This window comes from Lepus europaeus, chromosome 3 (assembly GCF_033115175.1).
Source record: "Lepus europaeus isolate LE1 chromosome 3, mLepTim1.pri, whole genome shotgun sequence".
NCBI classification, from domain to species: domain Eukaryota; kingdom Metazoa; phylum Chordata; class Mammalia; order Lagomorpha; family Leporidae; genus Lepus; species Lepus europaeus.
The window spans coordinates 30,469,247-30,527,878 of NC_084829.1; the positions used below are offsets into that span (position 1 = coordinate 30,469,247).

The window sequence follows — 58,632 nt, forward strand, 5'->3', positions numbered from 1 at the left end:
TCGGAACAGCGCGGTGCGCCGGCCGCAGTGCGCTACCGCGGCGGCCATTGGAGGGTGAACCAACGGCAAAAGGAAGACCTTTCTCTCTGTCTCTCTCTCTCACTGTCCACTCTGCCTGTCAAAAAAAAAAAAAAAAAAAGATAAAAAAAAAGAAAATATGTTTCTAGATATCAATATTTCATATCAAGTTAACCAGAAATATTTCAAAATTTCAATGTTTCATACATTCTTCACCAATTGATTAGAAAAAAACTAAGCATCTATTTTTATAATTAAAATCAATTTTTCTCTCCAATAAATTAACGCCTTTGCTTGAAACTAAAAAGTTTGTATTCTTTTAATTCTCTGTAATCAGGGTAACTTCTATTGCATTCATGTTAAAACATGTAAAATATTTAATTTTTTGATATGTGTATAATTGTATATGTTGTATTGTAAAATATATTCCTGAAGAAAAGCACTTCTTTTTTTTTTTTTTAATTTTTGACAGGCAGAGTGGACAGTAGAGGGAGACAGAGAGAAAGGTCTTCCTTTGCCGTTGGTTCACCCTCCAATGGCCGCCGCGGCAGGCGCGCTGCGGCCAGCGCACCGCGCCGATCCGATGGCAGGAGCCAGGTGCTTCTCCTGGTCTCCCATGGGGTGCAGGGCCCAAGCACTTGGGCCATCCTCCACTGCACTCCCGGGCCACAGCAGAGAGCTGGCCTGGAAGAGGGGCAACCGGGACAGGATCGGTGCCCCGACCGGGACTAGAACCCGGTGTGCCGGCGCCGCAAGGCAGAGGATTAGCCTAGTGAGCCATGGCGCCGGCTGACAAGCACTTCTATTTTGACTAGATATTGATGAGACTGAACCCTAGACTTAAATTTTATGCATCTAGGGATTGAAAGGATAGCTTGTCTTCACTGGCCACATACTTCTGGCAGCTCATATGATGGGACATGTTCTTATTCTGGAGGTCCTCCAACCTTGCACTTCAGTCTCATGTCAAATGAGTTGTCTTGGTGGTAGCAGTGTTCCCAGAAGCCATTGCTACACTGAGACAGATAGCAATAACTTGATTATAAATGGAAGTGCTTTTGAACCACATAACTTAGTAAACCCAAACAGTGTAAGCCCAACTCAATTTCCCTTCAACTCGATCCCCCAGATGTCACTGATAGAAGGAGACTGTGGTAGAGAAAACTGAAATAGAGATAGCAATCCTAACTGGAATTAAAATATCACTTTTACAAATTCATAAAATATGCAGGTACTTCACAAAGTTCATAGAAAATGAATATCATGGAAAAAAAACCGCATGAATTTCAAAAAGATTTTTGCACCAAAATAAACTTACTTGGCTCTCTCCGCAAATGATTCAAAGTGTCTTCATAGTATGATGTTGGTATGCATTGTTAGGTCCTGTCTCAAGGCCTTGGAATGGAACAGTCAAGCCACGAACTTCAAGGTAGGTCTTCCTCTCACACCCCAAAGGGCAGCACGATTACCTCTGAACTCTCCGCCCCCTGGGCTGTGTCTCACTCTCTGCACTTGCTGGCTTGTTTTGATTCTTTTCTACGCCTCAGTGACTTTGGAATTGGAAGCTCGTAAAGTCTTCTATTACAAGGAAGTGGCTAATTGAGCAGTCTTACCCTTTTGTTGAAACAGGTGTGTCCAGCTAAGTACTTACAGTAAGTCAGCCATTCACACACACTCCACTTGGGGGGTGGCCCCATCCCTTTCTAAGTCTACAACCAAAACTTCCGTGCCAGTCTGGTGTGCTGTGCTGCTCAGAAGCAGGTTTCAGGTAGGACTCAAATATTAAGGAGTCTCTTTTTTACTTTTTTGTTTGAAAGACAAAGTTCAGAGAGAGAGAGAGAGAGAGAGAGAGGTCTTCTATCCTCTGGTTCACTCCCCAAATGGCCACAACAGCTGGAGCTGGACCAGGATGAAGCCAGGAGCCAGGAGCTTCTTTCAGGTCCCCCCAAGGACTTGGGCCATCTTCTACTGCTTTCCCAGGCCATAGCAGAGAGCTGGATTGGAAGTGGAACAGCCGGGACTCCAACCAGTGCCCATATGGGATGCTGGCACTGCAGGCCTGGGCTTTAACCCACTGCACCACGGTGCTGGCCCTAAGGATTCTTTTTCAATCTGGTGAATGAGTAGTAGCCTTGATGCATTTCAGGCCAATTGTTCTTTCTTGCTCATTTACTTCTAAGGTGGTAAGAACATGTAGAATCCACCCCTTAGCAATTTTTAAGAATACAGATAAACCTAGAATCACTGTGATGTATGTTAGAAATCTTGAACCAATTTCTCTTAAGTGAAATTTTGTATCATTTGACCAACATCTCCCTAACCCATTTCCCTCCCTAGTCACTGGTAACTACCATTCTACTCTCCGCTTCTATGAGTTCAGCTGTTTTACACTCCACACACAAGTGAGAGCAAATAGCAGTATTGTCAGCTAATTGTTTCCTCCTCGCTACTGGAGGGAATTCAGGGGTTTCCACCAAGAGCTTGTGGCTTTGCTAGCAGCTCCCAAGGTCTCTGCCGAGTCTCAGATCTTGAGTTCCTGCTCTGCTCATGTCCCACTTTTTGGAGAATGCATCATCAGATGGAGCACAGCATATTTTCTTTGGTTTCTCTAAGTTGTTTCTTGCACAGTAGTTGTGTGTGTGGCAGATTGACTGACTGCACCCTGGAGATCCAGGCAGAGAGGAGGCTGAGTGCTGGGGCCGTGGGTCTCACCAACGGACATGGTTGCAGAGCTCACAGTTTACAGTGTAGCATCAGACATTACCATTCTGAAAAATTCTTTGGCTGTTTCTGCCACAAGATATATTTTTTCCCCTACTGGCAAACTTTCCTCCCTGGTGCCCCTGTCTTCTCTGTCTTAGGTAGTCTCTTCCCTGGGCTTCTCCTCTTCCTCTTACACAGTTTTATGCCAGCCTCCCTCACCAGGACTCTACATTTATCAGGGCTCACTTCCCTTGGCCAGGTATTTCTTTGCCAGCTCTTATTTATTTATTTGAAAGTCAGATTTACACACACACACACACACAGAGACAGAGACAGAGACAGAGAGAGGTCTTCCATCTTTTGGAAGACCTCAATTGGCCAAAACAGCCAGAGCTGAGCCAATCTGAAGCCAGGAGCCAGGAGCTTCCTCCGGGTCTCCTACGCGGGTACTGGGGCCCAAGGGCTTGGGTCATCTTCTACTGCTTTCCCAGGCAGAGAGCTGGATCAGAAGTGGAGCAGCTGGGACTTGAACCAGTGCCCATTTGGGATGCCAGCACTGTAGACGGCAGCTTTACCTGCTACGCCACAGCGCCGGTCCCTGGTCACCATTTTTAAGACAAGTCCCAGGGACTTCAAGTTGTGGCAGCAGCAGTTCACACTTTCCCAAGGCAAAGGGAGGAAGCTGTGTGCTATCTTGGGGGACAGTGCCCTCTACCGTCCGACAATACTCAGCTGGAGGTTCTTCATTACCTGTTCCAGACAGGGTGGCAGATAATCCCACCAAGCATAATTTAAAAGGGAGTAGGAATTTGATGCTGCATGGGATGCCTGCATCCCATATCAGAGTGCCTGGATTTGAGTCCCAGTTCCATTTTTTATTTCAGCTTCCCGCTAATGCCCACTTGGAAGGCAGCAGATGATGGCTCAAGTACTTGAGTCCCTGACACCCAGGTGGGAAGCTTGGATTGAGTTGCTGGTTGCCCAGTCTGTTTAAGTCACTTGGGACGTGAGTCATAAGAGAGAAGGTCTATTTCTGTTCTCTCTCTGCTTTTTACACATTTTTTCAAGATTTATTTATTTATTTGAAAGGCAGAGTTACAGAGAGGGAGGGAAAGTCATACAGGGAGATAGATAGATAGACAGACATATACAGATGCACAGGGATTTTTCATCATCTGCTGATCTATCCCCCTCCATAGCCACAATGGCCAGGCTTGTCCAGGCTGAAGCTAGGAGCCTCCCCCTCTGCTGTATACAAATAATAACATTTCATAATGCTATTCTATATCTTATTTTTATTTTTAATTGATGCACAATAATTATACGTATTTGTGGGTACAATTTAATATTTTGATACACATATATATATGTGTAATTATCAAATCAAGGTAATTAGCACATCAATTACATCAAACATATGTCATTTCTTTGTGGTGAAAACATTCAAAATTATCTCTTCTAGCTATTTTTGAAATCTAAAGGAAATTATTGTTAGCCATAGTCAATCTTGGCTTTTCTTGATTCCACAATTTATCTTGGAGATTATTCTAATACCAAAGGTTATCTCCTCAACTCCACACTGTCTAACAGCTAAACAGGATTCTCTTGTATGGGTGTAGCTGGTTTATACAGCATAACTTCCACTGGTGAACATTTGGTTTGTTTTCAAAATTGATGCAATGCTTATACAGATTTGATCGATGAGTATCTGTATATATTATTTCACACATGTGTGAGTGTGTCTGAAAGTTAAATTCCTAATATCAGAACTGTTGGTTCAAAGAGAATGTATATTTTTAGTCTCGAAGGAAATTATCAGATTACTTCTCTACTAGAGTCTTACTTGATACTGCCATCAATGGTATGCATTTGGGAGTTCTTGTTTCCTCACATACTCATCAAATTTGCTTACCAAATATTTGGATTTCTGCCAGACCAAAAGAGGAAAATAGCATTTCAGTGTTGCTTTAATTTGCATTTTCTTCATGTGAGTAATACTGAACATCTTTCTACATGCTTTAGACAATTTGTTTTCTTCTGCGTCTATTCATTTTCGCTGCCCAGCTTTCTACTTGGTAGTTGATCATTTATTTTTAATTTGTAAGAGCACTCTACACATTAGGGAAGTTAGCTCTTTGATTTTGATGGCTGTTGTAAATTATTTTTCTACATGCATGTGGTCATTTTCCTCTTGATATTACTTTGGTAGCTTCTTTTCCATGTAGAGGTTTTAAAATGTGACTGAATTTATCCATTTTCCCTTTATAGCTTTCATGTTTGAATCATTCTTAAGCTAGTTTTACTTAAACACAGTGGGTCCATGCCTTGACGTTACTCATTAAGCCAATAGGGAAATCAAGGAAAACTGAACATTACAGTAGACGTGAGTATGTGGTGAATATTCTAAGATCGTATTAAGTATTATTTCTTCATCGGAGTCCCCACAAATCCACCTGTTAACCTCTCTGTTCGTGTGTTCATTCTCACGTTCATTTGTTGAGTCTTCACTAGACTCTCTAAGTCTAGGAAAGGTGTGAAGACAGATGACATTCTGTGGTGCTGATGCCCTGGGCTGGGCTGACAGATGTCCTGGCCTGAACCTCAGCTCTGCACTGACCCTGCTGTGGCCCTGGGCGAGTTACTTTATCTCTACATTTTGCTTTTCTTATTTCTCATCAGATAGGACAGAAAAGTAGAATGTGGATGGGTGAAGGCCTCGAGGCTGGAGAAGGCTGGAGACTGGGGACGACGCCAGGATTACGATTCAGGTGATGGAATCTGAGTTCTGATGAGGTCCAGGGAGTGGTCACAGGGTAGGTGGTGAAGGTCACTGAACATGGCAGGAACTGCAGGGCCTCAAGAGTGGCCATCTACACAGTCCCTGGAATCACTCAGGATGATGGCAGGACCCGGGGTAGGGAAAAGTCTGTGGCCTGAGCTCTAGTCCTCGGGGAATGAGAGGCAATGGCTCCATGGAGGAGGAGAGGATGGACGGTGGGAGCTCCCTTGGGCAGGAATTCTGGTGGGCAAGGCGCCCACCCACTGTGGCCCTGAGCTTCCAGGAAGCCATCTCCTGGGAGAAGCAAGTAAGGGAACTGAGATGTTGAGGAAAGACACTTGCAAGTAGTAAATGCAACAAAATGGATGGACCTGGAAATCACTGTGCTAAATGAAATAAGCCAGACGCAGAAAGACAAATATCACATTCTTTTGTTATTTTGGAAGTTGATACATAGATGGAGTATAAGAATTGTTTTAAGGGCCCAGTGTTGCAGATAAAGCAGCTTCCTGCCATGCCTGCATCCCATATGGGCTCTGGTTGGAGTCCCGGCTGCTCCACTTCCAATCCAGCTCCCTGCTAATGGCCTGGAAAGCAATGGAAGATTGCCCAAATGCTTGGACCCCTGCACCCACATGGGAGACCCAAAAGACACTCCTGGCTCCAAGCTTCAGACTGGCCCAGCTCCAGCTGTCGCAGCCATTTGGGGAGTGAACCATTGGATGGAAGATCTCTCCATGCGTCTCCTTCTCTCTCTGTAACCCTGCCTTTCAAATAAATAAATCTTTTTTTTTAAAAGAATTGTGTTAATGCCATTGATTTGATATTTAGTTATAAATATTACTTTGCTGAATCATGTCATGTAAATAACAATACACCCTTCTTCCCCCAGATTATGATAATTGTCATGAATCCCTCACTCTGTGATGCTAACATCTCTGATTTCAAGAAAAAATAGTATATATGTGTATTCATATACTGTCTGCCTTTGAAGTAAATATGTCAAAACATTTTTTAAAATTGTGAAACAAATTTTAAAAAAAAAGAAAAGAAAAGAAAAACTCACAGCACTTCTGACCCCAAGTGCGTGGGGCTCTTTTCCCCTGTACCGATCAGAATTCTGGCTCTCTCACATCAGTTAAACTTCGTTCCAACTCTCACCACCGAGAGCACAGACTTCACAGGTTCAGTCTTACCAGACTGCCTGCCTCCCTACACGCGGGGGGTCTCCAGGGCACCACACTTCTAGTTGACTTGGCTAAACACTGGGCTTCCTGTAACTCCTCCTTAGGTTTGATATTTGCTAAAATGGCTCACAGAACTCAGGGAAATACTTTAAACACTTTATTTACTGTCACTGGTTTATCGTAAAGGATTCGCAAGAGCAGCCAGAAGCAGGGGTACACAGGATGAGGGCAAGGTCTGGAGGGGTCCCCATGTACCACGTTTTCCTCACACATCACAGGCACCAACCTAAGAGATCTCCAACTCTGCATGTCCAGGGTTTTAATGGAGGTTCCATCATTCAGCTATAGTCGATTAAATCATTGTTGGAAATTGACTCAGTCTCCTGGACCCCTCTCTCCTCCTTGGAGGCCAAGTAAGGCTGAAAGGGTCAAGCTTCTGATCACAAAATGAGGTCTTTAGCAGCCAGATCCCATTCTTCCAGAATCACCTCATTCGCCCAAACTCAGGTGTAGTCAGCCTTAGTATGATAACAGAAGGTATACCAAGGCACCAATCACTCAGGAAACCATGGGGTTCTAGGACGTATGTGCCAGGACCTAGGGATGCAGACCAAATATATCTTTATTGTATCACAATTTTACACAACCCCACAGCAAAGAATGGCAAAGGAGGATATTGTGGAGTAATGTGTTCTTTCTTTTCAATTTTTTAATGTTTATTTATTTATCTGAAAGCCAGAGCAGAGAGAGAGAAAGAAAGAGATCCTTCATCCAGTGGTTTATCCCCCAAACGGCTGCAACAGCCAGGGCTCAGCCAGGCTGAAGCCAGGGACCAGGATCCTCCTCCAGGTGTTCCATGTGGGTGCAGGTGCCCAAGCACTTGTGCTGTCCTCTGCTGCCCTACCAGGCACATCAGCAGGGAGCTGGGTTGGTGGAGCCGGGACCCCAACAGGTGCCCACACGGGATGCTGGCATTGCAGGCAGCGGCCCTCAGGCCCTGACAAGCCTGAAATGGCACCGTTGTTTGCAATATCCCCTGAGGGCTCCCCCGACATCAATGCCAAGACCAGACTGCCTGGAGGGAGACTGGAGGACAGCGCAGGGTGGTGTGGGGGGCAGTTGGTTTCCTGGCATCATGAACAGGTGCCACGGTCCTGTGATAGCCAGACCCCGAGCTCCACAAGCTGGGGATCAGAGTCCCTAGTCTGTGAGTGGACTCTCACCTCCTGCCACATTTATATCGAAATTGCCCAAACTTTTCTCTTCCCCATGAGCAAGCAAGCCGCACCCTGCACCTGCCAAAGTTCATCTCACCTTCCGTTCATCCTAAGTCAGGAAGTTTCATTTTCTTGGCACGTCAGAGTTTCTAGGAATGGTGAGTCTCTCTCCTCCTCTCCTGCAGTTTTACTGACACATGATTATATATAATTACCATGATTTAAAGGAGAACAATTCACCTGCTGAACGTTCCCCCAGGGCTGGAGCCCGCGAAAATGAGCTGAACTTGCAGCAAGAGAAATGAGGTACGATACTCAGAGCTCTCAGGGAGGGGGACTAGGTGAGGGGAGCCGCTGAGGGAACAGGTGTGGAGGCCCAGAGCTGAGGGAAGTGGAGTGGGGGGGCACTTCCTCCTTTGGGTCAACTTTACAGGTGGTGTGAAAGGAAGAACCAGGTGGCTTCAAACATTCCACAAGTCTCTGTTCTCCTGGTTCACCCTGGAAGGGCTGCTGGCTGGGAGAACGACCCACTGACAGGGCTGCTGCTGACGTTGTAATTGATAGTGGCTTAGCCACCAAGGGTGACAGAGTGAGAGACAGCAGTCCAAACACCTGCCAAGTTTGTCTCAATGACGGCAAATCAGAGAAGACTGGCAACTTGTGGGTTTATGATGGCCTGGCTTCTTGGACCATGGTCTTTTCATTTTGAGCTGTAAAAATATTCACAGAAAGTCCTCAAGAGGACAACAGAATTGGTTTTTGAATCACCTGCTTCCTCCAGGTGGATGAAAAATAACGATTTCATGTTTCGCAAACACAAGGAAACCAGAGTGTGCATACTAACTGATGAGATATTCCTGAAACTCAAGAGAATTCTGGTGTGTGCCATCCACGTCACCTGTTGGAAGCTGAGCATTGCCAGAAGCTGAGAACGGAGTTCTGTCCTCTAGGCCGGTCCAGGGCTGTCTCATTCTGGTGAGACCCTCGTGTCTGGGGCCATCAAGTGCAGCAGGGCTTGAGACAACCCCTTGAGGGAGGAAGGCCCAGACAAGAGACTGTGTGTGCAGTAGAGGCCATGCTTCCTTGGAGGGACCCCAGCCAAGATGAGGGCATCTGCCCCATCTGCCAGGAGCACCTGAAGGAGGCCACGAGCACCGAGTGTGGACACCTCTTCTGTCGAGGGTGCCTGACCCAGCATGTGCAGAAGGCCTTGGCCTCTGATGTGCTCTGCTGCCCCCTGTGCCGGAAGCCCTGTCCCGAGTGCATTCTGGGGACAGGCTTGGTCTGCCCCAGCCACCAGAAGAGGGCGAGCAGTTTCTGTGAGGAGAGCAGATGTCTTCTGTGTCCACAGTGCCTGGAGTCCCCTGAACACAAGTCTCATTCAGAGCTCACCATTGAAAATGCTATCAGCCACTACAAGGTAAGGCTGGGTCATCTCAGCCATCCCCCTGCCACCGGCTCTCTAAGTTACTCCTTCCTACCCCTGGCACCCCATGGAGGCTCAGTAATGGACATCTTTCCTTATTTCTTCTGTTTCCTCTTGTTCTGGACCCTTGCCTTTGCTCTGCTGCCATGCATTAGCATGAGTCTGTCTAAAAGTGGATACTGTCACCATGACGTCAGAGGCCCAGAAAGCATGAGCAAATGAGCTGCAGCAAAGAATGTTCTGGATTCTTTTCAACAACTAGGTAGTATTCAATTCCCTGGGTGTGCCATAACTGGACAGACATTTGGTCACTTCCAAGTTACTGTTTTGTTTTGATATTACACAGCATGCTGCCCTGAGTATCCTTCAACATTCAAGAGGACTTAAAATGTTTGTGAAAATTTTGTACTCTATCCCAAATTCCATTTTTTCACAAACTTTTGGAGCATGCGTGTATATTCTGGAGTATTTAGAATACCTAAGATAAATTTTGGTGAAAGTAGAAAGCAGAAATCTAACTTTATTTTTTCCAAATTATGGTCAATTTGTCCTCTCACCATTTATTGAATATCTCATATAATTCTGCTGATTTGCATACCAACTTCATAATATACAGACACATGCACTTACTTGCATATTTTCTTGATTTGCTGGTTTTGTTCTTCTATTTATTCCTCCCTGTGTGTCAAAACATATCAAATATTGTATCTTTAGCAGTATGTTTTAATATCAGGAAGTTCTTAAACCACATTTTTCAGAATTTTTGTGAATGCTCACATATATTTATTTAGCTCATTAGTTTGAGATTATTTTATCAACATTTCCCTCCATTCCAGACCAACTGGTATTTAACTGAACAGAAGATTAACAACATTCTCACCATAGTATCTTCCTATCCAGTAGTGAAGGTTGAATTTCCAAAGTCTTTTAGAATTTGACTTTTGGAGAACATTGTTATCATATAGGAAGACAAAGAGCGGAGTCCAGATTAGGGGTGACTATGGAAAGGTGAAGAAATGATTCTGAAAGCCAAAGAGGCAAAGTCCTCTTCAGTTCTGTACCCTCTGGGTGCAGCATCCACTGGAGAGAGGGGAGGGAGGGACTTTCTACCTGCTGACGAGCCTGGTATGAGATGATGAAGCCTGTTCAGCTCTGTACTTTGTACAGGATGTCATGCTAGGCATTGTGGGAAGTTCAAGCATGATTCATAATCTTTCTTCTAAAGTCTACCTTTAATAATGACAGGGAACTTAAAACAAGACAATGTCAATATTTGTCCATTTAAGAGAAATGGATTGGATGTTAGTGTAGCAATTAAGATGTTGATTGGGACACCCACATCTCACATCAGAGTGCCTGGATCAAATCTAGTGTAGACCTGGGAGACAGCAGTGATGCTCAAGTGACTGGATTCCTGTTACCCGTGTGCGAGACCTGGATTATTAAAGTTCTGGCTTCCTCATCAGGCCCTCGTCCAGCCTTGGTCATTGTAGGCATTTTGGGAGTAAACTAGCAGATCAGAGCTCCCCCTCCTTAAACAAATAAAAATTAAAAAGAAAAAGGAAAATGTGCTAAGGAATCAGTGATGAACAAATCAGATGCCATCTCTGTTGCTGAGAACTTGTAGTTTAGCAAGGGAGACAGACAAATAAGAAATCAGATGAACTACAAGTGTTTCATGAGGTGGGAAGAAAACAAACAAGGGTCTGAGATGGAGAGTGATGAATGACTCTTTTTATTTTTATTTATTTATTTTCATTCTACTTGAAAGATAGAGGCAGAGATGGAAACTTATCTGCTGGCTCATTCTCCAAATGCGCACAACAGCCAGAGGACAGCCAAGCTGAAACCAAAATCCTGGAAGTCAGTCTAGATCTCTCATGTGGAGAGCAGGGATCCAAGTGCTTGAGCCATCACCTGTTGCCTGCAAGGGTCTGCACTAGCAGGAAGCAGGATTGGAAGTGGAGGACCTGGAACTCAAACCAGGCACTCCGATAGGACGTGCAGGCATCCCAAATATCATCTTAATTACTATGCCAAAAGTCCACCCCAAGGGTGACCTGTGTTAGTATGGTCTGAGAGAGCCTCACAGAGGAGATGACATGAAAGCTGAGACTTAGAAGAAAAGAACTAGATCAGTACAAAGACTGCGAAGGGGAACACACAAAGACATTCAAGTCTGGAAGATATTGTTATATTTGAAGATTTTATCATTAGAATTTGAATTGACAAGATTTGCTGACTTATTGGAAGTCATGAGTGAATGAAAAGAATGAAAAGTGACCTTATATTTTTCTGGATAAGAAACTAGATGGGTGATCTGAAAGATAAGAACTGGGGAGAACAGGTTTGGATGAAACATTAATAGTTTCATTAAGTTGACGTCAACAAGCTGAAGCACATCAAAATAGGATCTTAAATATCTAGTTGGACAGCGACTCCGGATCTCCAAAGAGAGTCTGGGGTAGTATTTCCAGGACCTTGGACAGGGGGGCCAGAATAACGATGACTTAAATCCAAAGGAGTTGATGCATTGTCCCCAGGAGAGTCTGGAAACAAGTTCTAAGGGAAGTTTCTGGGAAAGGTCATTGTTTGAGATTAGGGCAGAGGGGCACCCAGAAAAGGAGGCTTCAGATGAGCCACCTGGGGACAATGTTGTAGCACAGGGGGTAAGCTGCCATCTGCAACGCTGGCATCTCGTATCAGAGTGTGGGTTAGAGCCCAGCTGCTCCACACTTCCAATTCAGTTCCCTGCTAATGCACCTGGGAAAGCAGTAGAGGATGGGCCACGTACTTGGGCCTCTGCCACCTGAGTGGGAGACCCAGATGGAGCACTGGACTCCTCTCCTGGCTTCAGCCTGGACCATCTCTGGCCATTGCAACCATTTGGTGAGTGAACCAGCAGATGGAAGTCTCTCTCTTTCCCTCTCCCTCCTTCCCCCCCCCCACTGCCTCTCTCTCCCCCTTTCAAATAAATAAATATTAAAACAAGCAAAAAGAAAAGATGAGCCATGAGAGAGGTAGGAGAAAAACAAGGAGACTGATGTCCCAGATGCTGAGAAGACTGTGGGAAGAAGTGACCATGGGTTGCATTGAGATCTGAGCAGTCTGTAGATGGTAGCAGAGAAGCAATCATTGCCTGGAAGAGGAACACATTTCTGAAAAGGAGATTATAATGGTGGACCCTGTGTGTACTTGTAGATGTTGCTAGCGTGGTTTTGAAGTTCACTTTTCTTAGGAATTTTCACCATGTCTAATTACTTCAACTAGATTTTGTAGATTAAATAGTGTAAATTGTGTCCTTTTCAAAGGAATTACACAATCGTTCCCCAGGCTCCAGAAAGACTAAACAATTTGTGATGCTACAAACTCTTATTTGTATACCTGTTTCCCTACCACCCACCAGCGTTGTCTGTTGCTTTAAGGTATCTTGCTGGTTTAGTATAATAGTTGTTTCACTTATTATGAAAGCTGGTGGCAAAATTTTTCCCCATGAAGACTCATTATCTGTATTTTCCTTAGTATCATGGCATAAATTCTACATAATTTCACCACAGTAGTTAATATTTTATATATTGAGCCATATTAGTGACTTTTTAAGATTTATTTATTTATTTATTTGAAAGTCAGAGTTACACACACACAGAGAAGGAGAGGCAGAGAGAGCAAGGTCTTCCATGCTCTGGTTCACTCCCCAATTGGCTACAATGGCCAGAGTGGAGCCAATATGAAGCCAGGAGTCTGGAGCTTCTTCCAGGTCTCCCATGTGGATCCAGGGGCCCAAGCACTCGAGCCATCTTCTACTGCTTCCCCAGGCCATAGCAGAGAGCTGGATCAGAAGTGGAGGAGCCAGGACTTGAAACGGCGCCCAGATGAAATGCTGGCACTGCAGGCGGCAGCTTTACCCGCTACACCACCGCACCGGCCCCTCTCCCATATTAGTGGTGTTTAATCTGTGTTTTTTCTTATTCTCTTATTTATTTTCCTTTTAATTACATGTCTAAGGAAAAAATGAGTTTATATTTAAATCAGTACTATTCATTTTAAACATCTAAGCTCCCTTTAAAGATACTCAGAAAATTGTCTAATACACTCATGCTGTTCCGTTTTTTATTTGTATTTATTTATTTTCATTTGATTGGAAGGCAGGGAGACAGAGACAGAGATATCTTCCATCTGCTGGTTCATTCCCCAAACTCCTGCAGCAGCCAAGCCCAGAGAGCAATCTGGGTCTCCCACGGTGGCAGGGACCCAAGCACTTGCTGCCTCAAAGGTGCATTCGGAGGAACCTGCATTGAAAGCAGAGCCAGGACTGAAACCCTGTCTATGATATGGGGTGCGAGAGTCCTAAAGCAGGGTTTAAGTACTGTGCCAAATATCGACTCCTGTTTTATTTTTAAGATTTATTAATCCTAAGCTTATGTGGAATTTTTATTTTATTTTATTTTATTTTATTTTATTTTATTTTATTTTATTTTATTTTTTGACAGGCAGAGTGGATAGTGAGAGAGAGAGAGAGAGACAGAGAGAAAAGTCTTCCTTTTGCCGTTGGTTCACCCTCCAATGGCTGCCGCGGCCGGCGCATCTTGCTGATCCGAAACCAGGAGCCAGGTACTATCCTGGTCTCCCATGGGGTGCAGGGCCCAAGGACTTGGGCCATCCTCCACTGCCTTCCCGGGCCACAACAGAGAGCTGGACTGGAAGAGGGGCAACCGGGACAGAATCCGGCGCCCTGACCGGGACTAGAACCTGGTGTGCCGGCGCCGCTAGGTGAAGGATTAGCCTGTTGAGCCACTGCGCCAGCCAGCTTATGTGGAATTTAATATACTCTGTTATGTTAAGGATGACTCCATGTTGGTTTTTGTTTATTGTCATGTCCAGTGGTTTCCAAACATTTCTATAAGAACAAGTCCTTTCTACATTTATGTGCTGTTTCATAAATTAAATTCTTGTAATAGTGGAATTTGCTTTACTTTTGTCCATTGGTTATTTTCTCTGTTCTAGCATTACTGTATGCTTGCTGCTTTATGGCTTATATTTAAATCTAGCAGCATCTTCAGCAATGAATAACCATTTGCAACTTGATGATCTTGTTGACTGTCCTTTCAGACCCAAGCTTTTGCACAATTATTTCTGACTTTTACAGAGCATTTCCTAAGATTTTAGCAGTTGTCACATTAAATTTGTTGATTGCTTTAAGAATCATGATTTGAGGAATTTATTTCATTTTCTCAGTTGTAGTTTGTGTCTGTGTTTCTGAATCAGATATTAAATTGTTTTTGCTTAAATCTCAAGTGCCCTGATTCTGTTGAGGGTAGCTATGTATTTTATAATATTTGACACTTGGTATCTGTAGACTCAAATGAGAATCTCGTTTAACTTCATTATTTACTCACATAGTCTTTAAATTAATTTCCTAGCATTTTCTAGTCATGATCATGCAAGTGACATCATACTTATCTATATTTTGGAAATTGTTCTGTAAGGAGAATGCATTGTAAGAATCTCTTTTTAAAAGTTACTATATCAGAGAGAGATATTTTTTGTCTGTTAACTACTTTTTTATACATTTAACAAATTGAGAAAGAATTTCAATGTTATTATAGGTTCTCACATTTCATCACTACTTAGTGCCCTTTTCTCGTCAAAATAATAATTTTACTGTGAAACCACGTTTTACCAAATGTCTGGTAGGATCACAAAATTTTAAAGTATTAATTAAGACAAGGCAATGCCTTAGACAATAATCTATATTTCAATTTGAATATTTTTGGTAGGTCAAAGTTTGCAAAATTTTGTTTTGTTAATTCTGATGAGTGCCTTATTCACATTATATGTACCCAAATATTATTTTAATGTAAAAATTAGTGAATTATTATTTTCAAAAATATTTATTTTATTTATTTGAAAGACAGTTACAGAGAGAGATAGAAACAGAGAGAGAGAGGTCTTCCATCTACTGGTTCACTCCCCAAATGGCCGCAATGCCTGGGGCTGGGCAGATCTGAAGCCAGGAGTCAGGAGCTTCTTCTGGGTCTCCCAGGTGGGTGCAAGGGCCCAAAGACTTGGGCCATCTTCCACTGTTTTCCCAGGCCATAGCAGAGAGCAAGATCAGAAGTGGAGCAGCCAGGACTCAAACTGGCACCCATATGGGATGTCGGCACTGTAGGCTTTAACCCACTATGCCACAGCGCTGGCCCCATAAATAAGTATTCTTTAAAACCAGAAGACTTGACTTTACTCATTTAAGTACTCTAAATGGTACGTCTGCAATATCTTCAATCGTGTCATGTATGTCTCTTTACACCTGCTATTTTTGCTTTCTTTTTTTCCTTTACAGTGCTTGTAGTTGAGTTTAAGCCCTTTATTAAATTTTAAACTGCCAGAAGATAAGACTGTGGCTTTTGGAACTGGACTTTCAGAAGCCGTTCAATTTTGACAGGAAGAAAAAGAGAGCATTCTTGGCTGGGGAAGGAGAGGAAAAGCCCGGAGGAGGGCGGTGCTGGAGGGCTTGTCCAAGGAGCTCTCCTCATTCCTGTTTGCTGGAGTGGAGGCCTGGGGAAGAGAGCACCGGAAATGCCCACTAGAGAGCCTTGGATGCTGGGTAGAGCTTGGGCTTATCATTGCTGATGAGAAGCCATTGAGAAGGGAAGAGCCACACAGATAAAAGATGAAATGGGACAGATTTCACATGGAGAATCCAGTGGTGGAACCAGCGGTCAGAGGGCAGTGGACTGCAGAAACAGAAGATGGGGTTGATGTCCCTGTATTGATTTTGAGCTGCTAACAGGACAGTAGGAGATATTCAGCTCCCAGTTGGAAACACGGGACTGACTGTTAGGGAAAAGAGTTGGTCTTGGAATGACAAGATCTGAAATCCTCAGATCGGGAAGCTAAGGGCATTGTTTGAGATAGGAAAGGGTTCAGGGAGAAGCCTCCAAGAAAGGCTTCTTCTTAGGGAAGAAATGGAGAAGCAAAGAAGCACCAGGGGAGGCCTGGGGTCCAGGAAGCCTGCGGGTGGGGAGGGACAGGAGTGGGGAATTACAGGGACTAAGAGGAGACCCGAGGAGGCCCCATCACTGGAACCACAACTGACCCCAAAATAAGAGGTTTCTAAAGAGCGACGAGAAGCGAGGCAGTGAAGGGTGGTGCGGGAGGACGCGACCCACAGATGCAGAGAGAGGGCAAAGGCGGGCGAGGAGCTGACCAGTTTGTGCTATAGGAGACCTGAACTTCTGCATTCTCACAAACAATTCCAAGGCCCAACCCGCAGGACTCTGAGTGACGTCACAGTGCCTAGTGAGTGCTCCTGCTCCATCTAGGAGCATCTGACCCGTCTCTGCCGGGAAATGCCTGCAGGAGCACCCACCGACGTGGCACACCTTAATAACTTCCTGGTGACATCACTCTCCAACCCTTACCCAAGCTCTGTCGCCAGGTGCCTTCTCCGACCTCTCTCCCACAGTCCCTGGATCCGGATTCTACCTGCTGACTCCTACCTGCACATCGCCAGTGATGTGGGTCTCTTTAACCAGAACACTCCTTCCGAGTGTCTATGCGAGGAAACAAGGCTAAACTACTCACCATTAAACACACACACACACACACAGTTACCACATACGACAAGGTCTACACCCTGCACCCATTTTTTTTTTTTTTACTTGAGGTGGAAAAGATTTAGTCAATGAAAGACATACCCTTGAGTTAAAGGTGTGTTTCTATCTTTAGCTCACAACTCCCTGTCTTGTTTTGTTTGTTTCCATTTGATCCCCAATTCTCTCAGCCTCATGAGAAACCACTTTAGGCATTTGTTGTCTCTTTATATGTAGCTGATGTAGCAAAACACATATTGCCGCGCTGTCTCTTGAAAATGGTTCTACCTCCCTAACAGTGATTTCTCTCGGGATTTTTCAGCTTCACAATGACGTGAAAACGACACACATTCAGTAACGATCCTACTTTGAATTCCAGTCTTTTCCAGCACACATCTGCCAGAGCCTGCTCTGGGCCCTGCCCCCACCCCACCCTACCCCACACACAGTGGACATTACCCAGGTGTCTAGTGTTTACTAATCTGATGGCTGTGGAACAGTATGTCATTGATGTGTTAATTTCTGCCTTTCTAATTACTGATGAGTTTGGGCACTGACTGTAGCTTTTTGTACTCCCATCTTCTATGAATTAACTGTTCATAGTCTTTGTATAGTTTTCTGTTGAGTTCTTGTCTTATTGTTGATGTGTAGGTTTTACTATCTCTATTCTACATATAAGTCTCTTGTTGGTTTTAGACATTCAAGTATCTCTTAACCTGTCAATTTTATTCGGTTAATTTTGTGCATGGTGCTGGCATCGAATAGAAATATTTAATTTTGATTTAATTAATTTTTCATGTAATGATTCGAGCTTTGGGAGTTCATTTAAGACATCTTTCTCTATGCCCAGGTCACAAATTTATTCTTTAACATTATTTTCTATGGGGGCAGCACTGAGGCATAGCGGGTTCAAGTTCTGGTTGCTCCACTTCTGATCCAGCTCTCTGATATGGCCTGGGAAAGCAGCAGAAGATGGTTCAAGTCCTAGACCCTTGCACCTGCATGGAAGAAGCTCTGGTCCTGGCTTCAGATCTGCCCAACTCCAGCCATTGCAGCCATTTGGGGAGTGAACCAGTGGATGGAAGATCTCTCTCTCTCTCTCTCTCTCTCTCTCTCTCTCTCTCTGCCTCTGCCTCTATGTAACTCTGCCTTTCAAATAAATAAACAAATCTTTAAAAAAAAAACATTATTTTCTACTGACATTATAATTTGCCTTTCACACTTTAGTCTTTTTTTTTTTAAAAAAATCTTTTTTTTTTTTTTTGACAGGCAGAGTGCATAGTGAGAGAGAGAGAGACAGCGAGAAAGGTCTTCCTTTTTGCCATTGGTTCACCCTCCAATGGTCGCTGCGGCCGGCGCATCGCGCTGATCTGAAGCCAGGAACCAGGTGCTTCTCCTGGTCTCCCATGTGGGTGCAGGGCCCAAGGACTTGGGCCATCCTCCACTGCCTTCCCGGGCCATAGCAGAGAGCTGGCCTGGAAGAGGGGCAACCAGGACAGAATCCGGCGCCCCGACCGGGACTGAAACCTGGTGTGCCGGTGCCGCAAGGCGGAGGATTAGCCTGTTGAGCCACAGCGCCAGCCTAAAAAAATCTTTTTAAGAAGATTTATTTATTTACTTTAAAGGTGGGGCGGGGCGGGGAGAGAGATCTTTCATCCACTGGTTCCCTCCTCAAGTGGCCACGATGGCCAGGGTTGGGTGAGGCTGAAGCCAGGAGCCTCTTCCAGGTCTTCCATGTGGGTGCAGGGGCCCAAGGACTTGGGACATTTTCCATTGCTTTCCCAGGCACATTGGCAGGGAGCTAGATTGGAAGTAGAGTAGCCGGGATCTGAACAAGCACCCATATGGGATGTGGGCACTGCAGGTAGCAGCCTAACCTACTATGCACAGTACCAGCCCCCACACTTCAGTGTTTAATCCATCTGGAGGCTAGCTTCAAGTGTGGGTCTAGGCAGGAATCTGGTTTTATTTCTGTACTATTGGGAGTTGTTTTCCCACGACCATCTTCTACAGGTTCTGTTCCTTGTCCCACTGATCTAGGTACAACTTTTCCCTTTTAAATTCCCTTCATAGGCTTGGGTCCCTCCCTGAGCTATTTTCTCTTTCGTTTTCTATTTGTTTCTTATTTCACCAGCAATATATTTATTACTATGGCTTTGAGTGCTCCTTTTTATCTGATAGAGCAAGTACACTTTGTAACTAATCAAACAAGGAAATAGAACAAGGTTTCCAGAGTCTTTTTTTGACAACTCCCCTTGCTTTCTTCACTTGGATTCAGTACAGTCCTGTGCAGATAGCAGTACTAGCTTTGTTCATTTCAGCTTCTCTCACAAGTTATTAAAGTCCTTGGGCCCCTGCACCAGCTTGGGAGACCTGGATGAAGTTTCTGGCTCCTGGCTTTGGCCTGGCCCAGCCCCAGCTATTGTGGTCATTGGGGGAGTGAACCAGATGAAAGATCTCTCTCTCTCTACCTCTCTCTCCCTCTCTCTCTCTGTAACTTTGCCTTTCAAATGAATAAAATAAATCTTAAAAAAGATATGAAGGCAAATTATTTTAGAAACAAATCATTCATCATATCTATAACTTTAGGGATATAGTTATCCATGGATTTAAGATTATATATAAGGTATGTATCTTATACATATATGTATATATATTTCACTAATGTGAAATAGTAATAAAGACCAGAAGATTGCATAGGACTTTTATATATTGAGAGAAATACACCTTGAACTCAAGTAGAACTGCTTCTGATATTGTTATTAATGTATAGTTTTCACAGGCTTTTTCAAAAATTACCCATTAATTTTCCCCATCATCATCTATCAGACAAACTCTCAAATGCCTTGCCCAAGCACGGTGGGTAAGCAGATTCGTACATTAGCCTCACCCTAGCTCGGGTCCTTCACATTCCAGCGAGTGCTTCCCGGCAGATGCCACCCACACCCCCGTCTGACAAGCAGGTGTCTGTCTCCTCAGGAACGACTCAGCCGCCGTAGCCGGAAGCTCAGAAAGGACATTGCAGAACTTCAGGGGCTCAAGGCTCAGGAGGAGGAGAAGCTGCGAGCTCTGCAGGTGGGCTGCCCAGAGTCCTGGGGAGACTGACCTGTGGTGTCCTCAGAGGCCCTCACTTCCCAATCTAGACACCCAGCTGTCCTTGGAGCAGCCAGAGATGGGAGGAAGATCAAAGAGGCTGAGAACCTGGGTGCTGGACTTGGCATCAGGGTTTGCATGCTGAGCCACCTGGGGAAAGTTAAATCCTTTGATCATCACGACTTACATGTTAAATGAAAACCAATCCTGCTCTCCCTGGCTCACCGAAAGGATCAAAGGAAACAAGTGTCTCATCAACTGAAAATTACCTCAAGCCATTTCTGTCTCTCTCTTAATTCCTCTTACTATTCAGGTGTTGACTCTCTCCTTACCTTATGAACTGAACAGGGCTGAAAGCAGGCAGTAGAAGGATATAGCTGTGTGTGTGTGTGTGTGTTCCCACCATGGTTGGCATCAGCGGTTGTTCCCAAGAGTGCAAAGTGTGAAGGGGAGGTGGTCCTGCCTTTCTGAGGAGCACACACATCTGTCTCTACAGACACTGTGACATACAGAGACAAAGCCATGAGGACTGAGAGATCAGCATTCCCACTCAGATACTCAGAGAGGCCGCGAAGGGCGGGAGGGGGCCACCCGATATTCTTAGGCAGCCCATTTCCTGTAATTCCAGGTAGACTGTGGGAACCATTGGCTGGAGGCTGAGCTAGGGAGCCAGTGCCAAGCCCAGGGACAGCTGGATGCCCTGTCTCAGCAGCAGCTGGACCAGCTGGAGGTGGCCAGAATCCTCAACCTCTCCAACGCAATAATGCAGCTCAGCAGACTGGTCACTGACTTGGAGAGGACTGTCAAGGAGTTAGACGCCAACACACTGAAGGTACATCCCAAGGCATCTCTCCAAACTGGGATTCTCTCCAAATGTCAGCAGCCTACCTGCCGCACCCCTCTAGGAAATGTAGGAGGGAAAGGCTCATGTGACATGTGGTGGGATTGGCTTCTCCAAGACCACATGATGCTACTGCAGCAAAGTGGGGTGCAGAAGAGGGGGTGCTATCTCTTCCAGTTTTGAAGATGGCACTTAGAATGGCCTCCACAAGGTGGGAAGGGAATTTGGATGTGAGAGGAGCCTGAGAACTGATTGTGATTCTGTCTCTCTCTTTTCCTAGAATGCCATTGACTTGTTGGACAGGTACGAGCTGTCACATCTTCTTCCCACATTGTGCACACACACAAAGCCACACAAGACACATGCATGGGTTCCATCAAGGTCAAGGACATCCACTGCTCCATTAACCTCTCCACCTTCACCTACATGGCCAGTGGAAGATCCAACAGGATATGAGGTTATGTATGAATTTACACAGCATTTCTTTGTTTCCAGGAGTGCTCCACAGAAATTAGAGGCTATTCATCCCATGCTGGAGAAAAGGGTCGGCAAATCATCCCTGGAGCCATTCTCAGAGTTCTGACCTGTCTGTCCCTGAGCCACCTCAGAACAATGCCGGCATACTCTTCGGCCATCCTCCAACTTGCCCAGGCCCTCATTACATTATGCAGTACTGCTTCAGACCTGCCATGTCCTCAGCATCCCCAAAGCCGTGCCCTGGTGCCTGACCCTCTGACATTTAGCTGTGGTCTCCTTCCCAAGCTGGGCTCCTGCTTGTGGCTCTCACAGAGTCCAAGACTCATGATCTCTGGGACCATTGGCCTGTGGACTGATGGCAGTGACCATGGCCTACAAGACCACACTAAAACAGTAACACCTAGGCATCTGAATGGCCAGGGCTCACCTGGCTCACCAGGGCTCACCTCAGCACATGGCTCCCAGCAGGTCAGTTCCTTCTGAGCTCTAGGGGCACCTGTTGTCTGTACCACCCAACCAGCAGGCACTCCTTCATGCTTGATTTGTCAGACGATGCTAGGGTACCCTCACGCTCCTCTGCTCTCAGTGTTCATGCCCTTGTGTGACCTCTCCCCCTCTGAATGCGAGTGGGAGCTATGACCTGTTCCCCATCAATGGGATACGGCAAAGGTGAGGGAGTATTGCTGCAGTGGCTAAATTGCATGGTGTAGGACTCCCCCTCAGCAGCAGACTCACCATAGAGATGCTCTTGCTGGCTTGCAGAAGTAACTGGTCCCAAGGCAAAGACCTGCAGGCAGCCTTGAGGAACCAAGATCAGCCTCCACCCTCTAGCCAACAAGGAAGCAGGGGCATCTGTCTGACACTTACAAAAAATATGAATGCTACCAGCAACCTGAATGAGCTTGGGCCAGGACTCTCCCAGTTGAGCCTCCAGATGAGAACCCAACCCAGCCAACACTCTGATCATAGCTGTATCAGACCCCAGGGAGAGAACCTAGCTAAGCTGTGCCCAAATTCCTGACCCACAGAAACTACAAGACATAGACGTGTGCTGTTTTCAGGCAATTTGTGGTTGTTTTGATGGACTAATGGATACCACTACAAATATACATTAATTATTTGTGCATATATCTCAAGTCTTTGGGTGAATAAGGGCAGTACTCTGTGCTTCCAGTGTCTGGGACAGTGCCTCATAGGGGGTGTCAACAAAACTTTAAATAGATGCACAGATGAATTAATAGAACACATAAGGGCCCTTATTAATCTTCCATGTTTAAAGGGGCCATCAATGGCTTTTTAACTAGTATGTATTGAGCCCTTGCTGAGATAGTCAGCACCATACCAGACACTGAGGGACAAAGAGTAAAACATGGCCACAAAGAGATGCTGCATTGTGGTACAAAGAGGGAAAATCGGGAGTGAGACCCAGCTCTGACACTTAATTCCTCTGTAACCTTGGATAAGCCTCTTTAAGCCTTTAAAATAAGAGCAGTGGTACTTGTAGCCTGGGATTGTTCTATGAATTCAGTGTTATGCATGCTCAGTGTTTGCAGCGGTGCCCAACACACCAAAAATATTCAAATATATTACTTGTGCCTTTTTTGAATAAAAATTCCACTTTCCCATCCCAGAACTCATTTTCTAGCGTGGGACCAAGAGAGACACAGAGGGAATAATAAGAGAGTACGTGATTGGGCTAACCCACCACAGATGCTAAATGCAAGTGAGGCTGGAAAAATCAGGGGAGGTTTTGTGGGGAAGGTGGAGGATGGACAGGTGGGAGAGAAAGGTGAGAGCTGTGGCCAGGGTGACTACATGAATGAAAGCATGGAGGTAGGAAAAAGCCATAGCACATTTGCAGAAGTGTGACGAAACCGACGTGGTTAATCTGGAATGTTCTGGAAAAGGGACGATCAGAAGCAGCCTGGATGCATGACCCCAAGACACGGGGAACCATCAACGGTTTTTGAGTCAGGAATAAAGGGGGAATGTGGTGTTTAAGGAAAACTAGTCAGGATCCTTTGTGCAATATGGACAAGGGCAGGGAGCTGGGGGTTGCAGTGAGAGGAGAGAGAGAGAGAGACTCATGTTGGTGTTCAGGAAAGAAAGGGTGGAACTGGCATTGTGGCATGAGGAAAGTTGCTACCTGCAATGCCAGCATCCCATATGGGCTCCAGTTCGAGTCCCAGCTGCTCCACTTCTGATCTAGCTCCCTGTTAATGTGCCTGGGAAAGCAACAAAGGATGGCCGAAGTGCTTGGGCCACTTCACCCATGTGGGAGACCTGGAAGAGGCTCCTGGCTTCATCCTGGCCCGGCAGCAAACATCACGGCCATTTGGGGACTGAACCAGTGGATGGAAGATCCCTCTCCCTCTCCCTCTCCCTCTCCCTCTCCCTCTCCCTCTCCGTGTGTGTGTGTGTGTGTGTCCAGACATTAGCCAAGGAAAGAACAGCCCTAATGATGATGGCTAACAGTTTCTACGTCCCTGATGGGGTTAATGCCACACAGAGACCTTGTTGAGAAGTTTCCTACAAGGAATAGAAGGAGACCGATGAGCCTCCAGGGTGTCCCTCTCCTGGAGAGAAGTCAGTGGCATCGCTGCTGCCTACCAGGCCCTCTGCCTCTTCGGCCATGACCACAAATGGCTGGGCCAGGAGTGGGCATCTGACCAGCAGATGCTGCCCAGTGGGTTTATGGGGTGGCCTGTGAAGAAATATCTTATCAAAAAGGGACAATGATAATTCACTGAAGCCATAGGGCTCTCTTGGAAATTAAAAAGGCATCTGTGATGACCATGTCATTAGTTAGCAGGGTAGAAGAAGCAGAGATGGCCAGAGCTGCCCACAGGGTCAGGTGTCCATGCTCCATGTTGCCGCCTGGCCACAACGCGGTCCAGTCTCTGTGCTGCCTTGCAGGGCAAACCCTTCCTGCCAGCTGCTGGCATAGGACCTACTCTGGCACAATGGTCGTGAGTGCAGGCATGGGAACTCCCAGCGCTTGCTCCACTGATCACAAGTGGCCAATTTAGGACTTGTGGGTGGATCTCCCATATCTCAGCTCTCTTCTGTATAAAATGGGGATCTTGATAATGGCACCGACCTCATAGGATCGTTCTGAGAATAAAATGAGCTAATATATATATATATATATATATATAATATTTATTATGGTATTTGGCCAAGATGAGCTCCATGTGTGCATGTCATTGTTATCAGTATTTTTCAATTCTCTAGCTCTTCTTATGGGAACTGATGGTGACCCCCAGTACCCCTACCTTACTTCCCATGAGGCCTGGCTCATGGCGGAATATCACATTTTTTTTTCTACTCTTAAAATAAACTTTTTATCATTTGAACTAATGTGAGTGTGCCTCGTTTCTTTGAAAGAGAAAGCTTGCTACATGTAAACTGGGAAAAAATCAGGTGTAAAGGTGTGGGTGTTCCAGCAAGTGTGCCTCACTCCGTCAGTCTTGGAAAGGACAATCAGGAGCGTGGGGCCCCCAGACTTCGCCATTCCTGGGGAGGGAGTCCGCAGTCTGGCTAGCAGAGCACGGAGATTCAGAGAGCTGCCTTGTTTTGGAGTCTTTGTGTTTTAGTATCCATCCTTCTCCTCTGTGGTGACCTCACACTCCAAAATCTAGCACGCTTCAAATATAACTACCCTAAGCAAGAACCAGATAGTGGCAGGCCAACCTGAGTGTTTTAACACAGTAGCAGCTTTATTTCTTAGTGGGAGAAATGTAAATTGTCTTTCTGAATCCAAGACATTTGTGGGGAGTGCAGCCAGCATTAAAATATGCACCAAGACTCACCCGGCCTCTGCTGCTGAGCGCAGCAGAGTGGGTGAGAACTCCTGATGCACACATGGATTAAAATCCCGGCTGAGAAAATAACCAACACTCACAGGTGTGTCAAGTCCTCCAGCAGGCCAGCATCTTTTTTTTAAAGATTTATTTATTTATTTGAAAGTCAGAGTTAGAGAGAGGCAGAGGCAGAGAGAGAGAGAGAGAGAGTCTTCCATCCGCTGGTTTACTCCCCAGATAGCCACAATAGCTGGAACTGTGTCGATCCGAAGCCAGGAGCCAGGAGCTTCTTCCAGGTCTCCTACGCAGGTGCAGGGGCCCAAGGACTTGGGCCATCTTCTACTGCTTTCCCAGGCCATAGCAGAGAGCTGGATCAGAAGTGGGGCAGCAGGGACTCGAACAGGTGCCCATATGGGATGCCAGCACTGCAGGTGGCAGCCTTTCCCACCATGCCACACTGCCCCCCCCGGGGCCAGCATCTTAATACACATATTCTTTATAGGCTAACCATCATTTTTGTGTCTTTTAGCATTTATTTATTGTTTGTTTGAGAGAGAGAGATACCTCACTTGTTGGCCTACTCCTCAAATACCCACAACAGCCAGAGCTGAGCCAATCTCATGTGGGTGTACATTAGCAGGAAACTGGATGGGAAGTGGAACTGGGACTTAAACCCACTCCACTACGAAATGAGGGACTCCCAACTGGCATCTTAATGCTGAGCCAAATGCCTGCCCCTAACAGTCATTTTAAGGACCCAGCCAACACCAATAAAAATAAACAGAAAAAACAATCCACTTTTTAATGAAATCCTAGGTTTGGGAATCTTGGTTTTTTATTTGTTTGTTTTTATCATTACAAAGGCACTTGTGTTTATATGACATTTTTAATGAAATACCAAACACCCTCAGGGAAAGCAACTTCCTGTCCAGAGTGAAAGCAGTCACAATTCTTTGGGCTAAAGGTTACAGGTCTCCCAAAGCACACCCCACCTCCTGGCCCCAAGCTGGGATTCTCTGGCTGGCAGATGGGTGGAGATGGTGCTATATCTGCTCCCACGGTGGAGCTGTCTGAAACGCTTCCCCACCCCACCAGCAGCTGGTAATCAACTGATCAGGAAGCCCTCCCGCAGGAGCTGAGTATGGTCCCTGGGTTACAGCCTGCAGCCCAGCCTCCCCTGGTTCCCTGCACCTTCATTTCAGCCAGGATTGACACCATCACGAAGAGGGAGCAGTGAGTGGTCGTGAGGTGCAAATGCTCCGTATCTGGTCATGAGGACAATGGGGACAACCGTGAGTCACAGACCAACCAGCCAGGTCTCTGCTCTTGCTTCTTCCATCATTCACCACATGCATCCTTTAGACTCACCCTTTCCAGAAGCTCCCCTGACTCATTGTCTCTCCCCAGGCTGGGCTGTGCCTTCCCACCCAGCTAAGCTTTCATAATGCCCACCTCAGACCCCACCACCCACCACCCTGTGCTCTGGCTTCCTCGTGACATCATTGTCTTTTCCTATGAGCTGCTTTTGATAAAGGACAAGGCTTCTTTTCAAATCATCAGTGGCTGCCATACTGCTTAGTTTATAATTGATGCACAGTAATGTTTCTTGAGGCTATGAGTAAATAAACTCTAAGATTTTTGGAAAAAAAAAAACCAAGTTGAATAGAGGGGAGGAGCCTTGCTTAAAGTTGTACAATTAGCTGGTTACAAGGCTACCATTTTTTTAAAGATTTATTTATTTATTTGAGAAGCAGAGTTACAGACAGAGAAAGGAAGAGACAGAGAGGTCTTCCATCTGCTGGTTCACTCCCCAGATGGCCACAGTGGCTGGAGCTGGGCCAATCCAAAGCCAGGAGCCAGGAGCTTCTTCCAGGTCTCCCACATAGGTGCAGGAGCCCAAACACTTGGGCCATCTTCCACTGTTTTCCCAGGCCATCAACAGGGAGCTGGATCAGAAGTGGAGCAGCCGGGACTCCAACCAGCACCCATATGGGATGCCAGCGTCAGTGTCGCAGGCAGAAGCTTAACCTACTACACCACAGCACCGGCCCCAAGGGTACATCTGGAATCCAGATCTTCTGGCTCCAAATCCAGTCCTCTTTCCTCTACACAACTACTTCTGTGCCTGTTGGGGGTGGTGTTGTCGAGAGCTGGAAGCAGCCTGAGTCCCCAGGTATCCTGTCCGTCCACTGGGCATTGGCGAACGGACGTGATGAACAGGCTGAGGGTCATCCCACCTTGTCCCTTACGAATGGACTCCATCCCATCATCTGAAGCAGTCATTTCTACTTCAAGTCTTCCAGGAGAACCAGGCAGGGGTCAGGTGCACACCGTACTTGATGTGAATCCTGTACTTAGAGGAGACCAACTGTACCCTCTCAAGAGCTCAGGGAGAAGCTGGACCCTCGGCCCCAGAGCCCGAAAAAGGGAAAGACCTTCCGAGCGAAGGAGGCAGTGAAGGTGTAGATGTGTTCCTGGGTGACAGCATTGGTGAAGGTCACCCAGCCCACCTCGTAGTCGAGAGACACCCGCACCTGCCGGGGCTGCCCCTTCAGGGCCAGTCGTGTGGGGAAGGAGCCCAGAGCCGAGACGAAGCCCCAGGCCAGCCTCACTGCCCACACCCCCTCCTCTGGCCGCAGGCGAAGCTCTCCCTTTCTCTGCACACCCTCACTCACCACGCCCATGGTACAGCTGCCCCCGTGGGCCAAGTCTACACTCACCACCCACGTGTGTCTTCCCCCCGTGAAGCCATTGTGGGCCAGGACACAGGTGGCCCGGTCAAAACGTTGGAGGTTGTCTGGCGAGTTCTGCCACTTGTAGGAGAACCGAGCTTGCTGGTGGTCCTCGGACAAGAGGAGCTTGGGGTGGGACGTCAGGGGGTCCAGAGCCAGGTAAGCTGTGGGAAGCCAAAAGAGACACAGGGGTCAGCAGACAGCAGGCCTGGAAGCTCCCCGGCGGGAGCCTCTGCCGGCCTGCAGTGTGGGCATCACCTGGGAGCTTGTTAGAAACACAGACCCTAGGAGTCTGCGTCTTAAGAGGCGTCAGTGGTTCCTGCACATGCTAAAGCCCCAGAAGCGAGAAGCTGGCCTCCAAGGGCTTGATGGCTCTCACCTGCTGCCATGCAGATCTCTGCAAAGCTGTTCTGCTCCCTGCAAACTGTTTGACTCCCAAGGCTGTGCATGCCTCCTAGAGCTGCTACACACACACCCCCTCGTGTCTGCAGCTGGGAGGCAGGACTTTCCTCTCCTCTGTCCAACTCCACGATTCCTGCCTGCTTTCCTGCCCGGGTAACCTGTGACTCATTTATGGTCTCGCTTCAGGCAGGCTCTCTCGCTCCCCAGCAGTTACCCCCTCTTACTCAGAGTCTGAAGTTCACTTTTAAACACGGAAAACTTCCGCAGACCCCTGCAGACTGTGACTTTCCGTATTCGTAAATGAGAGATGCCAATATACTCAGCTACATCCACGGGCTGGGGAGCACCTGGCGGCAACTACGAGATTCCCTGGGGAGTGATGGCCTGGCAGGATCCACCTGTTCACTCATTTCCCGCCCACAGGCTGCCTTCCTAAGTGACATCTGGGAGGGAGTAGGGGCCTGACGGTTGTAAGAATGTGGTTGAAAACCCAGGTCAAACTTGCCCCTCATCCGGGAGCCTTCTCTGATGCGCCTTCCTCCGTCCTGATTCGCTCGATCTGCTGTGCGCAGATCAGAATGTGAGTTTCAGGACACGCGTGTGGGCGTGCCTGTCTTTTCTTCACGCTGCTCCTGAGAGCCTTACAAAGGCAGTGACATAAATATCTGGGAACCAAAATCTGCGGATGCTCAAAGCCTCCGTATAGAGTGGTGTGGAATCTCATAACCTGCACCACCTTCCCCTACACTTTAAATCATCTCTAGGTTACGTATATTGTTTAATATGATGCCAGGAATATGTAAATAGTTGTACTGTATTGTTTAGTAAATAATGGTGAGAGAAAACCTATACACATCTAGGATACATACAATCCTTTTCTGAATATTTCAAGGGGGGCCAGCTGTATACACACACACAGACACACATATGCATTGTGTATATATACAACATATGTATGTGCACATATGCATGTGGGTGTATGTATCTGACTATTGTAACGCCCAGTGCAGACCCTGTTAAAAGAAAAATGTGGGGCTAGCACTGTAGTGTAGCAGGTAAAGCCATTGCCCACAGTGCTGGCCTCCCATATGGGTGCTGATTCAAGTCCTGGCTGCTCCCCTTCTGATCCAGCTCTCTGCTATGGCCTGGGAAAGCAGAAGAAGATGGCCCAAGTCCTTGGGCCCCTGCACCCACGTGGGAGACCCAGAAGAAGCTCCTGGCTCCAGGTTTCAGATTGGCTCAGCTCTGGCCATTGCAGCCATTTGGAGAGTGAACCAGTGGATGGAAGACTTGTCTCTCATTCTCTGCCTCTACCTCTGCCTGTCTATAACTCTGCTTTTCAAATAAAATAAATAAATCTTTAAAAAAGAGAGAGAGAGAAATGCGTCTCTCCTTTGCAGATGCCTCACTGTCTCCCATCCTAATGCAGGCTGCTTACCTGGCTCATAGTCCAACTCAAAGCGGAGTTTTTCTGTAAAGAGAAATAAAGCAGCATGAGATTTCATCAGTTCTACAAAATCATAGAACACCTGGTGATGAGGAAACTGAGCCTGGAAGAGGGAAATGGCCAAGAGCAGGATGGGAGCTGGAATCCTCTAGTCCTGAACTCGGGTCAGAATCACCTGGGGCACTTGTTCAAAGCTGTCTGTTTCAGATTCAGATGCTCTGGGTGGGCCCACAAATCTGCATTTCTACCAAGTTCTCAGGGGGTGCTGATGCTGTTGGTTGGGAGTCCCACTTTGAGACCCACGGCCCACGTTGTGAGCACAAGGCCCACATCTGCCACTTCTGAATTCACACAGCCCAAGAAACACCCGCTTAATGAATAGATAAATGGGTCCCTTTAGCTCTTGTTTTGCTTGGAAATCATTTTGGGGAGAGCCAAAGGTCAGCCTTTGATTTAAGTAAAATTTTTTATTTTTCAATTTATTTTTATTTATGTGACAGGCAGAGAGAGAGGGAGAGAGAGAGAGAGAGCGCGCGTCCATCCTCTAGTTCATTCTCCAAATGCCTGCAACAGCCAGAGTTGGGCCAGGCTGAAGTCAGAAGCCAGGAACTCAATCCAGGTCTCCCACATGGATCAGGGGCCCAATTACTTGAGCCAGCACCTGCTGCCTCCCAGATGCACATCAGCAGGAAGCTGTGTCAGGAGCAAAGCCAGGACTGGAACCCAGATAGTGCATTCCAAGCACTGTCTTAGGCACTGCCACACACCCGCCCCGGATGAGTGTATAATTTCCCCCGCTGTCAGGTCACCGGGAGTGTTTGCAGGAAGGAAACTCATAGGAAAGTTCTTCCTGAGACTTTTGTGGACAGGTCATTCAGAAATAAGTGACATCATTCATATTGCCACAGTGGGGATGGGAGGGATGGGCAGGCAGAGAGTCACGTTCCCTTGCTCTCCTGTCACCACTCCCTGCTCCAAGAAAGAGAGGGGTCACATCCCTACCAGGGAGATCCAGACTATCAGAAGGAAAGGAGAGGGGCCAGCACTGTGGTGTAGTGGGTAAAGCTGCCACCTGCAGTGCTGGCATCCCATATGAGCGCCGGTTTGAGTTCCAGCTGCTTCTCTTCTGATCTGACTCTCTGCTATGGTATGGGAAAGCAGCAGAAGATGGCCCAAGTCCTTGGGCCCCTGCACCCACATGGGAAACCTGGAGGAAGCTCCTGGCTCCTGGCTTCAGATCGGTGCAGCTCCAACCATAGCGGCCATCTGGGGAGTGACCCATCGGATGGAAGACTTCTCTCTCTCTCTTTCTCTCTCTCTCTCTGCCTCTATGTTGCTTTTTCTTTCAAATAAATAAGTAAATCTTTAAAAAATTTTTAGAAAGAAGGAAAGGAAAACAGTCAAGTACTACAGGACAGAGATAAATGCTTTCACTCGCTGCTCATAGCAACGTTTATCATCAAAAACCTGTTACAGATATCGCTAACCATTATCTTTTATTTTGTTTAATGCCAACTGATCAGGTTTATATAAGAACTTTTCAACTGAGTTCCATTTTATTTCCCCAGAGGTGTATACCTTTATCATCTCTTCATTGTCAACATCATCTGACAGATTTCATAAAAATCTTCACGAAATCAAGGCACTGTGCCCAAAATGACCCGGCCTTCCATGGGTAGGGAGCAGTGCCTCATGCCCACCTGGGCTCTGTGCAGGCCTGGGGTCCTCTTACCCAGGAACATCTTCATCTCTCTCTGCAGTGGGGCGGTCTGCTGCGGGAAGTCCCGAATCCTCTGGCCCAGCTCAGGGGATACAGCCTCTGGTTTCCGGCACTTTCTGGTTTCACATCTAGAGCACAGAAATGAATGTGTCTAGGAAGTTGTTCCTTAACAATGCCTCGAGGCTCCTTGGATCAGAGGCGCAGTTCCCACAAGCAGACAGACCTCCCTGGGTATGCACACCACTACCCACTCTTGGGCAATGCCACTCAAGGGTGTATGTCCACAGTCATACACAAGAACACAATGGCATATGGGGAAGTTTACATGACAAGTTAGACCCTTAAAGTGAGGGTGCTGGTGCTGCTTATCTGAATGACAGAAACTAAATGTTGGTGCATGTATGTGTATTTATGAGGGGAAAGAGAATACAGAAATCATATCACTTACCTTATTAGCGTGCTTCTGATATCCTAGGAGCGGGGGGGAGGGGGGGGAGAACAGGGATTCAATTTTCAGCATCTCCTTCCCACTTTTCTTATGACCAAAGAAGACAAAACACCCTATTCCTAGCCGTGGGCAGCCTGGTAGGGTTACCAAGCTTTGGGGATCACAGCCTGGCCCCCTTATTCCATAGACTCAGGTGGCAAAGTGACTGCACCTGCTAGTTAGAGGCAATGGTAAATCTCACCCCCAGGTCTCCTGGACTCAGTCCAGAATGCACTCCCTAGATCATGCCACCTTTCTGATGCCATGTTGGGACCCCAATGTCTCCTCTAGTTGGAGGACATGAAATAGACCAGGAAGAACTTTACAAGCAGCAAAGGTGACAGATGATAGGGAATGTTTGCATTGGAAATGACACCTGAGACTTTTTTGTTTTGTATAGTACTTGACAGTTCTCAAAGTACTATTTCCACTTCCATTTTACTGTTGGATCCTCACAAAGATCCCACAAGATAGTGAAGAAAGTGTCTTTCCTATTCGACCAGTTTTGGTGGGAAGAGACAGAGACCAGCCACCGGGGAACTCCTGGGGAAGCACGGACTGGAATTCAGACCTCTGCCTCCCACCTGGGACACGGAGATGAGACAAGGCAGGGGCCCAGCTCCACGGGTGAGCCTGGGCTCGGGCTCACCGTCAGCAGCTCTCTCGCTGGCCTCGCGTTCTTCTCCTCCAGCTCTTCGATCAGGGCACTGAACCGGCAGATCTCCCCGGTGACCAGGAAATCGAACTCTTCCTGTTGCTTCAGGATGTCCCCATCCAGCCCCTCCAGCTGTGCTAAGAGGATTCTCTGCTGCTCCTCCAGGAACTGGCGCAGATGCACAAACTCGGAAATCACCTGCTGTCTCTTGGTGGCCACCTGAGTCTGGGAGCAAGTGGAGGACCCGAGGCTTCCCTCCTCCTCCTCTCCTTTCTCGTCTTATTTCTGTTCCCCCCTCCCATGTCCCGTTCTCCAAGGTTTGGTGAGAAAATCAGAACGCCCATCCCAGTTTCTCGATCCCCCCACCCCGACCACTGCAGATTTGGAATTGCCACACTGTCTCCTTGCCACCGCCACCCTGTTTCTTAGAGCTACACTGCCCTGCACTGCCTCAGCACCACCTGCTGGGGCTTCTGAAAGGAGTAGGGCTCAGAGCAGGTGGGCGGCAGGTGGCGGGGACACTCTAGCCCCTGCGTTTTTGGAAGTGCGTCCTGTGTGCCCAGCACTAAGCTACTTCATACTCTCATTTAATCCTTACAGCGACCCTGTGAGGCACTGTTGGCTTCTAATCTCCATTTGACAGATAAGTAACCTGAAGCTGGAGAGTGCTTGGGGTCATACAGTTAGTGCCAGGGTCAGGATTCACACCCAGGTCATTTTCACAGCCTTATCAGCTCTGCTGCCTCAGTTCCAGCACCAGGCTGGACCCTGGGGCCTGAGAAGGGGCAGGCCTGGGAAGGGGTGGGGCCAGGAAGGGGCGGGGCCCGGGGAAGGGGTGGTGATATACCAGGAGGACTTGCATTCTTTCATTCTCTCTTGACTGGACTTCCTGAATTTCCTCTCTCTCTCTTCTCAGACACTTAAGACACTTCTGTATTTGTTCCTGGGGAGCAGGAGGATAAAATCATTAAGATGGATAAGATGCTTTAAGGGTGCCATCTCTTCCAAGGCTCTGTCTCCGGGAGTGAAGTGAGCCCAGGAAAGGAACCTGTCTCATAGCTTCATACCCCAAGAATTTAAATCAGGGCTTTCCCACTTTATCATGTGACTCAGTCTTCCCCTTGGAACCTGTCCACAGGTTAAACCTTCTGATCTCTTTTGTTTCCAGTAAGTGCTATCTGGGATGTGTTCTGACTTAATAAGCTCATTCACTGAAATTATTCCAGGTTCCTGACACTTTCCAAAACAACATGTGCAAATAACAACCCTACCCTGTTACTAGAATTAATTATCTGTTATGGGGGCCAGCGTTGTGGCATAGCAGGTAAAGCTGCCGCCTGCAGTGCCGCATTCCATATGGATGCTGGTTCAAGTCCCAGTTGCTCCACTTCTGATCCAGCCCTCTGCTATGGCCTGGGAAAGCAGTGGAAGATGGCCCAAGTCTTTGGGTCCCTGCACCCATATAGGAGACCTGGAAGATGCTACTGGCTCCTGACTTCGGATTGGTTCAGCTCAGGCTTTTGTGGTCATTTAGGGAGTGAACCAGTGGATGGCAGACCGATCTCTCTCTCTTTCTCTCTGCCTTTCAAATAAATAGATAAATCTTTTTAAAAATTAATTCCAGAAGGAAGAAGAAACTTGGATATGCAAAATTACTCAAATGTTTTAACAACAGTTTGCTGTAGAATAGAGTTAGGAATAGGTACACACAAATATTTATATATGAACATGTGAAAATACATATAGGATTCTCACCATAAAATACTAATTAATTAAGAAGTCCATGACACACAAACACCCATTTGGAATAAAGCATAAATAGGGCTGATACTGTGCCATAGTTGATAAAGCTGTCACCTGTGATGCCAACATCCCACATGGGTGCTGGTTCAAGTCTCAGCTGCTTCACTTCTTTTCTTTTCATTTTTTTAAAATTTATTTATTTGAAAGGCAGAGTTACAGAGAGACAGAAGCAGAATAAGAGAGAAGCCTTCTATTTGCTGCTTTACTTTCCAGATGGCTGCAGTGGCCGGAGCTGTGTCGATCCAAAGTCAGGAGCCAGGAGCTTCTTCCTGGTCTCCCATGTGGGTGCAGGGGCCCAAGGACTTGGGCCATCCTCCACTGCTTTCCCAGGCCATAGCAGAGAGCTGGATTGGAAGTGGAGCAGCTAGGACTCGAACCAGCGCCCATATGGGATGCCAGCACTATAGGCGGCGGCTTAACCCCTTACGCCACAGTGCTGGCCCCTGAAACCAAATTCTTATGTGATCACCCAAGACAGAGACCCATGAGCTGAAAAGCATAGGTTTATATTTTGTTTTTGTGTGTGTTTTGTTGACTTGTGGCCAGCATATAATAGAACCCCAATATTTATTGAATGAGTGAGTGGTCACGTGATTATGTGTGTGTGCCCATGCTGGGTATCAGGTGTGCTGAGGTTTGTAATTGAGGAAATGCTTGTACAAACTGTGTGTGTGTTTGCAAATGTGTACTTTATATTTGAGTGGTGGTCTGAGTATATATGTAACTGAGTGTGTAACTATTTTGAGTGTTTGGGCTTGTGAATAATTAGTGTTTACATATATACAGGTTGGGTAAATAAATATGTAATTTTAGCTGTCATCATATAAATGAGTGCTGGTTTTGGTTGTTTATTTATCCCATATAGGCGCCGGCTTGAGTCCTGGCTGCTCCAGTTCCAATCCAGCTCTCTGCTATGGCCTGGGAAAGTGGTGGAAGATGGCCCAGGTCCTTAGGCCCCTGCACTCACGTGGGAGAGCTGGAAGAGGCTCCTGGATCCTGGCTTTGGATCCGCACAGCTCCTGCTATTGTGGCCATCTGGAGCGTGAACCAGTGGCTGGAAGACCTCTGTCTGCCTCTGCCTCTCTGTTACTCTGCCTTTCAAATACATAAATAAAAAAGAATTTGGCTTCAGTGTGTCCCAAATGATCTACAACTCTGCTCGACTCTGCCAGCCCCAGCCCCAGGTCCCCTTCCTACCCTGTAGGGGCCCGCGGCGTCCTCCAGGAAGCGCACGGTGTGTGCCCTGTGCTCCCCGGCCTCGCGGCACACCACGCACAGCTGCGCCTCGTCCTCCTCGCAGAAGAAGTAGATCTTCTCCCCGTGCTGCTGACAGACATGCTCCTCCTCTGTGCCCAGCGCCGACGCCAGCGAGAGGCGTTCAATGTTCTCCACCACGCTGGCCAGCTGCCAGTTGGGCCGGAAGCTCCCCGGCCGGAAAGGCTCTTTGCAGAGCGGGCAGGAGAGGGACTCCTCGGATTCGGGGCCCGGGACCTCGCAGTAGCGGGTGAGACAGCCGCGGCAGAAGTTGTGGCCGCAGTCGATGGTGACCGGCTCCCTCAGGGTGCCTTGGCAGATGGGGCAGTTGACCTCATCAGCCAGGCTGGTCACGGAGGCAGCGGCGGCCATGTCGGCGCTGCTGGGTCTGTGGCCTCCTCAAGGTCAGTCTCTCTGCTTAGATGCGGGGGAAGGGCTGAGGGAGCTGTGAGGACACGCAGCACACGCTCCCAGGCGCACACAGGTGCACACAGTCAGATGCAGGCACATGTTAAAAATGTGACACCTGCATCGTCTCTCTCTCTCTCTCTCTCTCTCTCTCTCTCTCTCTTTCACACACACACACACACACACACACACAGAGAGAGAGAGAGAGGCACCCACTTGCACCCTTGCACGTCTGGTGGCCAGGATCCTGCCGTCCTGCTCTGTCAAAGGAACAGATGCACACCTGCGGGATGGAGAAGTAGCACAGGAGGGGGAGGCAGAGGGGCCAACAGCATTCCAGAGATGACCTCACTTACTCTCTGGACCAGTGCCCACGACCTGGACTTGCTGGTAGAAGGACAGTGGAGGCATCTCAACCCTCCTCTGTGGGAAGAGCTGGCTCTTGGCTTGGAGGTGGGAGGGAGACTGGGCCACCACCCAGCCTCCCTGCGACGACGTGCCCGACTGTCTCCAGGGAGATTTGAGGTATCAGCCAGTGCAGGGCTTGCCAGTCAGTGGGCAGGGGACATGGGGACTCAGATAAGGTCCTGGGTGTACCCAGCACAGGCTATGTCAGTGGTGGTGCACCTATGGGACTGCTACCAGCTTCAAGAGAGGTTGGATATACTCTGTGTGCAAGAGGAGAAAAAAACAGTAACAGCCGGCATTTATTTTTGATGGTTCTACATCTTAACACTGACGGCAGTGAACATCTGATCTTATCGATTGCTCCTGTCTGCTCTATAAGATCAGTGCTCTTCAGGTCTCCATTTTATAAGTGAGAACACTGACACTCAGCCAAGTCGTTTAGCTCGTCCAAAGTACGCAAGGAGGGAGGTAGAGGGCCATAATTTGCAATCATATCTACAAGGAGACTTCAAAAAGTTTGTGGAAAAAATGGAAGTAAAAGATAAACTTATTTTGATGCAAAATAATTTTGAAATCCATGCACTATTTTTTGTGACATGTATTTTTCATGAACTTTGTAAAAACTCTTCATATGCATGGAATTCAAAAAATCTTTTGCACCAAAATAAACTTTTTTTAAAGTTTATTTATTTTCATTTACTTGAAAGGCAGAGAGAGAGAAAAGTTTTCCACCTGCTGTTCCACTCCCATATATCTGCAACAGCCAGGGCTGGGCCACGCTGAAGCCAGGAACCAGGAACATCTTCCAGGGGCCCAACCACCTGAATCATCATCTTCTGCCTCCCAGGTCCCAGGATGCATTAGTAGGGAGGTGGATCAGAAGCAGAGGAGCTGGACTCAAATCAGGAACCCCGATATGGAATGTGGTGTCCCAAGCAGCAGCTTAACTCTGTACCACAATACTGGCCCTTTATCTTTTAATTCCATTTTCCTTGAACTTTCAGTACCCTCATAGGTATCTCTCAAGCAACACTCTCCAATAGAAATGGAATATGAGCTACATGTGCAATTTAAAATTTCCTAAAAGCCATAAAAGAGTGAAAAGTAACAAGTGAAAACAATTTTAATAATATATTTTACTTAGTGTATTATTTTCAAAATATCATTTTCCCATGCAATCAATACAGTATATTGATATCAATAATATACTTCCCCAAGGAAATATTTTTCACTTCTTTTTTTGTGTGTGCTAAGGCTCTGAAATCTGGCATGCATTTTCCAGATACAGCACATGTCATTTTGGACTGGCCACACTTCACTGCTCAGTAGCCACATGGGGCTGGTGGCTCATGTACTGATGGACCATTTAACTCTGGGCTGCATCCTTGGTCAGGAGTGTAGGTGGGGGAAGGTGATATCTGGGTACAAAGCAGTGGGAGGGAAAAGGAGGCAGCCACAGGTGCTGCCCCGATCATTCGGTGAAAGAAGGGGAGGCCTGGTTTTAGCCACAGGTGCGAGTGAGTGGGTGAAGATCCATGGCTGCCTCATCTTCGTCTTGGCTGAGAGGGTAGGGCGGGAAGTGTACAGGGCTTGGAGCCCCAAGACCCTAATGTCCCCAGCCTCACAGAGGTCATGCTCTGGGACCCTCAGAAAGTCTCTTTACCTTTGCACCCCCATTTCCTCCTCTGTGAAATGAAGGTAATGATACCTTCTGCAGAGTGTTCATTGGAATCGGAGGTTCGTCATCTGAACATTTTTTTTTTCCTTTTTAAAGATTGTATTTATTTGAGAGGCAGAGTTACAGAGAGAGAGAGAGAGGGAAAGACAGAGAGAAAGCTCTTCTCATCCACTGGTTCATTCCCCAAATGGCTACAACAGCTGGGGCTGTGCCAATCTGAAGCCAGGAGCCTGGTGCTTCTTCCCAGTATCCCATGCAGGTGCAGATGCCCAAGGACTTAGACCATCTTCTACTGCTTTCCCAGGCTTTCAGCAGTGAGTTGGATCAGAAGTGGAGCAGCCGGGACTCGAATTGGCACCCATGTGGGATGCCGGTGCTGCAGGTGGTGGCTTTAGCCACTATGCCACAGTGCAGGCCCCCAGAACATCCTAAACCCTACCTAAATGTGGCTGAATGTTTAGCCTTTTGACAAGTTGAGGTTTCTAAAGTTTATCAGCATAAATTGCCCATGTGAAGGGTTCTTGATCTTTCCCATCTACAGTGAAAAAACAAAAGTAAAATTAAAGCCCCGTACTGCACAAAGTCCAGCCAGGACGGTGGTGCCCTCGGGGGATGAGGAGCATAGAAAGTCCAGCCTGGGCAGAAGAGACAGGCGCGGCCAGGAGCACAGAGGGGTCACCGCGAGCAGTCCTCGCTCAGCCCCTGTCCACAGTCACCGGAAGTCGCTCCGGCGCAGCCTGGACTTTGATGCCACGGGCACACCTCAGAGCCAGAAGTTTATGGCTCCCACCTGCTCCAGCTGACAGGAAGCGTCTCCTCCCCGCTTCTCCCCACGCCACCGTGGCCAGGGTTCCAGGAAACCCCTTCTCCCCGTGACCTAATAGTTACCCAGCGGCCAGGAGGAGGCAGGAGTGGAGAATGGCTCGCTTACCCGCCACTGGGAAACGCTGGGTAACTCGAGATGCCTTGGAGTTTGGACGGCTCAGCTCGCGGGTGGGCGGGGGCTGGGGGGGTTCTGGGGAGCCCGAGAGGCGGGGCCAGGTGGCTTCCCCGGGCGAACGTTCCTGCCTTCCTCGCTCTGGGCCGCCGTGACTCACTTAATAAGAGCAGCGAGGCAGAGGCCGGAGTGCACGGCCGGGGACGGCTCCGTGATGCCCTCACCCCCCGCCCTGCAGGTGGCCCACGGGGGCACCACCTGTCCCTCCTGCACGCGGCCCCTGGAGGATGCGGTGACCGCCACCTGCGGACACACCTTCTGCCGGCTCTGCCTCCGCGCGCCCTCCCAGATGGGGTCCCAGGCGTCAGGCAGGATCCTGCTTTGCCCGCTCTGCCAGGAGGAGGAGCAGCAACCCGAGAGTTTCGCGGCCCCGGTGCCTCTAGGCCCGCTCGGGGAGACTTACTGCGAGGAGCACGGCGAGAAGATCTACTTCTTCTGCGAGAACGACGCCGAGTTCCTCTGCGTGCTCTGCCGAGAGGGGTCCTCCCACCAGGCGCACACCGTGGGCTTCCTGGAGGAGGCCATTCAGCCCTACCGGGTAGGAAGCTGGCTTTACCTTGGGCTATGTGGGTGGAGGGGATGGAGCGGGCATCTGGACGGAGGCCTTGGCTTCTCGCTGGGGACCCCGAAGCTTTGGGAAAATTCCCATGCCTCCCCATGGATGTTGGCATCTCATGATCTCAGGGGTGAACTTCAGCTCCAACGCTCAGAGGAGCTCCCATCCCACCCCAAGTCAGGGAGCACAAGACCTACAGCCAGAGCTTTGCTTACCATGGAAACCACCCCGGGGAGTAAGATCTGCAGGCCATGGGCTGGTGAATTTGGGCTCCTGGGATCCATACTGGATGCAGGAGTTTCTAAGGCTCTGACCACTGGGTCTCAGAAAGGGAGAGGGATGGGGACGGCAACCTGGAAGCATTGTTCTGTCTTCCTTTCTTTTTTTAAAAAAAATTTGTATTCGTTTTCATGCTATTTGCAAGGCAGAGAGAGAGAGAGAGATCTTCCATCCACTGGTTCACTCCCCAAATGCTGGCAACAGCTAAAACTGAGCCAGGGCAGGGCCAGGAGCCAGAGACCCAAGCCAGGTCTCCCTCACAGTGGCAGAGAACCAAGTACTTGAACGAGCACCTGCCGCCTCCCAAGGTGCGCATCAGCAGGAACCTGGACTGGAAGTGGAGGAGCCGGGACCCCAACCCGGGAGTCCTGGTGTGGGACACAGGTGCCCCAGGTGTCAGCATCCTCCCCCACTGCTCTTTCTGGGGAAGGGACAGGTGGCAGTGGGCCAGCATTATGAGAATTTCCTGCTGGTCTTGGGAACATTATCCATTCCTGTCTGTGACTCAGGTCTCCTTCTTGTCATCCAGTCACCAGTCTTGGAAGAAGTTTCCTCAGAAACATGTCTGAGACCCTGAACTCTGCCTTATTCCCAAGCAAGCCTCTTCCTGTCTCACCCCAGCTTTGCAGATTCTGCAACACAGTCCTTGTCTCCATTGTCATCCCCAATCTGCTGGGCAGCAGATCCTCCCAAAACACAAAGCTGGTCTTGTCACTCCCCTGCTCTAAATCCATCCAGGGATCCCCAGTGCCCAAAGAAAGCCCAGTGTTCCCAGCAAGGCACTCAAAGCCCTTTGCAGCTGGGATCCTCCATTCCTGTCAGCCACCCTCCCCAAGGCACACGTGTCCAGCCAGACAGAGCTGGAGGTACCTGCTGCTTCCTGAACTGCCGTGTTCTCTCCTGTTTTTAATACTTTTACATTTATGTCCTTCCTCCTAAAATGCTCCTCTCTCTTTATTTTCATCATCTTTTAGTACATAGTTCTGGAGTCAGCAAGTCCTTTACTCTCCCTCTCTATCCACCTGGAAATGGATCTTTCAAGTTCCCCTGTGATATTTCCAAGCCTCCCCTTATCCCTGCAGACAGAATTGCCCTCCTCTGGGTTCCAGTGTCACTGTGTGCGCCCCTTGACAACTGCATGTATCTGTTCATTTTTCAGTCACTTGGGACTGACCCCTGCCATAGATGGTGGTCTCTATAGGGACAAGGATGACTCTTCTCCACTTGTGAATCCATCTGCACTCAACAGAGTGCCTGGGATGTGGAATACAATGTCTCTGACTTGAGCTTCTAATCCCACCACCCTCTTTGACCCCTTTTTCTCCTGACAGGATCGTCTCAGGAGCCGGCTGGAAGCTCTGAGCATAGAGAGAAATGAGCTCGAGGACACGAAGTGCCGGGAGGACCAGAAGCTCCAAGTGCTCCTGGTAAAGGCCACACCACTGGTCACTTCCCCCTGGGGCAAGTGCTCCTGGTAAAGGCCACACCACTGGTCACTTCCCCCTGGGAAAAGTGCTCCTGGTAAAGGCCACACCACTGGTCACTTCCCCCTGGGGCAAGTGCTCCTGGTAAAGGCCACACCACTGGTCACTTCCCCCTGGGAAAAGTGCTCCTGGTAAAGGCCACACCACTGGTCACTTTCTCCCCCGGGGGGTTTCTTACCAGACTCAGTGGAAGCTATTGTCCAGCATCTGTCACCTGGCTGGAAAGGACCAGAAAACTGTTCTCGTCCATCCTCCTGCCAGCACAGAAAGGCATCTGGGATCTCAGGGCGGCAGAGCTGGAAGTGGTTCTGACACCTTCTGATCCAAGATCCTCTTATACAACTATTGTTCATAGAACCTAAAACTAAGACCCAGAAAAGTGATGCTTCCAAGGTTACATGGCAAAAAGCCCAAGGTTATGACTAGACCCTGGTGTCTGTCTCTGTCTCTCTCTCTCCCCCCCCACACTCAATATTTTAATTTATTTGAAAGGCAAAGTTATAGGGAGGCAGAGGCGGGGTGGGGGTCTTCCATCCACTGGTTTACTCCCCAAATGGCAACAATGGCCCGAGCTGGGCCAATCAGAAGCCAGGAGCCTGGGTCTTCTTGCCAGTCTCCTATATGGGTGCAGGGCCCCAACAATTTGTTCCATCTTCTACTGCTTTCTTATGCTGTAGCAGAGAGTTGGATCAGAAGTGGAGCAGCAGAGTGGGACTTGAATTGGTGCCCATATGGGATGCCGGCACTGCAGGCGGCAGCTTTACCCACTACGCTACAGCGCTGGCCCCAGCCCTGGGTCTCAACACTGTCCAATGCACTTCCTATCCCAGTCTGTCTGCCTTAAGCCACCACCTTCTGCTATGAAGCCTGGGTCAGAAGTTAGATGTTAGAGTGTGCAGCCCAGCCCCGCCCCCGAGGATGGGAGGCTCAGCGGGGGAGGGGAGGTGGCTGGACCTGGCTTGCCCCCACCTCTTCGGGAATGCTACACAGTTATTGGGAGGAAGTCCTCAGTGTGAGAATTTCTGGTAGCCTGGCCAACGAGACGGTGATGGGACAGGAAGATCTCTCCTGCATCCCTCAACCCTCATCTCCTGCCCTGAAGATGGGGACCTCAGTGGCTAAGACAGGCACCACGCATCTTCCACTGAGTTGTTGCTCTGATCACAACTTTCTTTTGCCTCAACTGCTCTATAAAGAATGATTATACTCATCTGCACCCAGCTCCAGGGAAGATGTGGTAGGGTTAAGCTGGTATCATAGATGTGGAAGGCTTTTTGGCAAGTTCAACATGGCCATGAGATCATAATGTGGCATTTCTATTAGAATCCCTATTGATTGAATAGGATGTATTGAATTCATCATTGATGGGGTTATCCTCAGACCTGTCTAATTCTACCATAGTGCATTTTTAAAAGATTTATTTATTTGAAAGGTGAAGGGGGGAAGGAAGGGAGAGAGAGAGAGAAAAAGAGAGAGACAGAGAGTGCTCACGTCCTCCGCTGGTTCATTCCAGATGCCCACAATACCTATGGTCTGGGCCAGGCTAAAGTCAAGAGCCAGAAATTCCATCCATGTCTCCCACATGGGTGGCAGGAGCCCAAGTATTTGGGCCATCATCCATTGTCTCCCAGGCAAATTAGCAGGAAGCTGAATAGGAGAGCAGAGTATCCAGGACTCAAACTGCCATTCCAATATGGGATTTGGGCATCCTAAGCAGTAGATTAACCTACTCTACCACAATTCCTGTACTTATCATAATATTATTTGAAGTAGTGGGTCTTGGAACTGAATACTTCCTATGCCTCTTTTCTTTTAAATTAAAAAATTATTTGCATTTTCTTTTAAAGGCAGAAAGAGAGACATGGAGACACAGAGGGGCATCTTCCATCCACTGGTTCACTGCCCAGTGGATGAGCCTGAGGCTCAATCTGGGTCTCCCATGTAGGTGGCAGGTACTGGGGCCATCATCTGCCACCTCCCAGGGGGTACATTAGCAGGAAACTTGGTCAGAAGCAGAGGAGCTGGGACTCAAACCAGGCACGCAGATATGGGATGAGGGTGTCCCAAGTGGCATGTTAACTGCTCTGCCCAATGCCCCCCAACCCCTGCCTTAATAAGCAATTTTTTTTGCTTATTGATGAGCTTCATGGCAGCCAGTCCTGTGAGCCACCCCCCTCCCCAACCATTTTTGTCTTTCTGTCCCTCACAGACTCAGATTGAAAACAAGAAGCAACAGGTGGAAGCCGCTTTTGAGAGGCTGCAACGGGAGCTGGAGGAGCAGCAGTGCCTCCTGCTGGCCAGGCTGAGGGAGCTGGAGCAGCAGATATGGAAGGAGAGGGATGAGTACATCACAAAGATCTCGGAGGAGGTCACCAGGCTTGGAGTCCAGGTCAATGAACTGGAAGAGAAATGTCAGCAACCAGCAAGTGAGCTTCTACAAGTGAGAGACACCCCACAGGAGGGGCCCCACGCCCCAGGCTGCAAAATGCTGCCCAGAGGCAGGAAGGGGAAGGGGAGGTAATTTCTTGTGGGAGGGACTGGTGGTTACCTGGTTCCCCTGACCCAGAGAGGTTATAGCGATTGCACCTGGAGAGACACTGTGGTCATGCTAGGGGCTTGGAGTCCGAGAGTCTCGGGTTCAAGTCTTGTCTCTCCTAGTTGGGCCAGTCTCTTAACTTCTCTAAACAAGGGAATAATCATGCCCCCCTATAAGGGTGTTGCAAAACTTAGAAGAAACAACCATGAAAACTGTTTGCATTGTCCCCAGCACACAGGGAAAACTCAGTAAAATGGCACCCATTGTGGTCATCATTGTTGTCCTATCTCACATCAGAGCTGGCTCTGCCATGTCTTAATCCTGGGAGGCAGAGCCCACCCCAGGATGAGGCTGAGACAGGCCAGCACCGAGGAGCTGAGCCCCCACTTTAGTAAGAAAGCATGACAGAAGCGAACAGTTTAGTGAGGAGGGAACTAAATCCAGAAGGCTCTCTGGAGGAGGGGAGTTTTGAGCTGGTGTTTTAAGGCAGAAAGGATGGGCAGAATGGCAGAGGGGAAGGACATGTGAAACTAAGGGCTTGTTTTTGTCTTTCCTTTGTAGGATGTGAGAGTCAGCCAGAGCAGGTAGGGCCCCACCCCAGCCCTGCCTCCTTTATACCCAACATGGAAACATTCACTCCCACAGTGACTCCAAGAAGCAAAAGCAGCCTGCCCTATACAGCCTTGCTCACTCACGCACAGTCCACACTCACTAAAGGCCAGTGCTCCAAAGGTTCATTTATAAATTGATTGGCTGGTATTGAGGAAACATCCCCCTGCCCAGAACTGAAGTTATAAGTGATAACCATGTTGCTAGGCTGTTTTGTGCACCCGTTTAACCTATGGGTGTTAGTACTTGAGTCCGTATGTAGCACCACTGATATCTAATTGGAAGAGAAACTGTTTCCTACAGCCTACAATGGGCATGGAACCTGGGGGACATGGGTTCTTTCATCCATGTTCCCCCACTCAGCTCTGTTCCCTTCAGAACTGTCCAGTGCTACTGTAACAGGACAGCCCACAGGTGCTGAGAGCCCTGTGAGTCTCCACCCCTTTCCTCGACTCTCGGCTGCTGTAACACAGCAATCTGCACTGGGATGTGAAAGGGCTCCTTGGCCAGGGATGCTTGCCCACGCTATATGACCATTCACGTGCAGGGCAAGGTGAACCCAGGTGCCAGTCAGCCAGGAGTGTCTCCACACATGATTGTCAAGGGCGTTAGAGACTGAGATCTAGAAGGGCCTTGGAGGTCTCCTAGTCTGAAGGAGCTGAGACCCATGGGGTGAAGGTCACACGGCCAGTGACTAACAAAGACTGTGTTGAGACCCGAACTGGGGACTTTTTCTCTGCAATGTATATTTTATTTCATTTTCTTTTTTTCTTTCCTCCCATCGCCATTCTTAATCAAGCTCAGCACACAAATTAGTTTAAGCACTTTTGCAAATGGTTCCATACTGCCCTCTAGAGGCTAATAGGAGTAACGAGTAATGATCTCTGCCCTCTCCAGCCCTAGGAACCCAAATATTCTCTTAAAGGACCTGCCTCCAATTCTCTACACGTGGTTAATTCCTCTCAGGTCAGCTGAAATGCCTACTGCTTTAGTAACTCTAAATTTCCACCAAAGGCAAAGAAATGATAGTCTAATTATTCACCATGGACACCAAGATCACTCGTTAACAGGATCTTAGCCTCCTCTGTCTGCATCGCCCAGACATTATTTTTGGAATCTGCCTCCTAATTCGTCTGCAGGTGTGAGATGAAGCCTTTCGTGAGTCCGGAGGCCATTTCTTCCGAACTTATCAGGAAGATCCGTGACCTCCACAGGAAAATACTCACCCTCCCCAAGATGATGAGCACGTTCTCAGGTAAAGGGAGAGGCACACAGCTTCTGCCCCCCCCCATCCGTCTCCTTCTCTCCCTGCCTTCAAAACCTGCCTCAAGACGACCTCTCCCCTCACCTCCCCCTGCCCCGCCCCCACCCCTCGATCACCCCACTGTTCTCAGGGCCACTTCCCGGACAGGCCTGGGCACAGACTCCAGGAAGCAGGGCCACCTGCTTTCCAGTAGGGTCATGGCAAAAGCCGAGTGCTGTCCCATCCCCGACCTCACAGCATACCCAGGGCACTTTGTGCTTGGGAGTGCCTGTAAGAAACCATCTGTCACAGATCTATCTTTGTTTCTGTTTCCCTCAGAAAAGTTGGTGCATCATCTGGAAACAGATTCAGGTAAACAGCTGGGACTTCCGGGAGCCATTCTCTCTCTCATCCACTCAATCCTGGGCAGCCAGCAGAGCAGTCAAATGCATGAATTCTGGAGCCACTCCCACACTTGCCCTTCTCCATTCTAGCCATGAGACACTGGGCAAGTTATTAAGCCTATTTTTTTTAAAAAAATATACATTTTTCATCATTTATTTGAAAGGCAGACAGGCAGAGAGAGAGCTCTTCCATCTGCTGGTTCACTTCCCAAAAACTTGCAACAGCAAAATCAAGAGCTCAGAATGCAATCTCAGTCTCCCATGTAGGTGGCAGAAACCCAAGTACCTGACCATCAACTGCTGCCTCCCAGGGTGCTCATTTGCAGGAAGCTGGGATCAGGGCAGAGCTGGGGGGCCTTGAACCCAAGCTCTCTGACACAGGATGCAGGCATCCCAAGGGGGTGTCTCAGCAGCTGTGCCAAACACTTGCCCCTAGTAAGCTTCTTTACCCCACAGTGTCTTCATCTATAAAACAGGAAAAATAACAGTGCCTACCCTATAAGGAACTGTGAATTAAATGGCTCAGCACATGCAGGGCGCTCAGAATGCACCTGACATATAGTAAGTGCTCAGTTAATGTCAGTTCCTTAAACAGGTATTCGTCATTCAAAAATACTGATGAAGGCCTTAGTTTTTGTCCAGCATTGCGCTAGACTCCCTACTGACACCGACAGATATTTTACAACGTTCTCCTAAAAATAGCACTTATTTTTAAATTGGGGCTCAATTTACACCTTGTTTCCACAAGCATCACCTCATTCGGATATACATCAGCGCTTCCCAAATTTAATGTGCCAAGAGGACCTTGTTAAAAATGCAGACTCTGATTTAGTTGGTCTGGGTTGGGGCCCAAGATTCTGGTTTTTCTAACCAGCTCCCAGGTGGTGCTGAGGCTGCTGGTGCGGGCTCTGCGCTCGGAGAGGCAAATCCTCAGAGCGCCGCTTGCCGGCTGGGGAGAGGAGTGTTGGGCAGCAGCGTAGACGAGGTCCAGAGACGGGGGCCAGCGCTCCTCCTCCTGCCGTGCGCGTCGCTGCACGCTCTCCTCCGCCGCTGGCTCAGCTAGTGTCTGCGCTCTCCTGCCTCCAGGGATCGTCACTCTAGATCCTGAGACGGCCAGCCGGAGCCTGGTCCTCTCCGACGACAGGAAGTCAGTAAGGTACACCCGGCAGAGGCGGAACCTGCCCGACAGCCCCCTGCGCTTCGACGGCATCCCGGCGGTGTTGGGCACCCCCGGCTTCTCCTCGGGGCGCCACCGCTGGCAGGTGGAGGTGCAGCTGGGCGACGGCGGCGGCTGCACGGTGGGGGTGGCCGCGGAGGAGGTGCGGCGGAAGGGGGAGACGGGCCTGAGCGCCGAGGACGGCGTCTGGGCGCTGATCCTGTCGCACCAGCAGTGCTGGGCCAGCACCTGCCCCGGCACCGACCTGCCGCTGGGCGAGATCCCGCGCGCCGTCTGCGTCGCCCTGGACTACGAGGCGGGGCTCGTGGCCCTGGTGCACGCAGAGACGCAGGCGCCCATCTTCACCTTCTCCGCCTCGTTTGACGGCACAGTCTTCCCTTTCTTTGCGGTCTGGAAAAAAGGTTCGTGCTTGACGTTGAAAGACTGAGGGGGGGCGAGCGGCGGAGGGGGCGGGCCCGGGGCTCGGCGCCGCCCCCGCGGGGCTTTCCCGGACGTCCTGCGCCTCCGCGAAGCTGCGCCAACTTCGCTCTCCTCCACGTGGAGAAGCCGAGGCAGACTGGGCGGTGCCCGAGACCAGCAAGGCGTGCAGCCAGGGGCCTTTGGGGGCGGGGATATTTTTAAAGCTCCAAAATAATTACTCTGGGAAAATTCAGGGCTTTGTTGGACTTGCATGAATTTATTCAGTCGATCGTTTTTCTTAAGACACCCCCGTGTGAGAGCTTAGGGCCTCTTCATCGGCTCGGGGTGCCACCAGGGCCCCTTCCTTCCTCTTTTCTGGTAATTCCCCTAAGCTGGTAGGGGATGCCCTAATAAATGAGCCCCCACAGAGCCCTGCTGTCGTGTGTCTGATCTGTCTGTGAGAACTTGGGGCTGAGGTGGCTGGGGGAACGGCAAGGCGCACAAGAGAGGGTCTTGATGCCCTGTGACCAGGACAAAATCCCGTCTGTGCTTTTACTCGGACTCCTAGACGGCAGAGGGACAATCACTAGTCCCCAGTGGTTGTTAAAATGCAGCTTTTGCACTCTGGCCTCAGAATCAGCCCTTAAGGCAATTGGATCTGGCTGAAAAGCCTATGAGAGTATTTTAGGCATGGAAAGCCAAGACACGCTGGGGGGGGGGGGGGGGGATGAAGAAGAAGACCTAAATGAAGGATCTCAGCGAGTGTGATCCCAGTGGAAAGAACGGGGCCATCAAAGGAGGAGGTACCTTTCTCTGAAGGGAGGAGAGAACTTCCACTTTGACTATGGCCTTGTCAGAATAGGATCGAAGTCGGCGAACCCTAAAGGCTTCCATAGCCTTGGCAACTCATGGCTAGAGCCTAGGGAGATTACTGATGCCATAAACAAGAGTGTTAAATTGTTAAATCAACATCAAGAGTCACTGTGTATTTACGTCCCATGTGGGATCTGTCCTTAATAGGTTGTCGAAGGTGAAGTAATGATATAGCTAGTACTGAAACAGTATTCTTACACTTTGTGGTTATGTGTGGGTGCAAACTGATGAAATCTTTACTTAGTATATACTGAAGCGATCTTCTGTATATAAAGATAATTGAAAATGAAAAAAAAAAAAACCTTGGTTTTAAATTGGAAATTACATAGAAAAATAATCAATCTTTTTTTAAAAAAAATATCTTGCAGAATCTCGGTCATTAATGTGATGTCACTATTATTTAATGCTATAACTAGTACTCGAACAGTATTTTTTCACTTTGTGTTGCTATGGGAGGGCAAACTGTTGAAATCTATATATATACTAAACTGATTTTCTATATATAAAGAGAATTGAAAATGAATCTTGATGGGAATGGAAGGGGAGAGCGAGTGGGAAAGGGGAGGGTTGTGGGTGGGGGGGAAGTTGGGGGAGGGAAGCCTTTGTAATCCATAAGCTGTACTTTGGAAATTTATATTCACTAAATAAAAAAAAAATGCAGCTTTTGTTCAGGTCTAACTAACTTCTCAAAATTGCTTTTAAAATATTTATTTGTTTATTTATTTATTTATTTAAAGAGTTACACAGAGAGAGAAGGCTTCCATCTGCTGGTTCACTCCCCAAATGGCTGTCACTGCCGGAGCTGTGCTGATCTGAAGCCAGGAGCCAGGAGCTTCCTCTGGGTCTCCCATGCAGGTGCAGGGGCCCCATCCTCCACTGCTTTCCCAGGCGCATTAGCAGGGAGCTGGATAGGAAGTGGAGCAGCCAGGACTCAAACTGGTGCCTATATGGGATGCTGGCGCTGCAGGCTGGGGCTTTAACCCACTGTTAAAAATTTTTTAAAATAGTTGAGGGCTGGTGCTGTGGCTTAGTGGGTAGATTTGGCTGCTCCATTTCTGATCCAGCTCTCTGCTGTGGCCTGGGAAAGCAGAAGAAGATGGCCCAAGTGCTTGGGTCCCTGCACCCACGTGGGAGACCCGGAAGAAGCTCCAGGCTCCTGGCTTCAGATCAGCACAGGTGCAGCTTCAGCCATTGTGACCATTTGGAGAGTGAACCAGCTGACAGAAGATTCTCTCTCTCTCTCTCTCTCTCTCTCTCTCTCTCTGCCTCTGCTTCTCTGTAACTCTGCCTTTCCAATAAATAAATATTTCTAAAAAGTATTTATTAGGGCTGGCTCTGCGGTGCAGTGGGGATGGGGGTGGGGCATGTGGATATCCCATATGGCAGCACTGGATTGAGTCCCAGCTGCTCTAATTCCTATCCAGCTCCTTGCTAATGCACCTAGGAAAGCAGTGGACAATGGTCCAAGTGGTTGGGTCCCTGCCATCCATGTGGGAGACCTAAATGAAATTTCAGCCTCCTGACTTTGGCCTGGCCCAGAGACAGAGAGAAAGAGTGAGAGAGAGAAAGAGAAGTGCCTACAACAGCTGGGGCTGGACCAGGCTGAAGCCATTAGCCAGAAACTCCATCCAGGTCTCCCATGTGGGCGGCAGGGTTGAAAGTACTTGACCATCATCTGCTGCCTTCCCAGGTGCACTAGCTGGAAGTTGGATCAGAGGCAGAGCATCCAGAGACATTTCCATACGGGAGGCAGGCGTTGAAATTGGCAGCTGAAGTTACTGCATTGCGATTGGGCACCCCTCAAATACATCTGCATATTATTGTTATTTGGACACAGAAACAGACAACAGGTGAAAAATAACTACAAAGTGAGGCGTGGATCCCTGTAGTAGGCATAGCTCCCTCACCTTCACCCTTCCTGGTGCTAGCTCTTTCTCCTCCCAGGTGGAAACACTCACACTCCCAGCCTACACACAGCCCCTGAAGACATCTGGCCTCAGCCACAATCCAGATTGCCTATGGCAGGGCAACACTCGGGATTTACAAGCTCTTCTTTATCATGTGAGCCAAGCTAAAGTGTGGGTCAAGTGTGTTAAAGGCACTCTAAGTGTTTGCACCATACATGGTGTGAAGAATTACCCCTAACTGCATTGTTAGACAAGTAGAGGTCGTTGATAGAAAAATAACCAGAGGGCTTGGAGATTCCTCTGTCCCTGAGTGCAGGCAGAACTAGAAAGAAAATCAAATGGTTTGCTAATAATCCCACCTGGCAGTTCTAATAGTAGCACCGTGTGTGTGTGTGTGTGCATGTGTGTTTTATTAAAGATTTTTATTTACTTATTTGAGAGGTAGAGTTATAGACAGTGAGAGGGAGAGACAGAGACAAAGGCCTTCCATCCACTGGTTCATTCTGTAGATGGCTGCAATGGCTGGAGCTGAGCCAATCTGAAGCCAGGGAACCAGGAGCTTCTTCCAGGTCTCCCATGTGGGTACAGGTGCCCAAACACTTGGGCCATCTTCTACTGTTTTCCCAGGCCATAGCAGAGGGCTGAATCAGAAGAGGGGCAGCCAGGACTAGAACCGGCGCCCATGTGGAATGCTGGCGCTGCAGGTGGAGGATTAACCTGTGCCACCTGGGCCCCTTGTGTGTGTGTGAGCAAATACGCTTGAAAACCCTCAAACATTTCCAGTGTATAGAGAAAACATCCCACTGTACCCACGCAGGGCTCACCCTTGCCATTCACTCTCCATAAAAAAAAATCAGTGGAATCAATTTCTTGTTTATACTGCCAGTTTTGAATCCAAGTGCACATGGTTATGTTCCACCAGTGATGATGTGCCACATGTACCCTCTGCAATGCCTCCCAAAGAAAAGCACATGCTCACTGTGACACCTGTCAAACATCACAGAAGGCTGCAAAGTTGTTTTCCCCCCCAAACTATGCATCTTCCTTTGAATCTGAAAACAGACCTGTGCTACACATCAGATTTGCTTTCCTCATTCTGCGATCAAGAATGCTGGCACACAGCGGGATGAACTTGTCCAACAAGTGTCACAGCAGGTCCTTGTGATCTGCTGGAGCAGAATCTACAGGTCCTGGCACCGTGGCCCTCAGTGCAGTGGCCCCTCCACCACGCTGAGACTGCCTGGGCAGGCAGATTCTGACAGGGTTCTGCTTCAGTTGCTGCACATTGCAACAGTGTCCTAGACAGGCAGGGTTAAGTATGACACGGATAAAACAAATGAACAATGGACACTGTATTTCCATGTCTTGAGTACTTTTTGGAGTGGCCCGATAATTTAGAGGTATGGATATGCACACTTGGAAGCATTGTTCCCAAATTAAAACACCTGCATAAGAAAGGTGTTTGACCCCTTAAGGGAAGGTTTGGGAGTGCAAAACCCAAGGGAGAGGAACGGGAGCTGCCTGGAAGGAAATAATCCCCAGCCCGGAGTCCAAGGTCTCTGGGTTGCTGTGTTTGTCACATAAAATCTTTTGTGTCCCCAACAGCAGCCGTAGCACCATTGCCGTTGCTCCCAAGCGTTTGCAAATCACTGAATTCTGGGGAACACGAGAGTGCTGAGTTCTGGCCACTGCCAGATAGAAGGCAACAAGAGATCCCAGAGAACGACCAGGCGGCTGTGTTATACAAGCAGCCCCCCTTGAGGGGCCTCAGCGAACCTGGGGTTGCTGTAAGGACCCAGGTGGGATGTGTCAGGGGATCCCTGAGGAGCCTAAGAATGGTGACTACAGTGGGTGATGTGTGAAGCAGACTGGAGACACAGCAGGTGCACCGTCTCTCTGGTGCCCTTGCTTGGCTCTATGTTGCAAGACTAATTCTTCTGTCTTACTTGTTTCCTTGACTTTCCCTCTCATTTTCAGTTCCTTATTCTTTTCAGACTTCTAATGTAGAGCATTGACCCAATCATACTCCTCATTGTTTAGCATGCTCATTATCAGTCCATGAAAGGTCTTATTTATTTAGACTTTCTCCATCATTTCAAATTCTCATTCCATTCTCCTCATCTCCATAGGCAGCTGCTCTCTAATGCTTTTTATGTCGTTGAATACATAGGATCCTTGCGTGTATAAATGGTATAATACTAGCCCTGCTTTATATAATTTTTTAAAGATTTTTAAAATTTACTTGAAATGCAGAGTTACAGAGAGAGAAAGAGAGAGAGAGAATATCTTCCATTTGCTGGTTTCCTCCTCAAAAGGCCACAACAGCCAGAGCTGGGCTAATCCAAAGCCAGGGGCATGGAGTTTCTTCCTAGTCTCCCACGTGGGTGCAGGGGCCAAAGGACTTGGGCCATCTTCTGCTGCTTTCCCAGGCCATAGCAGAGAGCTGGATGAAAAGTGGAGAAGCTGGGACTTGAACCAGTGCCCATATGGGATGCTGGCATGACACAGCGCTGTCACCCAGGGTCCCTTTTAGCAGGATGAGGTCATAAGCATGTTCGGGTGCACGGGTGCGTGTTCTCTAGTTACATGCACTCATTGTCCACATTAATGTCTTTCATTTATCCGGTGTGAAGAAGACAACTGACTTTATTCTCCTCCATAAACTAAGGCACTTTCTCCAGCTCCTCTCACTGGTCATATCATTTCTAATATGCCAGTTTCCCACGAATATAGGAGTTGCTTCTGACCTTTCTATTCTCGTCTCTGCTCTGTGTTTTTCCTGAACCAGGACATTCTGTTTTTTATTGCTACAACCTTGTAGTACACCTAAATGTCCAACAGGGCTATTGTCCCTTCTTTGCTTCTTTCTCAAATTCATCTCAGCCATGGGTAGACCTTTGTTACTATATTAATTTAGAATTACTTTCTCAGGTTACCTTATAAAAATTCCCCTGCTCTTATAACTGAAATCACATTGACACTGATGGAAATTTTTTAAAATTTGGAAAGGCTTGGGAGGAAGTTAATTTGGAAATTTTTGGCATGGTCAGCCTATCCATTATCTGTGTGTGTGTGTGTCTGCTATTTGGATATAGTTTTATATCCTTCAATTTTGAATTCTGAATGTGCAATTTTGAAATTTTTCTCCCTTAGAATAATTTGGCAATATCTAGTAATACACACATCCTTTGGCCCAGTAATTCTCCAGAGAAATGTTCAACCATGCATAAGATGAAACACATTCAAAATAGTCTGGTACAGTGTAGTTTCAATTATGGGATTTATAATAAACTGTAGTATTCTCATATGATACACTGCTATGTGACAATTGAAATGAATGAACCATTGCCACACGTATAGGCATGGATACATTTCAAAAAAACATCATTGTACAACAACAACAAAAAAGCAAGTTAGAAATATGTATAGCCTTGTTTTTAAAAGCTTTAAATAAGAGGGCCGGTGCTGTGGCATAATGGGTAAAGCCATTGCCTGCAGTGCCAGCATCACATGTGGGTGCTGGTTCAAGTCCTGGCTGCTCCACTTCCCATCCAGCTCTCTGCTATGGCCTGGGAAAGCAGAAGATGTCCCAAGTGCTTGGGCCCCTGCACCCGTGTGGGAGACCCAGAAGAAGCTCCTGGCTCCTGGCTTCAGATCAGCCTAGCTCCAGCCATTGCAGCCATCTGGAGAGTGAACCAGCAGATGGAAGACCTCCCTCTCTCTCTCTTTCTGTGTGTGTGTGTGTGTGTCTGCCTCTGTGTAACTCTGCCTTTCAAGTAAACAAATGGATCTTTTTAAAAAAGCTTTAAATCATGTAAAACAAACCTGTTCTTATAGTTGGGTGTCCCTCACAGGTCCATGTGTTGGAAGCTTGTCCCCAGGGAGATGATGTTGGGAGGTGATAGAACCTGTATGAGTGCAGCCCAGAGGGAGGTCTTTGCACCTGGCTGGGTGCTGCCCTCAGAAGGGTTTAAGGAAGCCAGCACTGTGGCACAGAGGGCTAAGCCACATTATGCCAGCTTCCCATATTGGAGTGCAGATTTGAGGCTTGCATCCAATTTCTTGCTAATGCAACTGGGAAGGCAGCAGATGGTGACTCAAGTCCTTGGGACCCTGCCATCCACATAGGAGACCCGGATGGAGTTCCTGGCTCCTGTCTTTGGCCTGGCCCAGCCCTGGCTGTTGCAGTCATCTGGGGAATGAACCAGCAGATGGAAGATCTTTCCCCACAACCCCCACGATCTGCCTTTCAAATCAATCAATCAATAAATAGAGAGTAAATCTTCAAGAGACAAAGAGGAAAGGTTTAAGGCAGCTCTCTGTGACCCCTTGTTATTTCTCACAAGAGGATTAATAGCCTAAGCCTAGTCCCACCCAGGCTCTCTCTGCTTCCTGAAGTGAGATGGAAATTCTTGCTCCCATCGTTGCCACCTGGCATCTGCCACGATGTGCGGCAGCCAAGAGGGCTCTCACCAGAGCTGACGCTGCAGGCACTATACCCTGGAGCCTCCAAGCTGGGAACTAAATAAAAGTCTCCTCCTCATAAACGTGTCAGGCATTTCATTACAGTAACAAAAGCTTTCTAAATGCATTCCTATGCTATATACATATACATATATATATTTAACCATAAATGCAAGGCAGTGTTTGGGGCCAGCGTTGTGGTGGGTTTGGCTGCCACTTGTGACCCCAGCATTCTACACCAGAGTGCCAGTTCAAGTCCTGGATGCTCCACTGCTGATCTAACTCCCTGCTAATGTGCCTGGAAAGGCAGCAGATAATGGCCCATCAGTTTAGACTCCTGCCACCCATGAGTAAGAGACCAGGATGATGTTCTGGGTCCTGGCTTTGGCCCGGCCCAACCCTGGCTGGTTGTTTAGCCATGTGGGGAGTAAACCAGCAGATAGAAGATCTTTCTCTGCCCCACCTTTCAAAAAAATAAATACATCTTTTTTAAAGATCAAAGGAATGTTAAATACCAAATTCAGCCACAGTGGTGACTTCTGGTTAGGGAAGAGAGGAGGGAATGTGATTGGGAAGGGGATTACAGAGAGTTTCAACTGTACTCAGAATATTTATTTCCTAGGAGGAAACTAAATCCTGCTTGTCAAAAGGTGCAGTTAGATGGAGCTGGTTGTGCGCATGCAGTGATTCCTAAGAATAATTACTTAGAACACTTGTCTGTGGACCTGAAATCCTTCAAAGGTTAGAAACCAAACTAGTTGTTGGGAGGGCATGATATTTATATGGTGTGAAATACTATTCTGAAAATTTCTTTTTTTTAAAATATTTATTTATTTATTTAAAAGTCAGAGTTAGAGAGAGAGAGAGGGAGGGAGGGAGGGTGGAAGGGAGGGGCAGGGAGGGAGAGAGGTCTTCCATCTGCTGGTTCACTCCCCAATTGGCCTTTGTGGCTGGAACTGTGCTGATCCGAAGCCAGGTGCCAGGAGCTTCCTCCGGGTCTCCCATGTGAGTGCAGGAGCCCAAGGACTTGGGCCATCTTCTGCTGCTTTCCAGGCCAAAGCAGAAAGCTGGATTGCAAGTGGAGCAGCTGGGACTTGAACCAGCACCCATATGGGATGCTGGCACTGCAGGCAGCAGCTTTACCTGCTATGCCACAGCACCAGCCCCAAAAGTTTATTTCTTAAAATTGGAATCTGTAGTTAGTGATTGTTGGTACAGAGAAACAATATTGATTTCTTTGAGTTAATCTTGCATTCAGTAATTTAGTACACATATTAATTCTAATAGTTTGCTGATTTTGTAGACGGTGTAAACAATGTTGTTATAGAGGCTGACATTGTAGCACAGGTTAAACCATAGCCTATAGCATTTGGCATCCCATGCGGGTGCTAGTTCAAGTCCTAGCTGCTCCACTCCCAATCCAGCTCTCTGCCAACGGGCCTGGGAAACCAGTGGAGGATGGCCCAAGTGCTTGGACCCCTGCACCCACATGGGAGACCCGAATGAAGCTCCTGGCTCCTAGCTTCAGCCTGGCCCAGCCACTGCTATTTAGGCAATTTAGAAAGTGAGCCAGTGGGTGAAAGATATCTATCTTTATCTCTCTCTCTCTCAAAGAAATATAAATATTTAAACAGAAAAATTTTGTTCTATCACCTGAAAATAAGGTTCCTTCTTCCCTCCTAGTCCATATAATTCTTACTCCTTTCTCATTCTGTTATTGGATCAAGACGCCAACACTGCAGTAGCTGTGATAGAAGGCATCCTTGGTCTGTTCCTAACCTGAAAACAAGTTCCCTAGGTTTCCTTGGTTAAGTATAATAATGATAGTGGGTTTTTGGTAGCAAGCCTTCACTAATTCAGTTAGAGTGTATATCTTAGTCCATTTAGGCTGTTGGAACACAACACACAGACGGGGTGGCCGATCAGCCTCATTTACTTCTTGCAGTTCTGGAGACTGGAAAGCCCAAGAGGGAGGCACTGGCAGATCCCACGGCTGGAGAGGGCCTCTTCAGCTCCCAGACGATGGTCTCTTGGCTGTACTCTGTCATGACAGAAGGGAAGTGATCTCTCGGGTCTCTGATAAGGGCACTTATCCCATTCCCAGGAGCTCTGCTCTCATGACCCAATCACTTCCCGAGAGCTCAACTTCCCAACACCATTGCACTGGACAGTAGGGTTCCATCACTGCATTTCAGAGAACACAAATATTTAATCTGTAACACAGTGATTTTTCTATTCCTTGTTTCCTTAGAGTTTTCAAGTATCACCTAGGTTTTAAACTCCATCAGGTATGCTTTTTCAGGTGTCGAGATAGTGTTGGTAAGTTTTCTGTCTATGGATATACGTCTGTTGCCCTACCTTCCAATATTATTTTTTATTTTTATTTATTTTTGACAGGCAGAGTGGATAGTGAGAGAGAGAGAGAGAGAGAGAGAGAGAGAGAGAGAGGTCTTCCTTTGCTGTTGGTTTACCCTCCAATGGCCGCCGCTGCTGGCACGCTGCGGTCGGCGTACCGCGCTGATCCGAAGGCAGGAGCCAGGTGCTTATCCTGGTCTCCCATGCGGGTGCAGGGCCCAAGCACTTGGGCCATCCTCCACTGCACTCCCGGGCCATAGCAGAGAGCTGGCCTGGAAGAGGGGCAACCAGGACAGAATCTGGCACCCCGACCGGGACTAGAACCTTGTGTGCCAGTGCCACAGGCGGAGGATTAGCCTGTTAAGCCACGGCGCCTGCCTCCTATCTTCCAATATTAAATTATCATTTCCTTCCTGGGATAAAGTCTACATGATGAGGTGTCATTTCTTAGTAGTTCACTGTTGTATAACTATGGATTCTTCAATTAACCAGGACCATCTTTGCTGTGTTACCACTATCTGTGTCAGTGCTTCCCAAACTGTCAGGTTTAAAGCCGTACAGGAGTCTTGTTAAAGGCAGATTCTGTCTCAGAAAGCAAAGGCGGGAGACTGATTTTGCTTTCCTAAAATGTTGTATGTAGTTGGTGCCACGGACCCCGGAGCACCCTCTGAGTAAGCCTCCGAATCACAGCTCCTACTGTAGTTCTCCCAAGTCCAGATTCCTGAGGAAGGCTTCTGATTGGCTCAGTAGTAACTGCCAGTCACTGGCTGGTGTGTCTGGACAAGATATTGACCTTGGGGCCAATCAGTGTGGTCAGTGGTGCCTGTTACTGGGCTGATTATCAAGAGAATTCACACTTGAGCTCTTCCAGTTGATGCCTCTGAACCTGAGTGCTCGCATGTGAAAGCAAGGTAAATCGCCTGGTCCGTACGATTATCATGAGGTTTCAGTGCACAAATGCATGTCATGAGCTAGGCACACGGCTTGGTGTTCAGGAAGCAGTTAATGTCAGTGTTTGACTATGGCAATGGATCTAAAGTAAATTTCCTCTAATGAGACGATGGTAGGAGATTAATGTCTTACCCAACTTATCTGCAGAGTCAGAGAGAAACCAATGTAAGCCTTGGGCACAAGAGCAGGACAGCGTTCACTTACCTGTGCTTTGTCTCAGGTATGTTGGAGAGCTCTATGGTAAAAGTCTAAAATGGGACAAGTCCAG

At 48.0% G+C, this 58,632-nt stretch overlaps 3 protein-coding genes across 3 annotated transcripts; 2 read left to right on the forward strand and 1 right to left on the reverse strand.

Annotated features, from left to right (window-relative positions):
* Positions 1-8,979: 8,979 nt before the first annotated feature.
* Positions 8,980-21,439, forward strand: TRIM40 (tripartite motif containing 40). Its single transcript, XM_062187148.1, has 5 exons — positions 8,980-9,324; positions 19,902-19,997; positions 20,644-20,847; positions 21,137-21,159; positions 21,352-21,439. The coding sequence occupies exons 1-5, from the start codon at positions 8,980-8,982 to the stop codon at positions 21,437-21,439; spliced, it is 756 nt and encodes a 251-aa protein (XP_062043132.1).
* Positions 21,440-27,514: 6,075 nt separating this feature from the next.
* TRIM10 (tripartite motif containing 10) lies at positions 27,515-36,008 on the reverse strand. Its single transcript, XM_062187394.1, has 7 exons — positions 35,580-36,008; positions 33,427-33,522; positions 32,574-32,804; positions 31,886-31,908; positions 31,450-31,565; positions 29,709-29,741; positions 27,515-28,032 (listed from the first exon to the last, which is right to left on the reverse strand). The coding sequence occupies exons 1-7, from the start codon at positions 36,006-36,008 to the stop codon at positions 27,515-27,517; spliced, it is 1,446 nt and encodes a 481-aa protein (XP_062043378.1).
* A 3,273-nt stretch (positions 36,009-39,281) lies between these two features.
* TRIM15 (tripartite motif containing 15) lies at positions 39,282-47,842 on the forward strand. The gene is made up of 7 exons (XM_062187149.1): positions 39,282-39,665; positions 41,294-41,389; positions 43,656-43,886; positions 44,544-44,566; positions 45,731-45,846; positions 46,174-46,206; positions 47,325-47,842. The coding sequence occupies exons 1-7, from the start codon at positions 39,282-39,284 to the stop codon at positions 47,840-47,842; spliced, it is 1,401 nt and encodes a 466-aa protein (XP_062043133.1).
* The last annotated feature ends 10,790 nt before the right edge of the window (positions 47,843-58,632 follow it).

What these genes read in the sequence shown, in the direction of transcription:
- TRIM15 (XM_062187149.1), top strand. Translation starts at nt 39,282, where the DNA reads ATGCCCTCACCCCCCGCCCTGCAGGTGGCCCACGGGGGCACCACCTGT. An exon ending in AGAAGCTCCAAGTGCTCCTG is followed by an intron (nt 41,390 to 43,655) that starts GTAAAGGCCACA and finishes TGTCCCTCACAG; the next exon opens with ACTCAGATTGAAAACAAGAA. An exon ending in GATGATGAGCACGTTCTCAG is followed by an intron (nt 45,847 to 46,173) that starts GTAAAGGGAGAG and finishes TGTTTCCCTCAG; the next exon opens with AAAAGTTGGTGCATCATCTG.
- TRIM40 (XM_062187148.1), top strand. Translation starts at nt 8,980, where the DNA reads ATGCTTCCTTGGAGGGACCCCAGCCAAGATGAGGGCATCTGCCCCATC. An exon ending in AGAAGCTGCGAGCTCTGCAG is followed by an intron (nt 19,998 to 20,643) that starts GTGGGCTGCCCA and finishes CTGTAATTCCAG; the next exon opens with GTAGACTGTGGGAACCATTG. An exon ending in TAGACGCCAACACACTGAAG is followed by an intron (nt 20,848 to 21,136) that starts GTACATCCCAAG and finishes CTCTTTTCCTAG; the next exon opens with AATGCCATTGACTTGTTGGA.
- TRIM10 (XM_062187394.1), bottom strand. Translation starts at nt 36,008, where the DNA reads ATGGCCGCCGCTGCCTCCGTGACCAGCCTGGCTGATGAGGTCAACTGC. An exon ending in ACGCCGCGGGCCCCTACAGG is followed by an intron (nt 33,523 to 35,579) that starts GTAGGAAGGGGA and finishes CCTGCTCCCCAG; the next exon opens with GAACAAATACAGAAGTGTCT. An exon ending in TGAGTTGGACTATGAGCCAG is followed by an intron (nt 28,033 to 29,708) that starts GTAAGCAGCCTG and finishes GGCTTCCCACAG; the next exon opens with CTTACCTGGCTCTGGACCCC.